The sequence below is a fragment of the Capra hircus genome, chromosome 16, assembly GCF_001704415.2.
Source record: "Capra hircus breed San Clemente chromosome 16, ASM170441v1, whole genome shotgun sequence".
Lineage (NCBI taxonomy): Eukaryota > Metazoa > Chordata > Mammalia > Artiodactyla > Bovidae > Capra > Capra hircus.
The window spans coordinates 2,646,810-2,707,757 of NC_030823.1; the positions used below are offsets into that span (position 1 = coordinate 2,646,810).

Sequence of the window (60,948 nt, forward strand, 5' to 3'; positions counted from 1 at the left end):
CAAAGGCCTTCTTCTTCTTTTTTTCGTCCCTTTAATCCGTCCAGCTGGGAGAAACGGAGTTCTGGCCTCACCTCACATGTTGTTCCAGCCTGAACTCAATGGCCATGAGCGGTCCATTCAGCCTTTACTTCTGAACCACCGCTCAGAGCAGGGTCCTGATCCACCCGGTGCTTGGGAGACGCAGGGCGGAAGGTGAAGGTGCCCGCAGCGCCCCTCGGATGAACACCCATTAGCACCTGTTATTGCGCGTCCTGCGGTTAGCACGCAGGTCAGTCTTGCCCGCTGGACGAGACTGGCCTTTTCTGGACCAAGAATCCTTTGAGAGTCTCACGAATGCTCCTCTCACTCCCTCTCCCTCAAAAACAGTAAGAGCTGACACTGATTGTCCTCTTACCCTGTTCCAAGCACCGTGGCAAGTTATTCTGTACGTTCCCCATTCAACCCTCACTGTGACCCCAGGAGAAAGGCACTATGTGGTCCCCATCTCACAGACCGGGAAAAGGAGACACAGAGTGGAGAGTAATTTGCCATACCACACAGATCAGACTCGGATCCAGCTGCTTGACTCCGCTTGAATGTGTTCGTTTGTAGAGTCCCCCATGCAGTCTCCACCTCTGACACACACACACACGCACGCATGCACGCACACACACACACCAAGTCAGTATTGGCATATAACAGGATGGGTTTTTACAGACTCTCTGAGGCTCTCTGCTGGCTCCAGGGTATAAAATTCTCCACGTTCAGGTCTCCTGAACCCAGACTGTGAGACAGCTGAGAGCAGGAACTCTAGCCGTCATCGTGACCGCTGGAGAGACAGCACTTAATTAGTGTTTACTGAAGGAAGGAAAGGGGAGGCGGGGGGGAGGACATCGTCCCTGCCTTTGAGAAGTTCAGGATCTAATTATTTGGACAGGATACACAGATTCAAAGAAGACTTTCACAACTCCAAAGAAGAGAGGACCCCCAAGCTGTCCAAGCAGAATCTGCTGGGCTCAGTGAACAAAATACACAGAGGAGAGAGGCCGCAGCTGCCGCTCTGGGGATCAGGGTGGTGGGAGGAACAGTCGGGCGGCGGGGCTGGAGCCCTTCGGGAAGAAGGCACCCAGATGCCCACAGTGCTCCTGACGGCTTTGTCTGCTGTCTCTCCGGAGCGGTGGGGCTGGGGAGTCCCCCAGGTTTTTGCCTGCTCTCCCCTCTCAGCACAGCCTAACAACTCAGCAGTCATAGCACCCTAATCTCCCTTCCCCGCCTCCATCACTCCTCAGCTCATCACATCAGGCTTCTGCCCACCCCCGCCCGCAGAACTGCCCTCATCAAGGTCGCCGATGTTGAGTGACTGACCACCTCCATCTGCCCAGGGCTTTTCATCCTAGAGAGGGATGAGCCCTGGGGGAAGTGGGACTGTTTGCTTCCTAGTTGCCAAATTCGATGGTGATTTTCAGTCCCTCACCAGCTTGACTGCCAGGCCCCTCCCGATGCCTCCTTCCTTCTTGGTACCCTCTCTGGTCAAGACTTGACTTGTTCTTCCCCTCCTTTGTCCGCTCATTTCCTCTGCCAATTCAATCTCACCATTTTGATTCTCCAGACCTGTTAAATGCTGGATCCTGGGAATACAAAGGCTCAAGTTGTGGTGTCTGGCCTTAGGAAGCTCACAGCGTAGTACAGAAGACAGACAGAGTCCCCAGGTATCAGGAGGCCCTCGGGGAGAGAGGTGTGTAGACGGAGCAGAACTGATCCAGGCTGTGGAGTGATTGAGCCTGTCTGGACAGCATCGAAGAGGCGGTGACTCCTGAGCTGGGCTTTGAGGAACGAGGAGGCGTTAACTAGACCCCAGGAGGAAGCCTCTCTAGCTGGTGAGGACAGCATAAGCAAAGCCACAGTGAAATACAGCAGGTGTGCAAGAGAACTCATGCAGATTGACGTGGCCGGGCATACTCCAGCCGGGGAGGTCAGGATGAGCGGGCGAGGGAGGCAGAGGCTGGCTCACCCGGGGGCCTCGCAGGCCATGCCTCAACAAGCAACTCCCTGAATGAGCTTGAAAGAGGCCCGGAGTCCCCCAGAGGAAAGAGATAAACTGTGCCCAGGTGACTCTGGGAAGGGAGCCCCTCAGGTTCACCGAGCTCTGAAGGAGGCCTTGGGGGCCGGAGGCCCACTGTTGGGGAGCCATCATGCAGCTGGGCAGAGGAGTCCACTGTCTGCTCTTCACTCTTAACTAAGATCATGCTGGCAGCTGACTGAAGGGAGGAGTCTGAGGTGTGGAAGCAAAAAGCCAGTGGAGTGCAAGGCTCGAAGCCTCAGCTTTCTCTTTGGCCGTCTGTACCAGCACCTGTCTCAGGCCCACCTCGAGGGTCTCCTGGACCTTTCCAGTCGCCTCCACCAAGACGCGCTGCAGGCCCCTTGAAGGCTGCCCGGCCATGGCCGAAATCAGCATCTGTGCCTGGCAAATGGTACATCCCAAGTAAGGGTTCTCAAGTTGATCTGAGTTCCAACTCACAGTGAATTCATGAGCTGAATTTTAGGACTTGATTTTAGGTCTTTCTGGGGACCTATCAACTCTCTTGTTACCCAGAAGTCTCACATCTCTTCAGGTTTTTCTAAAAACGTAGCCTATAGTTTCCATCCCTATTAATTAGCTGAAAAGTGATTACATGCTCTGAGCACATAATGTAGTACAAGCAGGGGCATTTGACGCCCGTCCATAGATGAGGAGACGGAGGCCCATGGCTAAAGCACGGGCTTGGAAAGTCTTGGTGAACCAGCTCTTTCTCCGCCCTCGTCCTGCGTGGGGACCCTACTCAGTGTCCCAACCCCAGCCTGTGTTGCCGGCATTCTCATCCCAGCGTGTGTCTGGTCTCATTGCCAAGGGTCACTTTCCCATTTTCTTGGCTCTATGTGGTGTTTTCGTTGCCGTGGCAATGCAGCAACCTGAAGGCTGTGTGTGTGTGTGTGTGTGTGTGTGTGTGTGTGTGTAATGTTTGGGAGGTACTGCTGGATACAGGGGTGGGGTTCTAATTGGTCTGATGGTTGCTAGGGTCAACAGGACTGTGATTGGCTGGCTCTGTTTATGTGCCCGCCCTGTCCTAGAACCCTCTAGGGATGCAGCTGTTACCCCATCTGAAGTCTGGAGTGGTCGTGCAGTGTGCATGTGTATGTGTGCACGTGTGTGCACAGGCACAAGTAGAAATATGCCTGTCCATCTGGCACAGACAGTGAAGAGAGGATGTGATGTTCGGTGCGGTGATTAAGTGGAAACTCCTAGGCCTTCTACCAGAATCATAATGGAATCAGGTAAATGACATTTTTCTCCTACTCATCCTCACTCTCCACAGATCACTGGAAAACATTTGGCCTGGGTCTGTTTAGAGGAGGAGTGAGAACTGGCTGAGTCCAGCCACATCCTGCTTTTCCAGCCGACTGCTACAGCCTAAGGAGCAAGGCCACAGGGGTCCAGCCTGTGGGCTCAGGTCTCTGCTGCCACGCTCCCTCCTCCCTGCCAAGGACACACATGCTCTTCGGGAGAGTTTCTCTCTGTCCTTACTTCTCAATTCTCTTGTCTTTGCTTGTCTCCTAGAACCCTAAGAAGGGCCCTTTGGCCAAACAGTAATGATCTACACACGTGCAGATCTTCCTACAGTCAAGGAAGCACTTCTGCATCCTTACTCTCACAGAATCCTCCCGAGAGGCAAGCATTCACTTTATTCCCGTTTTGCAGAGGAAACTGAGGCCCAGAAAAGGAAATGACTCCTGCACCTTAGGGGCAGAGTGAGGTCAGGGCCCGCCAAGTGCTTCGGGAGACTGTGTCTTCCCCGGGTGCAGGTGGGGGTCAGAGAGGAGAGCCCGCGGCACTGGGGCAGGAAGGGGGTTTCTCTGCTGGCTGAGCTCTCCCTGTCTGGATGCTGCGCCTCCCAGGAGAAAGTGGGGCGGGCTTGAACTTTGGTTTTTCAGAAGCTGCCCACACAGTCTGTGAGGGAGAGCTGTTTCCAGCTTCGGCACTCAGCCCTCAGGGCGCAGGGGTGCCTGTCCTACCTGCAGGGCAGTGGCTTGTCGCTGGCAGCAGGGAGGAGGGACTGAATGAGGCAAGGAGTGCCCTGGGCTGCCCCTGGGCCCCCACGGTCATGCTGCTTGGCCTCCCAGCCTGTCGTGCTGGGGCCGCCAGAGCCTCCCAGGAAAGCCGCAGACCCTTTAGGTTAGCAGAGCAGAGGGGTCTGCAGAAGAGGGGCCCCGGGGGCTAGGGTGCCAGGGGAAGCCCCAGCTGAGTGTTGTCTGACTCTCCGCAAGGAGACAGTTATTGGGCTGCAGAGAATGGAAGAAAGCATTGATTGGGCGCAGGTTTACATCTCACAACAGCCTCAGGAGAGAGGGACTGTTACCATCCTCATGTTGCAGACGGGCAAGCAGGAGACGTGAGTAACTGCCCAAGGTCACATGTCTATGTGGCTTTACAGCCCGAGGTCTTACCTGATGGGGCGGCAGGGCGGGGAGTCCCTCCTTAGTGGAGGACCCAGGCAGTGCGGTTTCTACTAAGCTCGGCTTGTTGAGAGATGGGTGGAAAGAAAATAGGCATGGGAGAATGGTGGGGACACCTGAGGCTTTGGAGGCAACTTTCCAAAGAACAGAGAAAGGGAGCAGAAGAATCAGGACGAGCCACACACACACGCGCACACAGGCTCTTTATCCAGCTAGCAAACTCCGCCCACATGCCCATGGTCCCTCTCACCTGGCTTCCCCTCCTACCTGTCCATGTGCTCGTGCCCTTCCCGGGGGCTGCCGAGGCTCCATCTGCCATTCAGACCCCATAGAGACACCCATCTACAGCCCATTCCCCCCGCCCAACTCCAAGGAGCAAGGCTTTGCCGTCAAAACTGAAGATTTCAAAGATGCTGAAATGCAATCCCAGATCAGGGGGTGGGGGCGACGGGACAGTCTGAGCAGGTCGCAGACTCTCCATCATTTCAGCTGTCCCCTCTCCTCTGTGAAGATGTCCCTGAGTCTCCTGGGCCCCGTATCACCTTGTTGTGCAGCTCTTCCCCTGCACATCTCTCTTCCCGGGGACGCTCACCTGCATGAGAACGGGCACTGAGATTTAAACCCCAAGGATCCACTACAGACCCTGGCACATAGCAGATGCTCAATAAATGTTAGTTGAATGGACAAAGGTAATTACATCTACCATGCACTGAGGTCCTGTTACAAGCCGAACCCTGTGCCTTGGCATACATTATGTTTAATATGTACTACAGCTACACACTTTAATTTTAGTATCTTTACTTACAGATTGCCAAACTCAGCTCAGAAAGTTTAAGTCACTTGCCCAAGGGTACACAGGAGGTTCTGGGAGTCAAGGTGTCACAAAGAAGTTCCCAGCTTGGCTTACCACACCAGGACACTCTGATCCCTTATCTTCTAGGCACAAAGTGCCGTGACCCTGTCTCCTAACTGCCTCTCCTCCCCTCCTCTCTGCTGCTACTCCTCATGATGTTTCATCAGATTTGGCCTCCAAACTGGGCTTCTCATCTCCCAGTTTGACCCCACATCAGTCCTCCACTTGACTACCAGAGAGCTTATCCTAAATCACAGACCGGGTGATTTCTCTTTCCTCTGAAATGTTCTAGGTTGCCTCCTTTTGTAGGAGAGGACCCTGGCTCATTAGCCCTGGTGCATGTAGAAGGCTCTTCAGACCCGAGCACCTGCTCCCTTTGTGAAGTCACCTCCAGCCCCACTCTAAGCTCTGGCCTCACAGAGCTGTGTGGCCAGATTCTCCACCCTTGCACTTTGCACTTGATATTATCCCTGCTGGAAAAACACAAAAGCCCTTCCTCCCCTCCACTGTCCTCTCATCCTGTAACCCTGCGCTCAAGTAACAAAACAACCCCTCCAGGCGGCCACAGCTCTGACCTTGGCCCTCCAGCCCAGGAACTGGTCACTTACTGTCCCACAGGAGAGTGAGCTCCCTGAGGGCGGGGCGGCATTTCATTCATCTTCTGTGCCCAGAGAATCGGCTGTTGTTTGCAAAGAAGAGATGATCAGTAAAGTTTTGTTGAAACCTTTTAACTACATATACGCCCCTGGTTCCTTTAGCCTCATTCTCTCTAATCCTCTAAAACACAGTTCTTCAGCATAGCTCCTGCCCTGCCACTGCTTGGACCCCTCCCTGCATGCCTGTATTCTTATCGCACAGGTGGATTATGAAGCCAGGCAGGTTGCTGTGCTTCTGAAAGCCTGGAGTCTCCAGATCCAGGAGACTTTGCTCCAGACCATCGTTCTTTGCACCCCTTCAGCACGCAGCAGATTTATACTTATAGAGCACACGGGCCCAGGAAATATGCATGTGCTGGCAGAGAAGACAGAGGGAGCAAAGAGTTGGGAGGCCCTTCGCCGGGTCACTGTCCCGATGGGCCCACTGTCTCTCTTCTCCCTCCCAAGTCCAAGCCCTGTGGAGTCGCGAGAGAGCTTGTGCAGCAATCTGGATGCAGGCTGATGTCAGAGGGCAGATCTCAGGCCCATGTCTTCCAGAAAGAAAGTTTTTTCCCTATTCTCAACCACTCAGTCTCTCTCTCTAGGGAAAGGGCCCAGGCTCAGAGTCTAGGACTTAAAGAGTGGTAGTCGCTTTCAATCAATCGTCAGAGAACATTCAGCAGAAACACATCCCCACTGTGGACTACCCCTCCTCAAGAGTCCTCTGCCAGGAGCCCCAGACTGCAGAGGCCACGTCCACCGGCAGGGCAGAAGCCACAGACCTCCCCGATTTGGTGACCATCTCCTCTCCTCACAGCCTTCAGGAGGAAGTGGTGCTGGAAGGGGGCCAGACTGGGCACTTGATCCCATCCCAGTTTTCCTTTGATCCCTGAAGTCTGATGGAGCAGGGATGGTGGTGGCCATTGGCTTAGGTCCTCATCGTGGTTTGCCACTAACTCCTTGTGAGACTGTGCCAATCCAATATCCTTTCTGGGTGTCAGTTTCCCCTTCTCTAAAATGAAAGTTGGCCTAGCACGAGGTATTCCGTAAGCCTTCTTGGGTAATCCTCAGTTGGCTCGCAGGGTTTTATTCCAAAAGGAGATACTGAATTACTCCTCGGGGTAGGAAGTGGGAGCGGTGATTATCTTTACTTACCTGTGTGCAAGTGTGTTAGTCGCTCAGTAGAGTCCAACTCTTTGCAACCCTATAGACTGTAGCCCACCACTTCCCTGGCTATGGGATTTCTCAGGCAAGAATACTGGAGCGGGGAGCCATTCCCTTCTCCACGGGATCTTCCCGACTCAGAGACTGAATCTGGGCTTCCTGCATCGCAAGCAGTCTTTATTGCCTGAGCCACCAGGGAAGCCCTTACTTACCTGAAGGTAAGTGATAAGTCCCATTGGACAGAAGGACAGCCCTGCCAGGACTGCTGCTGTCAAGAACTCTAAAGGCAAAAATGACCAACGGGACCTGTCTGTGCACATTAGCTCCTGGGGTGCCAGGTGCTGGGATCCAGCGTCAGACCCAGAAGGCTGGGAGAGCTTCACTGAGAGGTGGACACTCAGCAAATCCCCCCGACCCCCAACGCCTCCCCGGTGCCCTGGCCCCAGCCCTGGGTGCTCCAAGTCTGGAGACCTCATCCCCGGGTCACGGCGCTCAGGGCAGCCCCTGAGGGCTGACGGAGGCCGGGCCGAGACCGGAAGAGGAGCTTGGCCCCTGGCTCCCAGATGTGAAAGAGGGGTGGGCACCAGGGCAGAGCGAGCCCCAGGGATTGGCAGCGGCTGTGGGCAGGGCGGGCGGGCCGGGGGCGGAGTCGGGCCGTGCGTGTGAAAAACTCCGGCGGGGGCCGCGCTCTCCCCTCCCCGCCCCGCCCTCCTCCCCCCTCCCCCCTCCCCTCCTCCCCTCCTCCTCCCGCTCAGGTTGCAGCCTCTCCGGGGAGCCGCGCACCTTTCCCGACCAGCGGCCGCCGCTCCGGGCGCGGGCAGGGACCCCAGCAGGGCGCAGGGCCCGGCCCTCGGCTGTCGCGGGCGGGAGCCGGCGCGCCGCGGCCCCCAGGACACGCGCGGTGAGTCCCGCGGGCGACTCGCGGCGGCCGGCGGGCCGGGCGGGCGGGCGGGGGGCCCGGGAGGAGGGGGCAGCGCGGCGCCGGGTAAACGGGGCAAAGGTAAGCCGAGCGGCTCTTAAAGGCGCAGGTCTGCTCCTGCCGGGGGCCGGGGCTGCAGGGCGACTCCAGGGCGACGCGGGGAGGTCGGCGATCGCCGGGCGGCTGGGCCGGCGTGCTGGGGGGCGGGCGATGCCCTCCCTGCGCAGGCCGGCTCCCGGCGTCCAGGGGCTTAGGACGGAGGGCTGCTTTGCCTTCTCAGGTCCGCCGCCCCTCCCGGGCGTCTCCAGCGGGACTCACTTTGGCCTCCCCCGAGCTCCTAGGAAGCAAAGTTTTTCACCCGGTCGGGAATCGGGCGCGTTCTCTGCTCCCTTCCTCTTGCGAAGGGCAAGGGTCAGGAGCCTCCGGTAATGGGAGAACCCGCCAGTGTGGGACCAGACCCCGCCTTGAAGGGCTTTCGGGGCTCCGGTGAACTTTCCAGAGAGGCAGGCTGGCGCGGGTGGGAGGCCAGGGCCCTAGGGTGAAGGTGGAAGGACAGGACACGTGAAGCCCTGCAGCTTCCAGCGCTAGGGGGTGTGTGGGGATGCGGGGGTTGAGGGGGCTCTTTTCTCCCTGGCCAACCAAAGGGGCAATGCCCCTTGCCCACCCGGCCGCATCAGGCAAAGGGTTAATTCAGTCATGGGAAGGGTGGGTGGCCAGTTGGGAGATGTGGCCTGAGGATTCTTGGGGAGGGGGGTAGATAATAGGAATCAAAAATCTGAAGTCAGCTCTGGCTGGAGGCCTCTCTTCTCTGCCTGTTGGGGGCCAGGGTTTCTGGAGCTGTCTGCAGGCCTTATGGTGGGAATCCTACAGTTGAGACAGCGACTGATCTCCATCTCCAGTGCTTGGGGTCAACACCCTGCTGGGCACCAGGGGCCTTTGATCCTCTCTGAACTCCTTCCCTACAGCATGAGTGGGAGACAGCTCCCCAGGACCTCATCCCCACCCCCAGCCCAGCCTTCAGCAGTTCCCCAACTGTGTCCTGAGCCCTGTGACTCACTGACACCACCAGCCTGGCCCGCCAGTGTCGGGGCCTCGTGAGATTCAGCGTGTTCATGGGGCATTTTCCACCGGGCTTGGGCACACAGCATGTTCCTGGACACTGGCCTGGGGGAGCAGAATCCTTAGGAGGAGGATGCTGGAATGTCTGGCTGACAGCCGCATCCTCAGAGATCCCCTACCTTTCCTCTGACCTGGGCAGGGGAGAGGGGGTGTCTGAGACCCCCTTGCTTAGGGTTGGGGGAAGGCAAAGATGGCCCCCGGCAATACTGGCTCCTAGGTTTGGGTCTGCATCCCAAGGTGTTCTGGAGAGAGAGTCACCTTGCCACGGGAGAGCTTCTGTCTCAGGTTACTCTGCTCCAGGCAGCTCCTGTGCAACTGATGAGCCTGTGAGCCTGATCTCCCCCCAGCCCTGCAAACTCCCCTCCCGCTGAGTTCCTGGGACTCTCCCCTCTGGCTGCCCATCCCCAGCCAGGAGCCTTCATTCTTCCCAAACCTACTGGCGTTTCCAGAGCCAGAGAAGTTTTCAGTAAGTTACATTTGATTTCTTAATGCCTTAGTGGCTACCATTTATCAATTATCTACTGGGTGCCAAGCAGTGTGTCACACAACTTCATGAGGTAGGTGTTATTTGTGCATGAGTGCGTGCTAAGTCACTTTAGCCATGTGCAACTTTTGTGACCTTGTGGACTGTAGCCCTCCAGGCTCCTTTGTCCATGGGATTCTTCAGGCAAAAATACTGGAGTGGGAAGCCATGCCCTCCTCCAGGGGATCTTCCTGATCCAGGGACTGAACCCACGTCTCTTCCATCTCCTGCATTAGCAGGCAGGTTCTTTACCAGTAGCGCTGCCACAGCTGTTATTATTATCCCACTTTACGGTGAGGCAACAGGGACTCTGCGACACCGACTTTCCCCAGATCCACATGTGTGGGGTCCCACTTCCTCTGACCTCAAGGCCCCTGGCTATTAGCCCATGCCCCCATCAAGGGAGACACCAGCCTACTCCGGAGATGTCTGGTCCTTGGAGAAGGAAGGATGAGGGCTGGGGCTCTGAGTAAGGAGGCTCCCACTTGTCCTGTGCTGGGCAGAGCGTGGCTTCTCCATGGGTCGTGGGAGAAAGGCACCTGATCTGAGGAGCAACTAAGTTCTTGGTCTAAGACCTCATGGGATCAGGCTGCATGCCTTGGAAGTGCCCCCCACCTCCCCCACCTTGGGCCTCGAGGAGAGGGAGCTGCCTTTATGTCTGTATTTGTTTTCCCTACAGACGCAGACTGTCCTCTGGTGATTTGACTTTCCTGTGCCCAAATAGACAGGCCCCATGCCTGGCTTGGCTCCTCCCAGCTCCTACCCCAGTCTGGCCTCTACTTTCTGGGATCACCCTGCTTTGGACTTTTGTTCAGTATCTCCATCTATCCCTTCTCTGATTCGTTTTTTCCTTCCCTGAGTTTGAGATCTAAAGGAGAGGGCCAGCCCAGCAAGCGCTCACTGTGTGAGTCCTCTCTCCCAGCAAACCCCTGAGCTTCTCCCAGCCTGTGTCCTCACCAGTGAAATGGAGGTTATAACAGGGAGGGTTGTTACCTGAATTAAATGAATATGTACAGTGCCTGGCACCTGGCAAAGGGCAAATAACCAGTGGCTTTATTTGTTGTTTGGGAATGAATTCCTAGTTATCGCACTGTGCCTGGCTTTGGGTAGAGATGGAGGCAGGCTTTCCTAATCTTATTAAGCTGGGCCCTTAGCATTATCTTTTCCATTCCTCCAGACTGAGGAGGACATCCCTGTGTAAGAGAGTGGGGGCTAGGTGGATGAGAACTGGTAGATGAGAGCTTGCCAGGAGGGGACCAGGGGTCTGTGCTGTGGGACTCTACCCTCCCCTCTGTCTCAGCTTCCAAGAGGAGTGAGGTGGGCTGTCGGGGCTGGAAAGCTAACAGCCTCCTGCTCTGAGGGCCCTGCGCCAGGCCTCCCTTCCCTGGGGTAAGAAGACCCTCCCCCAGTGCTCAACTGCGGGCCCAGTTCTGCTCTGTTGTCTGGGAGGGAGTGGCTGGCCTGGATCCAGACTCACCTAATTAGCTTCGCCCCTTTGGGCGTGAGTCACATTTCTCTTCTGTCCACCCTGGACCCTTCGCCCTCCTGGCATCAGCTGCTGAGTAGGCACTTTCCCATCTCTGGGGGTGGGAGCAGACCAAGGTCTTGCCGTGGGTCCCACAGCGCACGTGCCCTCACACGCACACAGAAGCCAGCTCTAAGGCTGGGCTCATGGCTGCTCAGACAGCCTGGGACCCAGGATCACAGCGGAGCCGGGGGCTGGTCTGTGGCGCAGCAGACTACGAAGAGGGGGCACTGTGGGAGCATCTCGGCCAGACCTCCTGTCGGAAGGAGAGCCCCCCAGCTCCTGATGTCTTCAGGGTCACGTCTGCAGAGGAGGAGCGGTAAGGAGGTAGGGTGAGAAGCACCTTTGAACTCAAGAGGGTCTTCAGGCTCCCTGACAGCATGAGCGGCCCTGGTAAGACAGGACACCCTGGTCTTGGAGACATTGGCCTGAACCTCTGAAGGGCAGTGGTGAGCCTGGGAACTCTGGAGAGTGGTTTCACCCTGTGCTCCCACCCCACCCTTCTGATGTTAAATAAAGTCTTTCCTGGAAATAGAGGGATCAGTATAGACAAGTTCAGTTCAGTTCAGTCACTCAGTCGTGTCTGACTCTTTGCGACCCCATGAATCGCAGCACGCCAGGCCTCCCTGTCCATCACCAACTCCCGGAGTTCACTCAGACTCTCGTCCATCGAGTCAGTGATGCCATCTAGCCATCTCATCCTCTGTCGTCCCCTTCTCCTCCTGCCCCCAATCCCTCCCAGCATCAGGGTCTTTTCCAATGAGTCAACTCTTCGCATGAGGTGGCCAAAGGACTGGAGTTTCAGCTTTAGCATCATTCCTTCCAAAGAAACCGATGCTTTTTAAAAATATTTATTTGTTTGGCTGCCTGGGTGTTGGTTGCAGCGCGCAGGATCCTCGCTCTTCCTGCAGCACGTGCGATCTTTAGCTGCGGCATGCAGACTCTTAGTTGTGGCACGTGGGACCTCGTCCCCTAACCAGGGATCAAACCTGGGCTCCTTGCTTTGGGAGCTTGGAGTCTTAGCCTCTAGACCACCAGGGAAGTCCTGGGTGGCCTGCTAACAATGGCACGCTGGTATGTTCATTCATTTTTGTGTGTGGAGGGTGTGTCTCTTGCCCGCCATGGGTGGGGGTAGTGTTTGAACTTTGGGGTCAGTTCAGATCCTGCCCCTGTTGCTCAGGAAGTGGTTCCCTTAGGTGAAGGACCTTGCTCACCCAAGTTTTAGTTTCCTTCTTTAGAAAATGGAGAGAGGAACAGTATTACCTCGTGCGGTTGTAAGAATTCCGATGAGATAATGTCAACGGTTCTCCTCGCCTCTTGCCTTACCTGGTGTCGTGACCAAGGGCTGGTGGCAGACGGGGTCAGTGGACCGCATTTGGCAGTTTTCAGAACCCTGCCCTCTCCTTGATCCCTGGGCTCAGGCCCCCAGCTGGGGAGGAAACTCTATTCTTAAAACATTTCCACGCTCCCTTACCCCAAGCGCCCTCTCCATGTTATCATTATCGCGAGAAGCTCTGGCAAAGCTCCAGAATGATTTCTGTCCTCACCCCTCGCTTCCATAAAGGAACCTCCCCTTTTCTTTCTTTGGGGGTCCCCTCAGGAAACAGGGCTGCTTCTCCTTTCTGGCCCTGGCCACCCAGCAAAGGAGATTCTTGCTGAGAGAGCAGGCCCGGGGAGGGGGGCCGTAGCTGTCCTTCCCCACATCCTGGCAGGATCCAGCACCTGGGAGCAGGTAGGGAGTAGGTCCTATGCTGGAGGGCGTCACACTCGTGACATCAGCAGTGCTGGGTCCCTAGAGCCCCCCTACCAGCAGGCCATGGGCCGAGGCCAGGAAAGGGGGCCCTAAGCCCCTCCCTGTTCCTGGCACGGAGCTCAGCTGGCAGCACCCCTTGCCACGGCTGGGCCGGGTGCCACGCTCTGGGCTGACGCCAGACCTGCCTGGCTGCTTCCCTGGGCAAGGCGGCTCTCCAGTGAACGGCTGATGTCCCTGATCATGGTGCCCGGTGCAAGGAATGCCATCTCTGGCCAGATCCTTGCTGTCCTTTCCAACCCCAGGGAGCAGAACGGGCACTGAGCGCAGAGTCACAAGCCCTCGGTTCTAGTTTGGCTCTACCCTGTCGTCCAAGAGGCCTTGGGCAGGCTGCTCCCCTTTCTGAGTCTTCCCTTCTTCACCTGGTAGATGAGGGCACAGACCTGGGGGTTCCTAGAGCCCCGTCCAGGATGGCTGGTTTGCGGTTCCAGCTTTTGACAATCCTGCCGGCGAGGGGAGCTGCCCTTGGAGACCCCAGGAGGGACTCTTGATCCCCCAAACTCTGAAGTGCAGGGCCTTCCCCCAGCTGAGGCCAGGGTAGCTGGCCCTTGCCACAGCTCCGGTGGATGAGGAAGCCCTGGAAGGCCGCCTCCGTGTCAGACGGGAGGAGAGAAAGTACTTCCCAAGGCAGTGGGTGTGGGATTCAAACATCATACAGGCACGGATGCCCAAGGGCAAGGCTTGAAGAACCATGGCTCTTGGCCAAATCCAGCCTATATTAGTCTGACCTGTGAGCTAAGAATGATATTTATAGGTTTAAGTGGTTGGGAAAAATTCAAAAGATGAAAGTAATATTTTGTGACACTTGAAAATTACATAATATATGAATTTTAGTGTCCACGAGTGAAGGTTTACTGGAACACAGCCACGCATTCGTTTCCATCCTGTCTGTGGGTACTTTTAGGGGGATAGAGCTGTGTGACGGCAGCAGAGACCGTATGGCCACAAAGCCTAAAATACTGGCAGTCTGGCCTTTACGGGAACGCTTGCCCACCCTGCTTAGATAATCATAGTTCTCCCAAGGTTTGCACTAAACAGTTCTGGAATCTCTATCTAAAAATACTTTCTTTTCATTTAGAAAGAAGCGTTGTTCTCTTAACATAAGCAATGGAAGTTCATTATGGAAATATTAGAAGCTGCAAATAAGCAAAAAGGAGGTATTAAAATCACCCATAATTCTGTCACCCAGTTAGATAACTACTGTTAGCATTTTAATTTAGAACCTTCTGGAATATATATATATATTGTGTGTATCCTGCTGGGTTATGTCTACGTACAGTGTTTGTCTACATGTATTTATAGGGTGTACATGTATGACACATATATGTCTAGCACACAGCGTTTACAAGTTGTACACAAATGCCCGTTTCATTTAAATACACATCTCAAACTACTTGCTGTCTCAGGGACTGTCCTAGGCCCAGGGGGGTAATTCTAGTATCCCAGACCCTGGGGGAGCATCCAGACCGAGGTGCCCAGCAGGCATTTGGGCCTGTGTGTGAGGCACAGGGGCTTGGTGGGGCCTGAGCTGCGAATCTGGAAGTCATCAGCACGTGGGTGGTGGTTTCCACTGCAGGAAAGCCTGAGGTCACCAAGATGAGTGTAGAGACGGAAGAACAGAGGACCGAAGAGTGAACTCTGAGCAGCATGACATTCAGGGCCAGGTAGAGGAAGTGAGCTCCCAGACAGGGGAGGGAGGAGGAAGCCGGAGAACCAGGGGCTGGGGGAGGGGAGACTTAACGAGAGCCTGGGACGGAGCCTGGAGCCTGGAGCCTGGAGCCTGGATCCTGGAGCTGGGCAGGTGTTTGTGGAATGAGACCAGGACTGGGAGAACCCTGCTCTGAGTGGTGCCGCTGACAGGACGTCCAAAGCACGGGATGTTTGGAGTTGTCCCAGAGCAGGCCTTGGAGACAGAGAGGAGCAGGGCAGTGGTGGTGGCTGCAGCAGCTGCCTGGACCCCGCTGGGTGAGAGGGAGGCCACGCTGAGTGTGCGGGGGCCAGCGTGCTCTGAAGGGTGGAGAATGTTGGCCAGGGTCCTTCAGAACGTGGGCGTGGCGTCGCTGGGCCAGACTGGTGGTGGGGAGTGCGGTATAAATAGGAATGTGGTCTGGAGATGTGGGAAACCCTCCCCTCCGGCCCCCTCACTACTCGTGAGGCAGCTGTTCCCCTGGGATGCGCGCTTGAAAGCCCCTGCCGTTTGTTAAAGTTGGGTGTGGTGAGAAAACCAGAGATGTTAACAAAGACCCCGCGACAGGTTGTTCAGTCTGGATGAGGGAAGACTAAAGGGAGGTGACCTGGCTGCTCTTTATTTTCTCCCCTTGTTGGTTGAACAGAGGATGGTGGGCATCAGGCTTCGCGCTTAGGCAAACAGAGTGGCAACAGATGAGCTGCTTCCACCGAGATTTAGCAAGGAAGACTTAAGAAAAGGCTCCAGACTCTGGAATGTTAAAAACACTGATGGTAGGTGAGGGACCTTCCTTGAGGGTCTTTCTTTAAGGCACGCTGCTGAAAGGAGTGAGAGCTGGAGTGGGCCTGGTCTGGAAGCAGACGTAGGAGACAGAGGTCTTGCCTGCCCCGGCTCCTTGCTCCCGCCTCTGGTCTGGGGTGTCTGGGACGGCCAGGACCAGAGCTGACAGAAGGGTGCCTCGCCCCACCTTATCTCTTAGAAATCCACAGCCTCTCCAGAGATTCCAGGGCAGCCTTGGCTGGGTGTCCAAAAAAGGCCGAAAAAGAAAATGCCAGAAGATGACATATGTGGCTTCGTTCCTTGAGCCCCAGGAAGCCAGAAAGAGTGACACAGTGTCAGCAGGGCTGAGGCCGCGGTCTGGGGTGAGGAGGGGTCATCTGTAGGGGTCGAGGTCAAGGTCTGAGCCCAGGTAGTCTACGTGACCTGTAAGGCCCTGGAAATCTGCCCCTGGGGGATGGGAGCCCAGGAGGAGGGCCCGGGGCCTGCCAAGCCCCCTCCCCACAAGACCTGGGAGCCCCAACTCAGCACATGTTCAGCTGGAACCTCTCTTGAGGATCGTCTCCATCCCTTGTCTATTCCTCACTGAGCTGTGGCAACTGCCCACCCCAAGGCCTGCGCAGACCTCAGTGGGAGCGCGGCTGCTGGGCTGGAAGCCGCCGTCTCTGCTCCAGCCCCCCACCCCACGCCCCCACTGCCCTGGGGAAGGAACCTAGCTTATAGCTGAGTCTTGGAGTCCAGTGGGCAACTGGCAGCCTCGGGGCGGCCCGCTTACCTCCAAACATTCCCCAAACCAGGAGCGCTCGGTTTTCGTAGATTCGCTCACTGTTCTTTCGAGGGTTTGTGTGATGCCAGGCCCTGTGACAGGGGCTAGGGGTGTAATGATGAGTCAGACCAGTCCTTGCCCTTAACCCGCCCACAGGCAAACTAGGGAGACAGACAGGCCAGCAGTTACAATACAGCAAGCCAAGTGCCCTGCTTGGGGACATCTAGAATGCCGTGGGAGCCCAGGGGCCCACGTGGCCAGCAGAATTTCAGGCTAGAGAGAATAGGAGGGGTGTGGCAGAAGGCATACGAGGAAGAGGTCACGTCTGCCTTGAGTCTTGAAGATGCAAACACTTGGTTGGCTTTCCCCTTGTCCCTGGTGCACCGGTCCCTGGGTTGCCGTTCCCATGGAGAGTCAGGAGAACCGAAGAGGAAAGATGTCTCAGGGAGCCCTGGGCTGGCTGATGGACCCCCAGGCTTGCCTTCGTGTCCCGAGGAAGAGGGCAGGGCCAGGCCACCCACGTGGGCTCAAGTCCCACCCGCTAAGAGTTGGGGCTGGCCTGACAAGGAGAAGACAAACGTAGCAACAGGACCTGGCCTGCTTGAGAGTGGAAGAAAGGGTCTGCACACCAACAGAGTGTCCTGGGGGGGTCAAGGTCTTTGTCTTCAATGAGTCTGATGTTTAAATGTAGAGGAGAGGCTCAAATGAGCAGTAACAGTGCACCAGCTATGGTCTAATTCAGTGTGTCCATTCATTCCACGAACACTGGCTAAGCACCTGGTAGGCTGCTTCCACGTGAGGCCGTGGAAGCAAAGCTGCCTGAGTCCATGCTCTTGCCCTGAAGGACATGTCAGTCTGCAGCCATCTCGTTTTACTTCCCGGGAGGAGGGGTGGCCACGTGCAGCCTCCCAGGGGAAGCAGCAGCTGAGTCTGGGAGCAGTTTTACTGAGGGAAAAGTGAGGAAGGCCTTCCCACGGGTGGCCAGGAGGGTGCTTTCCTCTGAGAATGTCAGCTGTGTTCCTGAAAGCGGGACCCTCCAGGGAGGGCTGGGAGCAGAGACCAGGAGGAGACAGGGGTCAAAACACAAGAGGCCTAGTCTTCTGGCCGCTGGAGTTTGGACTTTTTCCTGAGGGTGGTGTTAATACTGAAGGATTTAAAATGGGGAAGTGACGTCATCAGAAGGCAGATGAGAAAGTCAGGTCTCGCGGCCGGTGGCAACTGGATAGGAGGTTGGACATTCTCCCCATTTTGCAGATAAGGAAGCTGAGGTCTTCCCAGGTCACAGTGCTAGTAGATGGGAGAGCTGGGGCTCTTCCCATGACTCCGAACTGCAGAGCCTTCTGGCGAGCAGGCCCGGGCGGCACGTGGCCCGCACGATGGGACTTTTGCATCAAGTAGGACGCCATCCCTCACCATGCTGTGGCGCCTGCCCTCCCAAGGCCCGCACAGGCCTCCCTGGGGAAGTGACTGCTGGCTGGAAGCTGTCCCCTCTGCCCCAGCCTGCCCTGCTTCCACTGCCGTGGGGAAGAATTGGGGTGCGCTTGTCTAGGACAGGGGCGACCCTGGGCCCCAGACAGCCGCCTCCTGACCAGCTTCCTGCAGATTAGCCCAGCTTGCTCCTGGAAGGCCTTCCCCACCTGCCCCCATGCATTCTGGCAGGAGCTGTGGGAATCTTCTCTGAGCCCTGTCCCTGCGTCCAGAGCATCTGTTGACTGGCAGGGTGACCACAGGCCTCTCTGTTCCCTGGATCCCGGCCCCTCAGAAAGGCGCAGGCTGACGGCCTCTCCCCCATGCTGGAGCTCACAGAGCAAAGTGAGTGATGAGGAGTGATGAGGGCTCCAGGGCCTCTGCTTCCCCGCTTCCTCCCAACTCCAGGTGGTCACGGGGTGACTGGCTTCCCCTGAGGTCTGTTACAAGCTAGGGACACTAAAGCCTCAAGCCGTGCAGGGCAGGGTCAGTGAGAGGGTGCAGGAAAGATGCTATCTGCCAGCTCCCTGCAGGCACGGTTCTGCTAGGGGAAGGGGTGTCTCTGAAGTCCCAGCGCCTGACGTGTGCAGACTTGGTCAGCCGTGGCCCCTGGTTATTTTTAAAACCTGCCCATGGGCCCAGAGTGGCCGAGACAGGGCCAGGAAGTGAGCAGCAGAGAGTGTCCTGAGGGCCATAGCTGGCGGTCAGCCTTTGGGAACGAGGGACAGACCCTCGGGGCTTCGGAAAGCGGGCAGTTGGAAATTACTTCCTTCATCCCCTAGCCCTGGGCTCACAGAGACTGAGGCCTGAAAGAAAAGAAGACAAACCAAAAGGGGGGACTTGAAAAAGCACTCGCACACCTGGGACTCAGTAGGTGCTCCAAGCGCCGGTGAGACGGCCAGCCTGCTGTCGGAGCTAGCCTGGGGGTCGAAGCGCGCCTGGTAAGGGGCGTGAGCAGAGTCCTCCCCGTGGATGACGCACTGTCACGAGTGTGCCCGTCGGGAGGGTGCCCGCCTGGGGAGGCTTCCGGAGACCTGGGACCCGAACCGCGCACCACGGTGACGAGGGGGAAGAGCTGAGCCCCAGAGGAAGGCGGTGCGGCCTCTGAAGGGCCCTGGGTTGCAGGCTGCGAATCAGGGATTTTTAAAAATGAACTGCATCTCTGTTATTTTGGCTGTGCTGGGTCTTTGCGGCTGGGCACCAGCCTTCCCTAGCTGCGGCGCACGGGCTTTTCTTGTTACGGAGCGCAGGCTCAGCTGGTCCGCAGCACGGGGGATCTTTGCAGGCCAGGGGTCGAACCCGCATCCCCTCCACTGACAGGCGGATTCTTAACCACTGGACCATAGGGAAGTCCCAATGAGGGCTTTAATCAGGAGGAAGGCAAAGAGTCTTCTCATAAGGTTTCCTGAGGGATCTCAGAGCTGGCTTCCCTGAGATTTAGGAGGAAAAGCTGACCTCGGCCTCTGCAACAGCCTGCAGCCAAACTCCCGCGAGAGGGAGGCCATGGGATGTTCTGCCAGCCTCCTTCTCTGTCTCCAGAATCTGCCTGCCGGGGTCTTCCAGGCGTCCCAGCCGGAGGGCGGGGGTTAGTTCTGGGTCCTGGCGGCGGTTGTCCTGGGGGCTGGGAGCCTCTGCGCCTCCTGGACAGGGGGTGATGGGGCCTCTCCGGGGATGGGTGCTGTCCGCCCGAGGGCTGAGGGCTCTGCCTGGCGGTGTCAGCCACGGGGACCCCTCCTGCCCGCCCTGCCCTCTCTGTCTGGAGGCTCCGGCCTGCCCATTGCCCACCACGTCCCCTGCTTCCCGTTTCTCTTCCATCCCACGGCCTCAAAGCGCCTTATGGACGGTAGGAATGTCTGTGAGGGATGTGTGTTATAGGATGAGCTTTATATGGGACTCTTTTCTGATATTTTTACATCTGTGCCGGAAGCCGAGGGAAAAAAAGAGAAAAGAGAGCTGACATTTTCTGAGTGCCTTCCTTGTGTCAACTCAGCACTCCGACTCAGACATCAGCGAACGTAAAGCTCGTGCCCAAAACCCACCAGGCCTCCGCCCCCAGCACCTCACCTCCATGGTGGCCACCCATCCCTCCCTGGCTCAGGCAACCCCTTCGGAGCCCCGCGTGACTCTTTTCTCACTTTTCTCTCTTTTCCCACTCACAGCCTGTCAGCAAATCCCTCCGGCTGCCCCTTTGTGATACACCGGGACCCAGCGCTTCTCCCCGCTTCCGCTGCGCCACTCTGATCCCGGTCATCACCCCCGTTACTGCCGCCTCCTGGCCAGGCTCCCTGCGGCCCCTGTGCTGCGGTCAGAGGGAGCCTGTTAGAACCTGAACCCAATCAGATCACTCATCCCCTCAGGCCCTCCCAGACCCCATGGGGACCCAGCACAATCTGCTGCTCTCTGCTCTCCAGACCACCCCAAACTCACTTCTGCCTCAGGACCTTTTCACCTGCTGTTTCCCTGTTACCTGCTTCCCCCGGATTCTGTATGACTAGCTCCCTCCCTGGTGCCTTCTCAGAATTTTCCTCAGAAGATGCCACCTTCTCAAGGAAGACTTCCTGATCACCCTATTTAAAATGACAACACCTCGCCTCTCACGCCCCATCTCTTTCCTGTTTTTTCTCCCTTGCACTTGTCACCATCTAACATGTTGTGTATTTTATTTAATTATATTTAATTATATCGTCTGCTACCTCTCCCCACCCCCATTAGAGCGTCAGCACCATGAGGACAGGATTAGTGCCCGTTTTGTTCACAAGTTAGATTCTCAGGGTCAGCAACAGTGCCTGGCATGCGGTGGGTGTTCAATAAATAATCTGGAATGAAAGACCAGAGCCGAACTACGAGCAATGGCGTCCCTATGAGCGACGGCCGCACACTGTCCTCGGCCTGTAGCATTAGCGCAGAACTGCCATCTGAGGTGGTCTGGCTTTGAATTTGGGGTGAGGGTGGAGGATACTGGGAGGCAGAGAGCAGCACTTACAACCTGGGCCTCTGGAGGGGCAGCGGGCAGTTCCAGCTAGGAGAAGAAAGCAGCGGCACGGTCACGGAGGCTGTGCACTTGGCAACAGCCGGGAAGTGGCTGCATGATTTTGAGCAAGGCAGCTCCCCTCTGGAGCCAGAGAGGATTGGAAGGGTGGCTCTGAGTGCCCGCTCCGGCGAGCGCTGCAGGAGCCCTGCCCTTTCTCTCGGCGGCCTCTGGAGAAGTGTCAGTGTCCTCCTGGCCCAGCTCCCCTTTCCTGCCGTGTGACGCACTTCTCTGGCTGGCTGGTGTGTGCCCAGGAGGGAGTGATGGCAGGTAGGCGAGAACTTCACGGACTCACCTGGGCAGCAGGAGGGCTGGGCTCTGCCTTCCAACCCTGCAACTCCCAAGGGGGACTGCTCCTTCAGCAACCCCCCCCACCCAGCCAGGCCAGCATCTCTGAACGCGCGTCTCCCTCTTCCCCTGGCACCGGTTGCCCGGGGACAGCCCCAGATGGCTCCCTGGCCCTGGGGACAAAGGCCACACTGTGCCCAGCCCTAGGCTGGCTTCAGGCTGGGTGACACTGAGCCCTTCTGTCCCCCGAGGTGGGTGAGGGGCCGACTGCACGAAGGTAACAGGCCTTTCTCCTGTCTCCCTTCCCCCTTGACCCTCAAATCTGAGGAGCTGACACTCCCCAGAAGTGACAGAGGCATCTTGTGTCCGGAGCGAAGAAACAACAGATCCTTCACTGCCCAGTCTGCCCTCGCGCACTCAGACCCTGCTGGGTTCAATGCCCCAACTGTCCCCATCGGAGAGCAGTGTCCACTCTGCGTGGTTGCCGCTGCCTGCTCCCCGGCCGCCACCAGGAGGCCCATCCTGACGTCTCGCCCCCATCGCTGCTGCTGCAGCGGCAGCCACTTCCTCTCTCTCCTCTCAGGCCGGCTGGGAGCAGCTGGTCCCCCGTGTCGTCTGTCTGCGTCGCTTGGCTCCGCGTTCCTGCTCAAGTCTCCAGTTTCACTCTTTCCATGCCTCCTGGGCCCACTGGTGGCTCCTTGCTCCTAACTTAGCCACGAGGAGGGCGGGTGGAATTCAGGCTGGATCTGCTCTGTCTTGTAGAAATTGGGGACCTCCCTCCCACAAGGCTTTTGATGAGTTTCCCTCCTCCTCCCCTCCAGACAAGAGCAAGGGCATCAGATTTATGGCAGCTCCTGGTGGATTCCTGAGTCACCAACTCAACCTGCCATCCCATAAATCCCAGACTGTAGGACAGCTTTATGGGGAGCCCTGTTTCTAGAAGAGGGCGTGACTGCCCCCCCCCGCCACCTTGGTGGAACACAGACCTCAGGAAGCCAAGTGCCCAGTTCCCCCGCCCCCTAGGGTGACCATGACTGAGCTTGGGGCGTCAGTTCGAGCAGGGCAGTCGTTTCCTCCCCTCCCGGTGGGGCCTTATGCTCCACTCAGCATTTACCCCACCTTCCTGTGCACCCCCCCACCCCCTGGGTTCCCCATCGCAGCACTTTAGGGCCATCTGGAAACCTGGGCAGATTCCATCCCTTACCTGGACCTCAGCTACTTCCCAACCATGCCTCTAATGTTCAGATCACTGGGGATGGTTTTCACAAACACTTTTTCCCAGACACCATCCTCAGAGCCTCAGTTCTAGAATCTAAGAGTGAGACCGAGGAATCGGAACTTTTTCTGACGCTCCTTGCTGATGCTGATGTTGGCCCGACTTGTAAACAGGCGGTCTGTGCACTGGGGAGAGCACTGTCCCGTCGTGTGGGAGGTGTGAGCGAGCGTGCAGGGCATGCCGAGGCCCTCCTGTCACTGGAGCTTGCGTGCTGCCTCCATCAGTTCCTGCCCCCATTTCCCTGCGAGCTCCACACAAGAGTGAGGTGGCTGGCAGCCCCTGGGAGCTTTCTGTCCATGAGAATCCTGAAGACTGCGGGCTCGGGATGTCACACAGAGCCCAGAGGGGCGGCTGAGGTTGACTGATGGGGATGAGCTTGGAGATGGAGAAGCAGGGAAGCTCCAGGCGGGTGAGGTTTGCAGGGAAGCTGCAAGAGGAGTTTTCAGCTACCTTCTCACCTCAGGAGTCCTCGCAGCCCCACGTCCTTGAGAAGAGGGACCAGGCTTCACTCACCACTAGCCCCAGTGCCTGGCTCTTCATTTGTTGGGCTGCACTGAGTGAGCCTTCAGGGCCCACTGGCAGAGACAGGCTCAGCGGGCAGTGTGGACCTGAGGCCTATTCTCTGAGAGGTGCCAGCCTGAGGAAGCAGGGGGTCTGGGCTAGGAGAGCTGGAAGGTCTCTACTCAGCTGCCTTTGGAGGCAGCCAGGAGCCGGCAGGCCCAGGGGAAGGACCCTTTCCAGGCTGGCTGAGGACAGAAGGATGTGATCATTACACAAAGTAAACATGTTACTGACCCATCATCCCTTAAACCAGGATTCAGGAGGGGCCTGGTTGCCTTGGCAACTGGTTACTGGCCAGTGACAGTGCTGAGAGCATCCTCTGGGGAGGGGCCGTGCTTGGTGCATGGGTGAAACCCGGAGAGCGTGCAGGGTGGTCCCTTCCATCGCAGGGCTGGCCCTGATGGCTTCTTGGCGGGTGTGGGGGCTGGGGGGTGCCTGGTGAGGCCTCTTGATGCCAGCCCTACTGTAGCTGAGGGAGACGTGGGCAGAGCAGAATGAGGGGGTGGACACACTGGAAGCTTATGAAACCGCGGAGAGGAGGGGAGGTGGGGAGGCGCACTCTGAGTTTCCAGGGCAGAACGAAGGAGGAGTAGGCGTGAAGAAGCAGTGGCACCAGTGCCGCCGAGAGGCCGGCGGGGTGCCCCTTGTCAGGGGCCAGGATGGCTGCGCAGCCTCAGGAGGGAGCCCCTCCTCGCTGGGGAGGGGGCCCAGGGGCGAGCAGACAGCCCGCTTCGTTGTCTGCGCTGCAGTGGAGGCCCTGCCTGCTGGCTTCTGTGTGGGAAGGACCAGTGCTCAGCATCCTCTCCCCAGGGGGGCCTGTCTGTTTCCGGCAAACTTCTGCCTTTGCCCTGAGACATTCAGCTGCTCTGGACCTCCCATATTTCAGCAGGAGAGATGGGAGCAGGGCCAGCTCCTCCCCCCATCCTCCCCATCATCCCTTTCCCCTCTTTTCCTGTCTCCTGCAGACTCACAGCAAACCAGAGAGGGGCTTCTAGGTGTCAGTATTAGGATGAAATGGTTTGGGCCAGACTGCATTACAAGGGTGTAGGCTAAGGTGTGTTCAGCTTATGGACATCCATCAGTTAGGCTTACTGTCCGTTGACATATTCGGCCTCCTCCACGTAAGTCGGTAAAGAGCTGCTGGCCCAGGGGCCACCTGGTTCTGGTGTCTTTCCTGCCGCCACCCCCCCCCAGCCTCCTTCCAGAACTCTCTAGGCCTCCAGCAACTAAAAGGCTACCGTCTGGCCTTGGGGGGGCCTTCAGGATCCTGTTGGTACATCAAGCCACTATTATGAGCAATGCTTTTCTCTGCTTCTTGATATACATTGTGACTATCTCCCCAGGGGCAGGGAATCCAGAGGGGATAAGATTCCCAGGAAGGAAGACGGTTAGGAACATGTTGCCCTGGCCCCCAAGTGCAGGGTGATTGACAGAGCTTGATGGGAAGACCCAGGATTCACATTTGCTGTCGACCAGACCCGCTGCACGTTCACATCCGTTCTCACCTGTTCTCATCCATTCTCGCTCATTCTCAACCATTCTCACCCGTGCTCACCCGTTCTCACATGTTCTCACCTGTTCTCAGCCATTTGCACCCATTCTCACCCATTCTCATCTGTTCACACCCGTTCTCACCTGTCCTCACCTGTTCTCAGCCATTTGCACCCATTCTCACCCATTCTCATCTGTTCACACCCGTTCTCACCTGTCCTCACCTGTTCTCAGCCATTTACACCCATTCTCACCCATTCTCATCTGTTCACACCCGTTCTCATCCGTTCTCACCTGTCCTCACCCATTCTCACCTGTCCTCACCCGTTCTCACCTGTCCTCACCCGTTCTCACCTGTCCTCACCCATTCTTACCTTTTCTCACCTGTCCTCATCTGTTCTCAACTTTTCTCATCTGTTCTCACCCATTCTCACCCGTGCTCACCCGTTCTCACATGTTCTCACCTGTTCTCAGCCATTTGCACCCATTCTCACCCATTCTCATCTGTTCACACCCGTTCTCATCCGTTCTCACCTGTCCTCACCCGTTCTCACCTGTCCTCACCCGTTCTCACCTGTCCTCACCCGTTCTCACCTGTCCTCACCCGTTCTCACCTGTCCTCACCCATTCTTACCTTTTCTCACCTGTCCTCATCTGTTCTCAACTTTTCTCATCTGTTCTCACCCATTCTCACCCATGCTCACCCGTTCTCACATGTTCTCACCTGTTCTCAGCCATTTGCACCCATTCTCACCCATTCTCATCTGTTCACACCCGTTCTCATCCGTTCTCACCTGTCCTCACCCGTTCTCACCTGTCCTCACCCGTTCTCACCTGTCCTCACCCGTTCTCACCTGTCCTCACCCGTTCTCACCTGTCCTCACCCATTCTTACCTTTTCTCACCTGTCCTCATCTGTTCTCAACTTTTCTCATCTGTTCTCACCCATTCTCACCCATGCTCACCCGTTCTCACATGTTCTCACCTGTTCTCAGCCATTTGCACCCATTCTCACCCATTCTCATCTGTTCACACCCGTTCTCATCCATTCGCACCTGTCCTCACCCGTTCTCACCTGTCCTCACCCGTTCTCACCTGTCCTCACCCGTTCTCACCTGTCCTCACCCATTCTTACCTTTTCTCACCTGTCCTCATCTGTTCTCAACTTTTCTCATCTGTTCTCACCCATTCTCACCCGTGCTCACCCGTTCTCACATGTTCTCACCTGTTCTCAGCCATTTGCACCCATTCTCACCCATTCTCATCTGTTCACACCCATTCTCATCCGTTCGCACCTGTCCTCACCCGTTCTCACCTTTTCTCACCTGTCCACACCCGTTCTCACCTGTTCTCATCCTTTTGCACCTGTTCTCACCCTTTCTCACCCATTCTCATCCGTTCTCACCTGTTCTCATCCTTTCTCATCTTTTCTCACCTGTTCTCACCCGTTCTCACCCGTTCTCATCTTTTTCACCTGTTCTCACCCATTCTCATCTGTTCTCACCCGTTCTCAGCTGTTCTCACCTGTTCTCATCTTTTCTCACCTGTTCTCACCCGTTCTCATCTTTTTCACCTGTTCTCATCCGTTCTCATCCGTTGTCATCTGTGCTCACCCGTTCTCTCCTGTTCTCGCCTGTTCTCATCTTTTTTTCACCTGTTCTCATCCATTCTCAACTGTTCTCATCCGTTCTCACCCATTCTCACCTGTTCTCACCCGTTCTCACCCATTCTCACCTGTTCTCACCTGTTCTCATCCGTTCTTACCTGTTCTTGTCCGTTCTCACCCATTCTCACCCGTTCTCACCTCTCCTGCCTCAGGACCCACCACTGCTCCCTGCCGATCATGAACAAGATGAAGAACTTTAAGCGCCGCTTCTCCCTATCCGTGCCCCGCACTGAGACCATTGAGGAGTCCTTGGCGGAGTTCACAGAGCAGTTCAACCAGCTCCACAACCGGCGCAACGAGGGTGAGGGGTCTGGGGCCCTTTCCCCACCCCTCCCCTACCCTGCCTTCCCACACACCAGCACATCTGGCCCTGGTGGGGAAGGACAGAGGTCAGGGTGGACTGGACTCCCCACTCCGCCCCCATCCCGGGGCAGAGGCTGGGAGGGTAGCTGATGCCTCTCCCTTCAGACCTGCAGCTTGGTCCTCTTGGTGGAGATCCCCAGCCAGAGTCCAGCACCTTCTCCCCCACAGACAGTGGGGAGGACCCCGGGCAGCCGTCCCCAGGTGTGCAGTACCGGCGGCAGAACCAACGCCGCTTCTCCATGGAGGTGAGGGGCTCCGGGCTCTATGCTATGGACGTGATAAGAGACACATCCACAAGTGTGTGTGCCCAGGAAGGTGGTTGCCTTGGAGCCAGACTTAAGGGTTCAAAACCCAGCTCTGCTATTGATTAGATCTGTAACTTCGAGTGGGTTACTCAGCCTCTGCATACCACAGTCTCCTTATGTTAAAATGATCATGATGAAGATGAAATGAGTTAATATATGCCACGTGCTCAGAACATTCCTGGTACACAGCAAGGGCTAGACAATTTGACTATTGTTCTTAAGGCCCATATCCATGTGCCCAAATGTATGAAAAACAGGCTCACAGAAGCAGTGTCTACAGGAGTCTCAGGCTGCAGACGGTGACTCTGAGGCCCAGAGAGGGCAAGGGACCTCCTGAGGTCACCCAGCACCACCTGGATGCTCATGTTTGCCCCTGAGCACAACTTTGAAGCAATCCTCACCCATGATTCAATCCTGCTAGGACTGTTCACAGGGAAGGAGAGACCCAGGCTGGGAGATGCAGGCCCCACAAGTCCTGGCTAGCCGGGAGCAAACTCGGACACCTTGTTCCATCCTGGCCCCTGCAGGACATCAGTAAGAGGCTCTCTCTGCCCATGGACATCCGCCTGCCCCAGGAGTTCCTGCAGAAGCTGCAGCTGGAGAGCCCAGACCTGCCCAAACCGCTCACCCGAATGTCCCGCCGCGCCTCCCTGGTGAGTCCTAAGCAGGTCAGAGGTCACCAGAGTGGCCACCCACTCCCCTGCATGGTCCTGGTTTAGCCTGTCCCAGCTGAGGCCTGCAGCGGTTTCCAGGGAGGTTTCTGGGCCTCTAGCGCCACCTGCTGGCTATATAGGATTCCCACAGCGGATCCTCCTTTGTCCATCTCCATTCCCCAGTTGGGTCCCACCAGTGATGGAGCTGGGCCCACTCTGGGTTCCTGAGTCTTCACTGAGATGAGATCAGTAAGCCAGCTAGCACGTGTTTCTGAGCCTTGGCCTGTCAGATTTCCTTGGGAAATCTTACAAAACACAGATTCTGATCCCCCATCCAGATGCCTACAGAATCAGACTCTGGGTGGTGGGGCCCGGGAATCCGTACTTTTAAGGGTTGTAGTGCAAGGAGATCCAACCAATTCATCCTAAAGGAGATCAGTCCTGGGTGTTTATTGGAGGGACTGATGTTGAAGCTGAAACTCCAATACTTTGGCCACCTGATGCGAAGAGCTGACTCATTTGAAAAGACTCTGATGCTGGGAAAGATTGAGGGCAGGAGGAGAAGGGGATGACAGAGGATGAGATGGTTGGATGGCAACACCGACTCAATGGACATGGGTTTGGGTGGACTCTGGGAGTTGGTGATGGACAGGGAGGCCTGGCGTGCTGTGGTTCATGGGGTTGCAAAGAGTCGGACACAAATGAGCAACTGAACTGAACTGAGTGCTGAGCGAGAGCAAGTGTGCTGATGGGAGGCTGTAGGGAAGTGGGTTCTGAACTGGACACTCAAGGTGCGGTGACAGAAAAGGTACAGTTCCTGTCCTTGAGGGGCTTCTGAGCAGGATGGAGACAGGTGATGAAGGCATGGGGCAATCCCAGGCCTGCACCCTGGGCTCTGGTCCCTGCACTGCCATGGGAGAAAGAAACTCACTCCCAGGGACAGAGAGAAGACGGGGAGAGAACACCTGGCACTGCCCTCCCCCTGCTCGCCTCGGACCCGCAGGGTCTCGTTCCCTTCTCGCCTGGAGCCCAGGGTGGGGAGATTGGCCGTATGCGGGGGCCTTTGGGCTCACAGATGCTTTGTCTCTCTCTCAGTCAGATATCGGCTTTGGGAAACTGGAAACATACGTGAAACTGGACAAACTGGGGGAGGTAAGAAGCCAGGTTGCCAGGCAGGATGGCGAGGAGGAGGAAGGGGGTCTCCCCAGCCTCTCTGGTCTGCACTCACACGCCCCTGCCCACAGCTCCTGCCATCCACACTCTTGGCCATGCAGTCTGTCTGGCCGAGCCTTCGGCAGGTGTTAAGGTGGGCCCAGGTCCTGGAGGAGGCCCTGAGGCCCTAAGGATGGAGTGGCTGATGGACTCTGGGTCAGAATGCAGTCTTTTTATTCTGCAAGTACTTCATGCCTAGGATCACATCCCAGCTCCACTGTTGGCTAGCTGTGTGGCCTGGGGTGAGCTCTGGGGTGACCTCCCCCTGTGCCTTGATTTCCCCCTCTGTCAGTGGAGGGCACTGTGAGGACTGAGGAGGTCCCTAGAATAAGCTTTTGCACTGTGTGTTTACTGGCTATTTCTGTTGCCACTGCACTGGCCTCTGTGTTCCAGGCTGGGGGGTGAGCAATGGTTTGCAGAGAGGAGGAGAGTGTAGCCCTATCCTTCTAGGGAGCCAGAGGAGGCCTGCATGTAAACGTTGACAGAATATAAGGGAGAACAAAACTAATGCTGTAATAGAGGGGCACCTTGCCTGCTGGGAGTGTGCAGGAGAGACGCCCCTTCCGACCGGGGAGGAGTTAGGGACGGCCTCACAGAGAAGCAGGCTTTGGAGGAATGAGCATTCCAGTAAAGTGCACGGGGTGGGGAGGGTAGGCAGGGTGTGCACGCCAAGTCACTTCAGTCGTGTCCGCCTGTTTGAGACCCTGTGGACTGTAACCCACCAGGCTCCTCTGTCTGTGGGATTTCCCAGGCAGGAATACTGGAGTGGGTTGCCGTTTCCTCCTCCAGTTGGCAGGGCAGTCTGGCCCACATCACAGCCCAGGCAGAGGCACAGAGAGGAGGGCGTTGGACAGAGGAGAGCTGGCCCTGACTGCTGTTCTTGCTGCCAGGGAACCTATGCCACAGTCTTCAAGGGGCGCAGCAAACTGACAGAGAACCTCGTGGCCCTGAAGGAGATCCGGCTGGAGCACGAGGAGGGGGCGCCCTGCACTGCCATCCGCGAGGGTGCGCACCGAGGGTCCTGCGGGCTTGAGGCTCCGGGGGGTCCTGAGCCTGGGGGCAGCTAGGGGCTAGGAGACGTGGCTGGGGGGGGACCCCTGAGGCTGATCCCAGGAAGAGGGGTGAGGGGCACGCGGGGCTCAGGCGCGCCTGTCGCCCATAGTGTCTCTCCTGCGGAACCTGAAGCACGCCAACATCGTGACCCTGCATGACCTCGTGCACACGGCGCGCTCCCTCACCCTGGTGTTTGAGTACCTGGTGAGTGGGCGTGGGGCTGGGGCAGAGCGTGGAGGTGGCCCGGGCCTTGTTCCCAGAGGCCAAGGGCCCAGGCTTAGGGGCGGCTCGGAGCCGGGGGCCTGTCCCACTCCCGGGCTGGGCCCCGCCTCCGGGAGGGCTTCTGGCCAGGGTTCGGGTCAGGGTGGGGCTGAGCCAGGCCCTGTGTTCCAGGACCGTGACCTGAAGCAGTATCTGGACCACTGTGGGAACCTCATGAGCATGCACAACGTCAAGGTGAGAGCCTGCTTGTCACAGACCGCCCTGCAAGGCCTGCTTTAACCCTCCCCGCTTCCAGCTCATCTGTCCATGGACCACCCCCCCCAGGCCATGGACCACCCCCCCAGGCCTGCTGTAACCCTCTGCGCTTCCAGCACATGTGTCCATGGACCGCCCCCCACCCTCAGGGCTGCTGTAACCCTCCCCGCTTCCAGCACATGCGTCCACGGACCGCCCCTGCAAGGCCTGCTGTAACCCTCCCCGCTTCCAGCACATGAGTCCACGGACCGCCCCTGCAAGGCCTGCTGTAACCCTCCCCGCTTCCAGCACATGAGTCCACGGACCGCCCCTGCAAGGCCTGCTGTAACCCTCCCCGCTTCCAGCACATCTGTCCATGGACTGCCCCTGCAAGGCCTGCTGTAACCCTCCCCGCTTCCAGCACATCTGTCCACAGACTGCCCCCCCAGGCCTGCTGTAACCCTCCCTGCTTCCAGCACATCTGTCCACAGACTGCCCCCCCAGGCCTGCTGTAACCCTCCCCGCTTCCAGCACATCTGTCCATGGACCGCCCCCCAGGGCTGGTGTAATGCTTCCCGCTTCCAGCACATGTGTCCATGGACCACCCCTCCAGGCCTGTTATAACCCTCCCCGCTTCCAGTACATCTGTCCATGGACCGGCCCCCCAGGGCTGGTATAACCCTCCCCGCTTCCAGCACATCTGTCCATGGACCGCCCCCCTCAGGGCTGCTGTAACGCTCCCTGTTTCCAGCTCATCTGTCCATGGACCGCCCCCCAGGGCTGGTGTAATGCTTCCTGCTTCCAGCACATGTGTCCATGGACCAACCCCCAGGCCTGTTATAACCCTCCCTGCTTCCAGTACATCTGTCCATGGACCGGCCCCCCAGGGCTGCTGTAACCCTCCCCGCTTCTAGCACATGTGTCCATGGACCACCCCCCTAGGCCTGTTATAACCCTCCCCGCTTCCAGCACATCTGTCCATGGACCACCCCCCCCAGGGCTGCTGTAACCCTCCCCGCTTCCATCACGTCTGTCCATGGACTGCCCCCCCAACGGCTGGTGTAACCCTCCCCGCCCCAGCTTTTGTCGCTTGAGAGCACCAGTTACCTGCCAGGGCGAAGAGGAGCTTCCGGGGAAGCTCGCAGGAGTGAATGGCTCCTCCTGAGTGGGCAGGCTTCCTGGCCCACGGTGGCCCCTCTCAGCTCCCTGCTGGAGCGCTCTCTCCTGCCCACCCTGCTGCCTCCTCTGTGTGCCCGGTGCCCTCCCCTCTGGGTGGGCCTAGGACAGGGCGTCCACATGGGCAGGAGAACCAGGTAGCCTCCAGTACTTCACCTCCACCCAGTTGCGTCCCCCACCCAGTCCCAGCCCCAGGGCAGAGGTGCAGGCTCCCTTCCTCCCCAGCCCCGGGGCGTGCTCCCACCTTGGGCTGCCCCCTCCCTTCTCTCCCCGCAGATTTTCATGTTCCAGCTGCTCCGGGGCCTCGCCTACTGCCACCGCCGCAAGATCCTGCACCGGGACCTGAAGCCCCAGAACCTGCTCATCAACGAGAGAGGGGAGCTGAAGCTGGCCGATTTTGGTGAGGGCCAGAGCCCGCGGGGCTGGGAGGACCCCAGAGACTCTCCCGGACGCGAGTGCATGGAGCAGGGAGGTGCAGTGACGGTTTGCTCCTAGGACTGGCCCGGGCCAAGTCAGTGCCCACGAAGACCTACTCCAATGAGGTGGTGACCCTGTGGTACAGGCCCCCCGACGTGCTGCTGGGGTCCACGGAGTACTCCACCCCCCTAGACATGTGGTAAGCGAGCCTGTGGGACCTCCCGACTCGCCTCTGTTGCCCCACGGGCTTCTTCAAAGGACTAACTTCCTTTGAATAAAAGCTATGTGGCATCCTACTGAACTGGATATCAGAGAACTAAGTCAGGGCTACATCAGGGTTTCCCTGGTTCTCAACAGACTGTGCTGGGCTGTGTTTCCGAAATAACCCCCCAGGAGCACATAGGGGGTCACCAGAGGGTACAGGGGGGCCCCCACAGTGCATATGATGAATCTTCCCCAAGCATCAGTTCCGCTGAAAAATTTAGAAAGGATGCATTATTTTTGTATTAAAATTAACACACACAGGATTCAGTGCAGAATGAAAAGTTGGCCCAGGTTTCCAGGTAAAACACAGGTCTCTGCAGTATGCCGTGGTTTCCTTGGAGAGTGAATCTGGGGGCTTCTCTCTTCCGGTGGGGGTACCTGATGGACAGAGTTTGAGATAGCGCAGCTTGAAGAGCTGCCACAGGGGTGCTGGCTATGCAGACGCCAACCCTACAGAGTAAAAGGGGGAGAGATCAAAGCGTCCTGAAGCCCAGAGGCTCCCCAAACGGAGACTGTGTGGAGGGCCATGCTGTGCTAGGAGCCTCGGCATCCCCGTGCCGTGACCCACTCGAGCGTCCGTGGCGGCGATCGCAGGGGAGCAGCGCCAGGGAGCGTGGGTGCAAGGACGCCCAGGCTGACGCCGGCCCTGCCCATCGCTTCCTGCAGGGGTGTGGGCTGCATCCACTACGAGATGGCCACAGGGAGGCCGCTCTTCCCCGGCTCCACGGTCAAGGAGGAGCTGCACCTCATCTTCCGACTCCTCGGTCAGTCTCCTGCCGCTCCCGCCCGTCTCACCTCGAGGGGGCGCCAGCACCCCGTCCAGCGCGGACACTTCCTGGGACGGGGGAGATCCTCCAGGGCGGCGGGGGGGGGGGGGGGGGGGGGGGTCCCGGGGGCGGCGGCCACTCTCTGCCTCCACCTCCTCCCTTGCCACCCACCCCCACCCCCACCCCCACCCCAACGTCGCCCTTGGCCCTGGCCTCTCACCCTCCCAACCCCTTCTCATCTCCCCAGGGACCCCCACGGAAGAGACGTGGCCCGGTGTGATGGCCCTGTCGGAGTTCCGAGCCTACAACTTCCCCCGGTACCTCCCCCAGCCGCTCCTCAGCCACGCTCCCAGGTAGCCCCTCCGCCCCGCTCCTGTCCCTGTGGTCCTCACGGCCCCTCGGGGAAGCGGCCTCGGGGCTCGCCACGCCCGCACAGGCCTGAGCTAGCTCCTTCCTCCCGCAGGTTGGACCCTGACGGCATCAACCTCCTGAGCAGCCTCCTCCTGGTGAGTGTGCTCCCTGCGGGCCGTGGCCCAGCAGGCAGGGAGCTGAAGCCTCAGGACGTCATCCTGGCCCCCAGTCCCAGCCCCGGCCCGGCTTGGGGCTCCCTGGGACCCTCCGCGCCCCCCCCCCCCCCGCATGAGAGGAGCGCCGGCCTCCCCAGACTTCAGAGCAGGCGTGCTCCACATCGAAAACCCAGTTCAAACCCTAGCTGCGTAGCCCGTGGGCAGGTTACAGAACTCAGCTGTGCCTCGCTTGGCTCAGCTGCACAGTAGAGTGAATCACTCACACCTTGTAAGATGGTTGTGAGGGTAAAGTGAGGTTGTTGAAGACACTTAGAATGGTGCCCGCCTTGCTCAAGCACCCAGTAAGGGTGGTTCTTAGCATTACTTGTTAGCATTACTGGTATTCAAGTTATAATTGTGTATACTTTTGCATCTGTATTTCCATCCCCAAAAGAGATCATTTTCTTTAAGTCCCATGTCTGGTTCTCTCCTGGTGGCTGGGGACCTGGGACCCTGAGCTCTGGGCCAGTCTTGAGCTGGGCTAGCAGCTAGGTGGAGAAGGCAATGGCAGCCCACTCCAGTACTCTTGTGTGGAGAATCCCAGGGACGGAGGAGCCTGGTAGGCTGCTGTCCATGCGGTTGCACAGAGTCGGACATGACTGAAGTGACTTAGCAGCAGCAACAGCAGCAGCTAGGTGACCCGAAGGGTTGCTCAGGTCAGACTGGCCCTCTCATCTGGGCCAGGGGACTAAGTGTAGGGGTCATATTGCCAGAGGGGTCCCTGCAGCCACCACCCTCTGCCTTTCAGTATGAATCCAAGAGCCGCGTGTCAGCAGAGGCGGCCCTGAGGCACCCCTACTTCCGGTCTCTGGGGGAGCGCGTGCACCAGCTGGAAGACAGTGAGTGCGAGGGCGAGGCTGGGGGCACCTCCCTGGATCCGGGAATGGGGCAGTGGGTCTGGGTGAGGAGGGAGCAGAGCCCAGAGCCCAGGGCCCAGGTTTGGCTGAGCAACCTGGCTCCCTGTCCCCGGGTTTTCCTTCTTAACGAGGGGAGCAAACCCAGTCATCCTGGGGCTGCCAGCCCGACTGAAGGGGTGCCCAGCTCCCTGCGCTTGGTGGGCGAGGGGCCGCAGACTGCGGGAGTGGAGCCGGCTCACTGAGCGGTCTCCCGGCCTGTGCCCTCTCTGCCCGCAGCTGCCTCCCTCTTCTCCCTGAAGGAGATCCAGCTCCAGAAGGACCCCGGCTACCGGGGTCTGGCCTTCCAGCAGCCAGGTAGGGGCCTGACCTCCCCATTTCTCGCCCTGACTAGAGGAGGCCAGGGCGGGCAGCACTTGCCTTCCTGAGGAACAGAGATAGGGCCGGGAGATGGGGGCTCCTCCCCGATGCAGGCCTCTCTTCCGGGGGCCTGCAGGGAGCAGGGCAGGGCCGGTTTCCCTATCTGCTGCCCAGGCTTCCTCCTTGTGTCTTCCTCCTCAACCCGCGCCCCAGACAGAACGCCGCATCTGAGAGTAGCCCCGTGAAGGTGTGCCCGTTTCCTGGTGCCTTCTCGCAGCACATTCGGCGCTCCGGGTGTAGCCTCTGTCCTGGGAGAACTGCACTTATTTCCAGCCTAGCTGATCCCCTCAGACGTGATAAGTGCTTCCATATAGCATCTCATTTAATCCTAAAGTTTTCCTTGAAGTCGATGCCATTGGTCAGTGCTCCCCATTTCTCAGGCAGGGAGACTGAGGCTCTGGGAGGCTGGGCTGCAGTTTCACACAATGAGTGAGTAGAAGGGATGGGATTAGAGCTCAGGACTGGCCAGCTCCTGAGCGCGTGCCCTTGCTGGCTCTGGCAGAGCAGTCCGCCCCTGCTGGTCTCAGGCGACCTTGGCCCCCGCCGCCTCCTCGCAGCCCCACATCTTTCCTTCCATTTTCCAGGGCGAGGGAAGAACCGCCGACAGAGCATCTTCTGAGCTGTGCCCGCCCTCCTGTGGCCCAGGGGCGAGAGGTCACACCGTGCACAGCTGCAGCGGGATGGGGCCCGTGTGGCCTCGGAGGACAGATGCGTGAGGGCTGGTGGCCGGCCCGGGAGACCTTGGGCAGCCCAGCTGGCCATGGCTGCTTCCTCTCCCTGCTTCCCATGTGCCTCCCCAGACACCAACCCCTTGGCCCAGACACCAACCCCTCCACTGCCTGCCCTGGGGCCAGGCATGAGCTCCTTCCTTTGGAAGAGGTGGTGGGCAGAGAGCAACCTCAGGCACTTTCCCACCCTGAAGCCCTTGGGCACCAGCGGGGAACCCACAGGGACTGGAGAGTCCAGAGGCTGAGCTGAGCACTGTGCCTTGGACATGGGCGCCACTGTGCCCCCCGACCTCCCGGGGGCCTGCCTGCCTGCCTGCCTCATCAGTTTGGTTGAGACCCTTTCAGGCCCCTGGGAGCCCGCACATCTTTCCCCTGTTTCCCCTCTGAGAGCAGGAAGTGACATGGCACCTTGCCTGGGACCCTGGAACCCTGGGTGCCAACGTTTGTGCCAAAGCCCCTCCCACCTGCGGGGGCGGCCGTCCCCAGAGCAACAGAGCCACACCCCTCTCCCATTCCCCCTGACTTATCCCCACGGCCCGCTCCTTGCCAGGGGCCCCGTGTGCTGCTGGTGGCCCAGCCAGTCCCACGGGGCCCTGGCTTCCTGGCCACGCTCCTGCAGCTCGGTGGAGCCCGCCCTCCCCCCCAGTCTGAGCGGGATCGCCTTAAACTGCAGGCGGTGGGGCACTGCCCTGGGAGCTCTGCCTCCCGCTCCTACCAGTCTGCCCTCTCCTGAGAGCTCTTCCTGCTTATCCCCGAGTGCGGGGGTGGCCGTCCCCAGAGCGACAGAGCTGCACCCCCCTCTCCCATTCCCCCCGACTTGTCCCCACGGCCCGCTCCTTGCCAGGGGCCCCGTGTGCTGCTGGTGGCCCAGCCAGTCCCACGGGGCCCTGGACCAGCATCCTGCGGGCAGCGCCTGGGTGTGCAGGCTCACCCTGAGCCTGGTGTCAGGCCGGCCCCAGCTCCATGGTGTTGCACAGCCTTCCTCTTCTGCTCCTCCCCGGTGCCCGTGGCTCTGTCCTTGCTCCGGCCTGACTGGAGCCTCCCCATGCCCAGAGGAGGCCAGGCCCACAGTCTGAGGTGCAGGAAGGTGGGGCGGGATGAGGTTGGCTCTTACCCTGAGCCCCAGGGGACCGGGAGTGTGCCGGGCCACGGCCCCAGAGAAGGCGCCTCCACCCCCCTATGGAACACACCTCTTGTATTCCCAAAGTCTCAACACTGGGCTGGGTCTTAGACGTCAAGGCCAAAGGGAGGCCAGGCCCCCTGCCCACCCTCTTCTGCCTGAGGAGCAGCCCTGGAGGGTCTTGGCTTCCCCGTAAGTCCCCACCCCCACCCCCGCCACTGTACTGTGAATATCCTGTGACTCAGCATAAAGACAGATAATATATTTAATTCATGTGGTTCAGAAAGGAGTGAGCAGTCTCCTGCGTAAAAGCTGATGTTGACAAACTGATGCCAAAGGTGGGGGACGGAAGGGCCTCCCCAGGCCCCCGAGGGCAGGCCGGGCTTGTGTCTGTGCAGATAAAGCTGAGAGAGTTTGGTTAGTGTGTGTCCCTGAGCCCACTCTGGCCGTGGGCCTGGTGCCCTGTACTCTCCCTGCTGTTTTCTGGATGCTGCTGCCTTCAGGGCTGGCAGTCAGTCCCGGGCACCCAGGATGGGTGCAGGAGAGGCCTGGGACTTGGTTCTGTTGCCGCCGTGGCCCGAGTTGCTGCCAGGGGTCCTGGGGAAGGGTCTGGGTTCTGTCTGATGTAGCTGACCTTTGTGCTCCCCCAACCGAGTGAGTCTCTGACTTCTTGGGAGGCAGGGAGGAAGGTTTAAGAGAGGGCTGACGTGGAGAATGGTCAAGGCCAGCACAGCAGAACCAGGGAGACCTGTATTTCCAGCCCAACGGTAACTGCACAGACCTGACTCCCCTTCCCGCTTCCCAGATGCCCCCTTACCCTGGGTCTGTTCACACCTCCTTTCACACTAATCTCCCAGAGTCCTCAGCGTCCTGCTGTGTTTTCCAGTTCAGTGTCCAGGTTTGTTCTCCCCAAGACCACCCTGAGAATGTCAGGCTGCGTCTGATGCCTCACACGTGAGTACTTTGCAGTTTGCTGGCACACATGAGGGGCTGGCTGCTTCCCAGGGGAGGAAGCTCGTGTTGAAGGCTCGGGTGGCGTGCCCAAGACCATGGACGTAGAGGGTGGATCGGGGCCTGGTTCTCCACACTGATTCTGCCAGCCTTAATCCCCTCACCTCCTAAAGGCAGCCGGTCACCAAACTGGAGGGCAGGGGCCAGGAACCACATTGGTGGGGATCTGCGATGGGCTTTAAAAGTTGAATTTGGGAGGAGACTAGCAAGACCTGAGGTTTGCTGAGCTCCCTACTATGTGCCACCACCGTGCCTCTTGTCGAAGCCTCACAGCAGCCCCCTTTCTGCCTGTTTTGCTGGTGAGGACAGCAAGGTTCCCCGGGGTTAAATGACTCGCCTGGGGTCCCACGGCAAATTAGTCTAGGTCTGTCAGCTGCTGCAGCTGTGGGTCTTCAAGGAGGGCAAAGAGAGAAGGGGGGCGGACCGGAGAAGCGCACAGGAGGGAAGTTGGAGCAGATGCTGCTTGGCTGGAGCTCCTCTCGGGACCAGAGGCCACTGCTGTACCCCGGGCAGCGGCACCCAGGGGTTCACACAGGCACCGGCCCCACTGAGAGTCTGGAGGGGCAGGGTGGCTGCTCTTGCTGCGGCAGCTCCTGTCCTCTCTGGAGGCTGAAGTGGTCGAGGGGACTCTCGGGGTCTCTGTGCAGACATCACAGCACTCTGAGTTTCTGCCCCAGAGAGCTCCGGGACGGAGTTGGGAGGCTCCCCCCTAGGCCTCATGTGTGATCAGTGCCTGAGGAAAAAGGATGTTACTGGAGAAGGAAGCTGGTGGAGTGATGGTTGTGAGCGACTGGGGCAGACGGGCCTTGAGGGCCGTCCTCAGCCTCTACAGTGGCCAGACCACCACCGCACAGGGCAGGTGTCCTGGGCCCCTCTGTCTTCTGGGCGCCCCACCGTCATTCTCATACGCCTCTCCTGAGCGGTGGCCTGCCCCTGGGCTGGAGACCCTGGCTGGCCATCTTCCCCTCTGGCCGCCCTTTGCCGTCTTCTGCCCCTGGGATGGGTCAGGAGCGCCTGGGGCACCCGCCGGCTTGTCCCTTCACCACACCAGCCCATCTGGCCGGGCACGGCGCCCTGCAGGGGCCCTCAGCTGCTGACAGGAGGTCTTCTTCAGCGGTGCTGCAGGGGGATGCTGGGCTCGGCCCTGGGGCCGCCTCTTCCCTTCCTGCGGCTCTCAGTCACGCCATCTCTCTGGTCTGGGTGGTCAGGGCTGCTGGTCTGACCACGGGCACTGCCCTGTTTGCCTGCTGGGCTCCAGGTGTGGGGCACGTGCCGGGCTTCCTTTCCTTCCTCCTCGAAGCAGCTCAGTTCCTTCTGGGCTATCTTTGCACCTTCACCTCTGCTCAGACCCCTGCTTCCTGCCTTGACGCAACGCAGCATCCTCCGAGCCCTGGTCTCCAGAGCAGATCTTCAGCCCCAGGAATTTGTCCCGGCCTGGCCCCCAGCTGGGAGCTAGCACACTGAGTTGTGGGACCCTGCACCCTCGCTTTGCAGCAGCAGGAGCTCAGGCCAGTTGGCATGGATGACCTCTCAGCAGATTTGTATCAAGCATCCGCCGTGTGCCAGGCACGGTGCTGGGCCCAGAGGACGGGGCCGTGAGCAAGATCGCCTTGTCCCTGCTGTTGCAGAACTGATGTTCTGGTGAGGGGGAAAAGCATTACCCAAATTAAGCACCCCGATGTCAAGGGCTCAGGTGTGAAGAGGCAGAATCAGAGTCAGGGGCCTTGTGATGGCAGTGTGGTCAGGGGCCTCTGGTGAGATTGGGGAGAGCAGTGCCTCATCAGTGGGGGACTGTGTGGACCCCCAAGGACAGAGTGCTCCAGCGAAGACCCCCAAGGGAGGGTGCGTGAGGATGAATGAGGAGGCAGCCGGGCTGGACGAAGCACAGTGGCCCGTCAGGGTGGCGGGTGGGCTGGCACGTGTGGAGGGACAGACGGTTCTGTACCTCACGCCCGTTGTGGAGCATGTAGGAAGTGTGGTTCCAGGTTTCCATGCTGGAAATTCACACGTTTTCCAGCAGTGGGGCCAGGTGTCAGAAATTTAAAAAAAAAATAATTTTTTTTGGCTGTATTCAGTCTGCAGCATGTGGGATCTTAGTTCCCTGACCAGGGATCGAACCTGCACCCCCTGCATTGAAGCGTGGAGTCATCACTGGACCACGAGGGGAGCCCCATCCGTCACTTTTTTAAAAGCTCCCCAGTTGACCCCAGTGCGTAGCCAGGATGGAGTCCTGTGGGGCATGGGAGGGACTCTGGATCTCACTTTGAGCTGGGGAGCCCCTGACCCCTGCTTTTAAAGGCTGAGAGAGGCCAGTAGCATCCATGCCCCCTAACCGCTCCCCCCCCACACACTGGGAGGCTTCATCTGCGGAGCCTCCCTGGGAGCAGAGTCCTGAGATGGGACTCCCGCTCCTTTCCCGCAGCGAGCCTGAGGCTCTGGGCCCCGCAGAGCAAGGGGGTTGTCAGAGCTCACATCCTGCCTGCCACCCTGAGGCGCGGCGCTCACAGGACGGCCCCTGCCTGCCAGGGCTGTGCCGGCGGCTGGCACCTGGCTTGTCTGCTGCATTCCTGGCAGCTGGGAGCAGGCCTTCGCCCTCAGGTCACCTGTGGGCATGGCTGACAGGCCGCCAGAAGCCCCAGAGGGCGAGGCCCTGCGCCCCATCCCACCGCACGGCCCCTGCCGTTGCCCAGCCCCTCCTCGGGACCCTCCGGGCCTCCCCACCAACTCAGCAGGCAGCCTTGGGCACTGGGGGCCCAGCTGCCACGCCAGTGCTGTGGGCGGCGTCCGTTTTGATGAGCGGTGCCCTGTTCCGGGGGGGGGGGGGGCACCAGCTCTTCTCATACAGGACAGACTGGGCGGGTGGCGGCTGGAGGGGCTGCAGAGGCCGCTTGTTGGAGCCTTCTATCTCTCTGCCCCTTCCCCTCTGCCAGCCTCTCTTTCTGCTCCTCCCCCGTCCCTTCCTCTTGCTGCGGGCCCCCCGGAGTAACACATGTCCAGAGATGAATCATCTGATGCGGCCTCTGCCTCAAGGAAGCCTCCCCTAGCTGCTCACCCAGCCCCAGTCCCTGGGACGTTCTCTCGACGCTGGGCACCGTCGCTTTCTCTTGCACCCGCGTCCGCCTTGTCCTGGTGAGGTCAGCACGAGGCATGGCTGTGCAGCAGCTGTGTCACTTGGGGGCCCATCCGAGTGGCAGGGACACGCTCAGCCCTCTAGGATGCCATCAGCGCTCCTCCCTGCTCAAGCTTCTAGCCCAGCCCCTCATCTTCCTGTCTCCGAGCTCCTCCCACCCACATTCACTCCTTATTCATCCAAGGCTTCCTGACCACACCTGCACTGTGTTTCCAGTATCTGGGACACCAACTCGACCCTGACTGAGACCCCACTTGCAGGAACTCAGAGTCTCAGTGTCAGTTAGGATGTGGTCTTTGCTTCCTCTCATGAGGTCTGGGTTACTTGGGGGAGGGAGAGTTATTCATTTGAAAAAAAATGTACCAAGAGTTGTTTTTTTTTTTTTTTTTTGCTTTTCTTTTCTTCAGACTCAACCAAGACTTTATACCATCCATGTTTTCCCTGGAGGAGGGGTCAGTGGGATCCTGGGTTTCCAGGGAAGAGTCTTGCACATCCGAGGCTCCAAAATACAGGAATCTGGATTCAGATCCCTGCTCTGCTGTTTGCAAGCTGATAAATTAGATCATACTTTTTTTCTTGCATTCTTCACCCTTGATAAGATCTCTATTAGCAAGAATCTATTAAGTCCTTTCTACCTAAAAGATTTTGCAAGACTTTAGGATGACCTCATCCTGGTTTTGTTTCCACAGAGCTTTAAGTATAGTTGGGGAAGTAAACATGCAGAGTTTTATGATAAGAAACACTGGGTCATAGGTATTACTTAGTGGATCAGCTGCCTTCTGAGGTGGTGAGCTCTCTGTTCCTGGAAGCATCCAAGCAGAGGATGGGAGACCACTTGGGAATTCCAGTGGCTTGCAGTGTTTCTGCCAAGTCTTACCAGGTTGCATAGGAAGGAGCTGTCTTGGGGTGGGCCAGATCTCTGTTTTGCCAAGCAGGACAGGAAGATACAGCCTGCAGGTAAGAAGCGTCCCTCAGAGATGCTAAGAGGGGTGTTGCCAACCGCGGTTGTAGGCTTGCAAAACCCTTCCACCTGGATTACAGGATGCCTGGAGCGTCCAGTGGGGCCATTTGCCTTGAGGCCAGACCACCTTGGCCTTTCTAGACCTGGGGCTGACTCTGGGCTGTGGGAATTCCTAAAGCTGGAGCTGATGAGGACAGGAGGGAGGGCTGCCTTGGAGCCGGAGGAAGGGCCCAGCAGTCAGGGCCCAGTGCTGTTTCCTGCCTAAGGGGATGACTTTAAGTTTACCCTCAACTGCCTGTGTTTCTACACCTCTGCTAAGTGTTCTGCTTGGTGGCGGAACTGACCGCCCCGCTTCAGGGTACCAGAGGAGGCAGGGAGGTTGGAGTTTCCAAGCGACAGAGGCAGTGGAGCGTGACGGTCGAGAGCAGAGCTCTAGCGCCGGGCTGTCTTGGCTTGAATCGTGGCCCCATCGCTTCCTAATTGTGGGATCATCGAAAACGGCTTCCCTGTGCTCCAGTTTCCCCATATGTAGAATGGGGTGATCACAGCATTAGTATGAAGATTAGATGAGAATACGTGGAAAGCACTCAGAATTTATTGGCCACACAGAAAAGCACCACTGAAGTGTCGGCTGTTGCTACGTTGCCTGTCCCCTACGGTGGAAGCCAGCGTCATTCTCTCAGGGGGAAGGGTTGTAGGAACGCAAGAGGGAATAAAACCCATCTGTCCGTAGGAACCCACCCATCCTTCCAAACGGCCACCGGAGTTCCAGACTTCTGATGTCCCTCGGACTTCCCAAATGGTGCGGTGGCAAAGAACCCTCCTGCCAGCGCAGGAGACGCAGGAGACTCGGGTTCTGTCCCTGGGTTGAGGTCATCCCCTGGAGGAGGAAACGGCAACTCCTCCTCCAGTATTCTTGCCTGGAACATTCCCTGGACAGAGGAGCCTGGCGGGCTACAGCCTGTGGGGTTGCAAGGAGCTGGACACGACTGAGAATGCTCACACACAGTCATTCATATCCTAACAGATGTCTGTCAGGCAAGGTACTGTGAACTTAACAATTACCTAACTCAAAATTTTTAGGTAAAATTCAGTTCAGTTCAGTTCATCGCTCAGTCGTGTCCAACCCTTTGCAACCCCATGGACTGCAGCACGCCAGGCCTCCCTGTCCATTACCAGCTCCCGCAGTTCACTCAGACTCATGTCCATCGAGTAGGTGATGCCATCCAGCTGTCTCATCCTCTGTCGTCCCCTTCTCCTCCCACCTTCAACCTTTCCCAGCATCACGGTCTTTTCAAGTGAGTCAGCTCTTCGCATCAGGTGGCCAAGGTATTGGAGTTTCAGCTTCAGCATCAGTCCTTCCAATGAATATTCAGGAGTGATTTCCTTTAGGATGGACTGGTTGGATCTCCTTGCAGTCCAGGGGACTCTCAAGAGTCTCCTCCAACACCGTAGTTCAAAAGCATCAATTCTTTGGCACTCATTAAAATTTAGATAACAAACCATTACCTAAGTTCACAGTTTTTTCTTTAACAGACATTTATTGAAAATCTCATTGGTCCGAACCACTCTGTGAAGTGCTAAAGATTCAGAATTGAGTAAACTCCTCAAGGAACTCACAGATGCAGATAATCCCATAGGGTATGAAAAACCTGTCTAGGGTCTTTCACTTACAACCACCTTCCCTCCCCTTCCTCAACCTCTGCGTACCTATTAGTTTGCAGGTTTCAGAAAGTGAATTGGATCTCTGGGCCTCATAGTTCATAGATGTGAATGAGAATGAATTAACATTGAAATGAAATATCTGATACATAAGGAACTTGCTGGAACCCACCTCTGCAAGCCCTTCCCTTCCTTGCCTGCTCCCAGGTAGTGAGTGCCCCCAGGTGACCCTCAACTTTGAGTTAAGACCTTTAGTCACATGGCAAAGCCAGTCTTATTTCTAGGTATTTCCATACTCTACTCCTCCAACCCCCATACCACCCCCAGAATAGTCAAAAGAATGTGGCCCTGGGCCACAGAGGTGCTCCTAGAGGCCTCAAGACATCCTGCGGGCTCCCACCATCATCTCTAAGGGGCTGTGCGTACCCCAGCAGGGTGCCCTCTGGGTCCCAGCCCTAACCCTCCTCTCTCTCCAGTCCTGTGTCTGCCCACCCACTGCACACTCCTCTCCTGCTAGCAGACCAAGGATCACCTTTCCCTGGAAGGTGACTCCTCCTTCAAGTCTTCCAGCCTCTGCCTGGACATCCCCTCCCACCTCCTGCAGCAGCTCAGCCAGACGCTGGGCCTCAGGCAGGTGCTGGGACTCAGAGCTCCTGTCCCTACAGTGATGGGGGTGGGAGGTGTAGATGCCCGCAGAGTGCCCTCCCTGCTCCCGATTTTTCATCAACATGTCTGTTTTCACTTTAGGGTTTTGTGGGAACCTTTTCCCTCTGTCTTCCTTTCAGGCACGCCTCAAATCCTCCTCCAGGAAGCCTTCCTTGATCAGTCCCCTGTGCACTACGTGCTCAGTTCTGTTGACGCCAAACAGGCCTACACCAATGCTGATGCAAGGGCTTCAGGGGGGCCTTAGCCCCTTATAACCTCCATTTCCCAAAAGTGAAGTGAAGTGAAGTCGCTCAGTCGTGTCCGACTCTTTGCAACCCCTTGGACTGTAGCCTACCAGGCTTCTACATCCATGGGATTCTCTAGGCAAGAATACTGGAGTGGGTTGCCATTTCCTTCTCCAGGGGATCTTCCCAACCCAGGGATAGAACCTGGGTCTCCTGCATTGCAGGCAGACGCTTTATAACTTCTGAGCCACCAGGGAAGCCCTTTTCCAGAAGGCCACCCTAAATATACACAACCTAAGGAAAAGCCCAGAGCTTAGTATGGAAATGTGGCCTCCTGGTAAGTTCTCCAGTAAACGCTCCCCTGCTCCCTCTCCACTTATCCTACCCGCCCCCGCCCCCCAAGCCTGTCTGAACATTCACAGCCTGTGGTCGGCCCTCACGTACCCACGTTTTCAATCTGTTAGGTCTCTTCACTGGGTTCAGGTTGCCAGCTGCCTGGGCTGAAGAGGGCCATATCCTCGTGGGTGTGCCTCCCCAGGCATGCCACCCCACTCCCCGGTCACTCTGCAGTGATGATGACGCCAGTAATGTGTTCATGGTTACGGAGGTGCTTTCGTGCATGGTAGCCCATGTCGCTCTGAGAACACCCTGTGTAGTAGACAGGACATGCGGGAGCACTCCCATTCAATGGATGTGGAGACTGAGGGCCTGGGAGGTTCAACACCTTGCACAGTCAATTAAGTGTGAAGCAAGGCCTCCCACCGGGTATGCTTACCTGCTGACTGCCCTCTGAACAGCTTTGTTTGCCAGCTCAGGTTTTATTCCATTTCAGTGTCAGGGCTATTAAGCAGTGGTCTCCGGGAACTGGCAGGGGAGCCAGAAAAAGCAGTTTTGACTTGTAATCTAACCCACCCAGCTGGTTCCGGAGGCAGCCAAACTGGGGAGATCTGGTCCTGCTTCCACCCTCTTCCCCTCCTCCACAGCTGCTCTGGCATCCCTTTGCCTCCCTCCACACTGCCATCCCCAAACTCTGGGAGCCGCAGGGTGGGGCCCCAGGAGGATGTGAGCCTATGGACAGGCGGGATGTTTTTCCTGTTCTGCCCATTGTGTGGGCTGAGAGCATGAAGTCACCAAGTCTCCTGGCAAGCTTTCCGCAGAGCTGGGAGCGTTTCCCGAGGGAATTGACCCGCTATGAATGGCTGAAGCTTTTTACAAGTTTTGGCATTTCTTTGGATCGGCCAGACTAGGGGAGCCCGGGAAAGGAAGGGTTTGTAGACTCCCAGTTCCAGGCAGCCTGCTGCGAGGCTGAAGGTCCCAGGGACCTTGGCTGACCAGAGGTTTGCCAATGCCTGACCCTAACTAGGAATGGCTCCACACCTGAGGGTGGGAACAGACCTAGTCACCTTGGAAACTTCACTGAGCTCACCCCAGAGGAAAGGCAGAGTCAGAATTGTTTTAAAGCTGCTCTGTGTTTGTTGTGGGGTGAGTAGCGTTCAGCGTTTCCCTCCCAGGGAGGCATTTATGTCTGCATTCTCTTTGCCACTAGATGGGGTGGGCCTTCAGAGAGGGTTCTGGATGCCCGGTGCTCTGAATCAATTTTCTCAGGGTCTGATTGAATCCTCACAGCAAGACCAACAAATAGGCATAGTACGCCATGTCTTACAGATGAAAGTGGAGTCGCTCAGTCGTGTCCGACTCTTTGCGATCCGTGGACTGTAGCCCACCAAACTCCTCCGTCCGTGGGATTCTCCAGGCCAGAGTACTGGAGTGGGTTGCCATTTCCTTCTCGTCTTACAGAGGAGAGGTTAGGAATTAGTTCCAGTGCACGCAGCTACCTCGTGGCAGGCCTGGGATTTGAACCCAGGTCTGTGACACTCCACAGTCCGTGGTCGACAGCAGGACTTCCCAGCCATTCGCGTGCGTACGAGTTGACCGGACAGCTGGCCAAGTGCAGATTTCCGGGCCCTGCATTCTCCCCTACTCTAATTCAATAAATCAGGGTGGAGTAGGCATCTGCATTTTTGCCAAAGAAGAGGGGATTCTGTAGCATGTGAGCAGGTTGAGAAGCACTGCCTTGGCGGCTGGGTTCTGTTTTGTGATTTCAGCCAAGAGAGCAGCACGCTGGTCGAAAACCGAGGTACAGCCGCAGGCTCCTGCTAAGACCCCAAGAGGTGGTCCTGTCCCCTCACCTGTCCCTGCCTATGTGTGAGACCCAGGAGAAGCAGCCTGGAGCCTCGGAGGTCAAAGGGAACCCATTCTGCAGCCTAGAGGAGTCTCCCATCACCCTTGATAATATTTGAAATACAGAGGGAAAAAACTGAGCAAGAAAGGCGGAATAAAGCGGCCCTCTCCATGGGAGCTTCCCGGGTGCCATAGTGGTAAAGAACCTGCCTGCTAATGCGGGTTTGATCCCTGGGTCTGGAAGATCCCCTGGAGGAGGGCAGGGCAACCCACTCCAGTATCCTTGCCTGGAGAATCCCATGGACAGAGGAACCTGGTGGGCTACAGTCCATGGGGTCACAAAGAGTTGGACACAACAGAAGCGATTAGCCCACACACAAACCATGGGAAAGGGCTTGGGACAGACACCTCTGAGTTGGATGCATCAGGAACCTCCTGCTTCAGAGATACCTGGAGTTTGCTAAGAGTGCAGAGTCCTGGGCTCCGTCCCAGCCTTCAGCAGTCAGAATCTGTGGTGGTTGAACTCTAGGAATCTGCAATTTGTTTTAAATGTCTTCCTCAGACAATTCTGAAGCAAATAGAGGTTTGAGAACTGGTGGCCAGAGGGTCTGGGAAGGAAAGGACCTCCCGAGGTGAGGGCCCCAAAGCTACAGCCCGTGGGGGATGCCTGGGGCACAGCTGTAGATTACTGAAAGGGGCGCCACACCCACACTCAGTGTGTGGAGTTCAGGGTTTGAATCCTGGCTTGGCCACTCTGCACTCCGGGGCAAATGACAACCTCCCTGAGCTCAGCTCCTCACAGACCAGATGAGGGTCATCTGGTCCACCTCTGCACGTGGCTGTGAAATCACTGCGCGCATGCAGGGCTCCCTGCAAGACAGCAGCAGGAGAGCAGTGGAAAGAGTGGGCCCTCCGCGTCCAGGCCGTGCTGACCGAGGGCTGCCAGCAGCATCCCCCTGCCGCTGACCCACTTTACTCCGTTGAGAGCCAAGGGCTGGGCCGGGTTGGGAGTGGGGGGTCAGAACTCAGAATGAGACTGTGAGCTCTGATGAGTGGCCTGGGTCACCCTCAGAGGGTCAGGGGTCAGGCTGTGGCCTGAAGGACCCTGAAGCCCCGGTCAGGTCTGGAGGGCTGCTTACCCCATTCCACTCCTCTGTTGGTCCACTCCCCAAACCCTCAATTTCACACCAGGAATCACACCAAAAGCATGCACTCTGAGGGGTCATCCCAGGGGCCCTTCCCACACAACCCACACTGCTGCTCAGGCTTATTTCCCTGGAGTTGTCTCTGTTGAGCTGGGGGACCTACCCGTTCCTCCCTTCCTCCCCATCACCTTTGCGTGCCTCCAAGGACCCTTATCCTCTCTCCATGACCACCATGCCCTCTTTCGAGGTTCTTATTCCCCCTCCTCATCTCAAGAAAGCCAGGGGTCTTCCTCAGGCCAACTGCCAACTCCGTTTGGGAAAAGGATCTGATAAACCAATTCATCCCCAGTGGGTGGACGAGGCAGGCCTGTGGTCCTCCCCTGGAATAGGTGCACTTTACAAGCAGCTGCGAGAAAGTGGTCTCGGGGCACCTGAGAAGGCCTTTCCCTGGCAGAATAGCCTTGAGGTTAAGAGCGCAGGCTCTGGAGGCAGAGGGTTCATCCCGGCTAAACCGTTCATTATCTGAGTGACCTTGGGCCACTTGCTTCTGTTTCCTTAGGTATCAAACAGAACTATAAAAAGTATATTTGCTTCTTTAATGCAGGAGAAGCACCCAGAATGTGTCTGGCACATACTGAGTACTCAGTAAATATTACTCATTATTGCTCATTAATGGAAGGATTCGGGGCATGGAGGAGACCCTTAATAGTTTGAATTTCATAGGTAAATGCCCGTGTCCATTCCAGGGTTGTGTGCCCGCCACATCCAGCCTAGCCCTGACTGTCGACACAAAGCAGACACTGCAAGTGTCTGGGGCCAAGTGTCTGAGTTCTTGGGCTGAGATTTATCCTCTTAGTAAATCTCTTTGGGAATAAGGATATGGATGAGAGCAACAGCAGCCGGATTAGGGGAGAATGTTAGTATCTCTTAAACTGGGGCTTAAGGGAAAGCATAGATGAATCTGAAAGGAATTTCACATCTGCTCCTCTCTGCCCTTAAGGACTGGGGGCAGGGCTTGGTGAATCACTGGGTATACGCACTCTGAGAGCCGGAGAAGGAGTGGGATTCTCTGACAGCTTTGTTTCTCTGTCCCCAGTCTGTGAGTCTGTGAAGAGGCAAAGCACAGGCTCAGATCCTCCAAGAAAGGGGACGGCTGACTGGGCCTCCTCCTCCTGCTTCTATCTGCTTCCCTTCCAGCCAATTTCCCTCTGGAGAGGAGTGGGAAGGAAGACTCAGAAGGCACCTGGAGGGATTGGAAGTCTTTGGGACAGAGACATCTCCCAGCCCCGCTTTCTCCAACAGACACGAGAAAAGCACCTCCTCTGTCTTGGGCAGACCAGCCACGCTGGGGAGAGTGCGTTCCCCTCAAACTGGACTGCTGGGGGCTGACGTGCAGCTCTCTGTGAAGAATGCCACTAGGTAGAGGGCCCCACCGGGATGGGAACAAGGACTGCAGCCAGGTCCGGCAGGACACCAAGATCACACCCCAGAAGCCCACAGACAGAAAGGAGACACCAAAGCAAAGGGAGCTTTGCAGCCAACAGGAACTCTCTCACCACCTCCGTGTCGCAGAAGGTGGAGAGAGCCCCAGGGGCAATGTTGGGCCCATACTTTCCCAGCGTTCATCCTGCGTTAGCCCCTGGGCTGCTCCTGGGGGCCCGGTGACTCATGAAACAAGGGCCACACGCCTAAGGAGTCCAGGCCCGAGGTCACTGAGCACGGAGGAGGGCGCCACTGATTCTGTCTGGGTGGGAGGACAGTTGAGCTGATACTGACGTCTGGGTGCATTTCTGTGGCACAGGGAGAACAGCCGAGGAGCCTGTTCAGGGGCCCAGAGCCTCCTGTAGGGGCCGTGGGAGGGCTGGTAGGAGAGGAGGGAACATAGGCAGGGCCTCAAAAGGCACTTTGACATCACTGGGCTTTATCCCTGGACGGAGGGGAGTGGGAGCACGCATGGTTTTTTTCCTGATTATTAGAAGCAGTATACCTTTGGCATATAAACCAGAGAAACGGAAAAAGTATAAAGAAGAAAATTAAAATCATTTATATGTCAACTACCCAGAAATAATCACTGATGTTTTCCTTTCAGATTGTTTCTTATAAAAAGACCTTTAAAACAAATATATGTAGGATAGATACAACATGCAATATACAGTCAAATTAGTACAGCAAAATACATATTTCCTATTAAAAGATTGTGTTACATTAAACATATTCTGAATTCATAGAATATATAAACATGAGTTATTTTATAATCATTTAGTGTAATACAATGCCTTAAAAAACTTAATTGAGATAATATAAAGAGGGAGTTTTACTTTTTATTTGTTTATTTTTAATAGACAGCACATTCATGTGCTGCATAAATCAGAAGGCATGAGAGGGGTGGGTTCAATCCCTGGTCAGGGAACTGAGATCCTGCATGCTGTATGGCATGGCCAAATTTTTTTTTTTTTTTTTTCAAACAAAAGACCAAAGAAGTTAGTTATAGAGTGAAAATATCCTTTCATGCCATTCCCCACCATGCATCTCCCCTCCTTGGACTCAATAAATGTTCTTGTAACCTTCCAGGAACTTTATGCATAGACAAGAAGATAAACACGTATTATTTTTCCCTCTTTACAAAAACGTTACATAAGTGTTAGTCCCTTACTTTGCATCCTTCAGTTTTTACTTAGTATATCTTAGTACCATTTCCTATAAATATATTAAAAGTTTTCTTAGTTTTTTATAACTGAATACTATTCCATCATGTTGTTGAAGGGAAAAGCCAATTCTGACTCCATGTTGGAAATGCTTCTTTGACTTGCTTTCCATTGCTTTTATTATTATACTCATATATAATAGCCTGTCTCAGAGAACCCTGCCCCTCTACTTGACTGTTAAGGCGCCTTTGTTCAGAACCCTGCCCACCTGTAGATGGCAGGAAATGAAAGTGAAGTCGCTCAGTCGTGTCTGACTCTTTGCAACCCCATGGACTGTAGCCTACCAGGCTCCTCCGCCCGTGGAATTTTCCAGGCAAGAGTACTGGAGTATTCTTTTCTTCTCCAGGGGATCTTCCCAACCAGGAAGAAATAAACACATCCCCTGCCTGAGGCTTGCCATTCTAGGAGGTATTTGCAAGATTAATGGCTGTTTTGCTTTGCTTCCTCACCTCTCCTGTCTCTGATCTATAAAAGAAGCTGGCATCCAGACCCCACTAAGTTGGTTATCTAGAGATATTAATCTGCCATCTTCTCAGTCAGCTGTATTTCCAAACAAAGTCATATTCCTTGCCTCAACACCTCATCTCTCAGATTCATTGGCCTGTCATGTGGCAAGCAGAGAGAGCTTGAACTTGGTAACAAATTAGGCTTAGCCGTCCAGGATCCTTGCTGCTAGAGGCTAGCTGGCCCTGGTCAAGGAATATTGGGACAAAGCCCTAGCAACTGCCAGGACCATCTTCATCTTTCCTTCAAGATTCTGGGAAATGGCACCAGCTGCCCCTGTGCTCGGCAGTTTGAAACAAGGAACTGACCAACTTCTATAAGTCAATGAACTCAGTTTCATAGGGTGAGTCTCCCCAGTTTGATAGCCAGTTGATTTGTTTGTGGCTTTGCATGCCCTTTGTGTTATGAGTCAATAGACTTGATTTTGTAGGGTAAGTCGCTCTGGTGTGCCCACTGGGAACATATTTCCCCCTCAATTTGGATTTTTCCTTTATGGGACAAACCGATTTGGTGGGGTACCCTGTTGGAGAGGAGAATTATCGTTGGACTCTACCTCAGTTGGAACCAGTTCACGGGGGAACTAGTTCTGACGTGGGTGGGCTACCTGGTTGGACTTCGTTCGCTTGTTTTGTAGGGTCAGTTTACTTACCTGAGCTGGGACTGTGCACAGTCGCTCTGTGCATCGACGCTGGAATTTGTGCTATCTTTGTTGAAATTCGCCTACATCTTTTGTGTTTTGGTGTTATCAAACTTATAGAAATGGGAAATATTTCATCTACCCCAAAGGAAAGCTCTTTGGGTCATATATTAGATATGTTGAGATCAGAAAAGCAACGGCCCATGAATGGCTCACAATTATGCAATCTTGCAGTTAGAAGTACTTTGCAAAGGAGAGGAACACTCTGAGAATGAATGAATAGATCTGGAGGCTCCCTTGGACTTGAGGTGTCCAATTCCAATTTCCCCTGTAGGAGCCCTGGGTAACTTTGACAGTGGAGAACTTCAGTTCCAGCTTGGGGAGCTTCCCCTGTGAAGGAAAACTTCTTTTATAAAGAATTTTGGACAAACGCCATAGATCTAATGGAACTGGGAGGTCACATTAGTGTGACTTTCCAGCTAGCTAGGTTTTGGTTTATTTTGGTTACATTGGTAATTTGGCAATGCGCAGACATCTAGTACTCACTGCTTAAGCTAAAATGAGACGTGCTTCCTTTAAGGTTCCTGCCCACCCCCACAGCAACTCTCTTATTTCTCTCTCCTCAAACCCTCTGTAAACAGGCTACTGGCTATCAAAGCAGTTGAGGAACTCTGGCCAGGGTTACTCTGGCGTGTTCTGAAGATCCCACAGCCCACTGTGGCACAATAGCTATTGCCCAAGGAGGTGAGGGCTCTCCCTTCCGCTTTCTCCTTTAAGTTGAGGACCAGGTCAATTAAACTTGTGTGCCGTGGGTCAGGCACTTAAAAGCTACTAGGGCAGCTGCTGCTTGAAGACTCGCACAGCAGGATAAGGGGTCACAGAATAGACCCAGCTCCTAGGGCATCTGCCCCCAGAAAGACTACTTCTGTGCGGTGTCAGCACGTACTGGTTCAGGCCCACTGAGCCCACTTCTCTGGCTGCCGCCTTCCCGGGAGGCCAGGACTAGAGGCGGGTTCCTCAGCCTGTCTTTCCTATCACCTTCACCTCTTTCTCCCTCAGTGTTAAACAAAGGGTAGACAAAGTCATCCTAGGAAGAACTTGCCTGTGTCTTTGAGATGCAAATGTCGTATCTGCTCTTCTCAGGAACCCTCATCTCTGCTGTCTTCTAAAATTCAAATTTTAGAGAGGGTAAAATAATTTAGAAGTTGGCTCGTCCAAGGTAACTATAAATCTTAAGTCCTTTTTCTGCAAATATTTAGCCATCTAGCCAAGTGAGCTTGACTTGTTCCATGTATGAGAAACCCAATTTTAATCCAAGCTTTTTTGTAAACTTGCGGTTTACGTGGCTGTACCTGACTCAGGACTAGAATCTTGAAATAAGCACTGAGGCCACTCTGTGGATTTGGCCTTTTGGCTAAGATCAAGTGTAGTATCTTCCCTGGTGGCTCAAATGGTAAAGCGTCTGCCTACACTGCAGGAGACCCGGGTTTGATCCCTGGGTTGGGAAGATCCTCTGGAGAAGGCAATGGCAACCCACTCCAGTACTCTTGCCTGGAAAATCCCATGGACAGAGGAGCGTGGTAGGCTACAGTCCATGGGGTCGCTAAGACTCAGACACGACTGAGCGTCTTCACTTTCACTTTCACTTTGCCATACATCGACATGATATGTCAGCAAGGAAAGTAACTCACGTGAAGAAACTTTTGAGAAAAGAAAGTGCGAATGGGAAAAGAGTTTTGAGTGAACTTTTAGAAATATATGTTTTAGGATCTCTCCAGATATTCTAAAACTCAAAAGTTAGAATTGTCCTAAAATAAGTTAAGGGATGAAATATTTGTGGAAAATGGACTCCCAAAAGGGTTTTGTACATGACCAGTCAGGACTAAGTTTAAAACAAGTTTAACTGAGTAAATGAATCTTTAAAGAAAGCTGGTGCAAAACATAAATTTAGTTTTTCTCTTTGTCAAAACAGACAAATTTTCTAAAGATGCTAAACTGCCCTTGATAACATATTTTAAGTTTCTTTACCTTTTAAGTGATCTGTTCTATATTTGCTTTTGGAATCTTTTATTATCACTTTGGCAAAGTAAATAACTATTTTTTCATAGGAAGCTATGATTCTGTTGTATTTTTAAATGGTTTTTAAGGTTCTTTTGACAAAAATTCTCAAATCAAATTACCTCTAGCCAACTTTGGGATGTTTCAAAGAGTCCCTGAAACACCCCAAAGGAAGACATTAACCTAACTAGGTTTCTTTGGTGTGTTAAACTATATGAAAGGTATTGTCACATGAGCAATAAATTTTAAGCTATATGGTAAATTTTACAGATATTCTAGAGAGTATATGGAGTTCCCGAAAATCTATCTCCTGGTAGAATGTTATCAGTCATAATTCCAAATATCTGAAAGTGTTGCATGTCACAGCAATAACTGGGTTGCTTTGTCAACTACATTGTAATCAGATTTAAACTTGCCTTCACTAGTCTTCTGTCATTACAGGCAGTTATCCACACTGACACCTTTGCAAAAATGTCTCCTCTTCAGGAAGATTTATAAAAAGGACGTTTGGATAAAATACAGGTTTCTGACTTTTAGGTTATAATGCTGAACTGGGAAAGACCTTGAAGAATTCTAACAGGGAAACTGATGGCTTCATAAAGCTGTTAACAAAAAGGAATAGCTACATAAAACTGAGTAAACTGCAAATATGGTTATAATTTCTATGGTTTCAAACACATGAAAAGATGCTCAACATCACTCATTCTCAGAAAAACACAAATCAAAACCACTCTGAGGTACCATCTCATGCTGGTCAGAGTAGCTGCTATTAAAAAGCCTGCTGCTGCTGCTGCTAAGTGACTTCAGTCATGTCCGACTCTGTGCAACCCCATGGACTGTAGCCCACCAGGCTCCCCCGTCCCTGGGATTCTCCAGGCAAGAACACTGGAGTGGGTTGTCATTTCCTTCTCTAATGCATGAAAGTGAAAAGTGAAAGTGAAGTCGCTCAGTCGTGTCCAGCTCCTAACGACCCCATGGACTGCAGCCTACCAGGCTCCTCCGTCCATGGGATTTTCTAGGCAAGAGTACTGGAGTGGGGTGCCATTGCCTTCTCCAGTTAAAAAGCCTACAAACAATAAATGCTGGAGAGGGTGTGGAGAAAAGGGAACCCTCTTACACTGTTGGTGGGAATGCAAACTAGTACAGCCACTATGGAGAAAAGTGTGGAGATTCCTTAAAAAACTGGAAATAGAACTGCCATACAACCCAGCAATCACACTGCTGGGCATACACACCAAGGAAACCAGAATTGAAAGAGACACATGTACCCCAATGTTCATCGCAGCACTGTTTACAATAGCCAGGACATGGAAGCAACCTAGATGCCCATCAACAGACGAATGGATAAGCTGTGGTACATATACACAGTGGAATGTTACTCAGTTATTAAAAAGAATGCATTTGAATCAGTTCAAAAGTGAAGAAGAACTAAAGAGCCTCTTGATGAAAGTGAAAGAGGAGAGTGAAAAAGTTGGCTTAATGCTCAACATTCAGAAAACTAAGATCATGGCATCCAGTCCCATCACTTCATGGCAAATAGACAGGGAGACAGTGGAAATAGTGGCTGGCTTTATTTTTCTGGGCTCCAAAATCACTGCAGATGGTACTTGATGCCATGAAATTTAAAAAATGCTTATTCCTTGGAAGGAAAGTTATGACAAACCTAGATAGCATATTAAAGAGCAGAGACATTACTTTGCCAACAAAGGTCCGTCTAGTCAAAGCTATGGTTTTTCCACTAGTCATGTATAAATATGAGAGTTGGACTATAAAGAAAGCTGAGTGCTGAAGAATTGATGCTTTTGAACTGTGTTGTTGGAGAAGACTCTTGAGAGTCCCTTGGACTGCAAGGAGATCCAACCAGTCCATCCTAAAGGAGATCAGTCCTGGGTGTTCATTGGAAGGACTGATGTTGAAGCTGAAACTCCAATACTTTGGCCACCTGATATGAAGAGTTGACTCACTGGAAAAGACCTGGGAAAGATTGAGAGCAGAAGGAGAAGGGGACAACAGAGGATGAGATGGTTGGATGGCATCACTGACTCAGTGGGCATGGGTTTGGGTGGACTTCAGGAGTTGATGATGGACAGGAAGGCCTGGCGTGCTGCGGTCCATGGGGTCGCAAAGAGTCTGACATGACTGAGCGACTGAAATGAACTGAACTGAACTGAACTGAACTGAATGAGGTGGATGAAACGGGAGCCTGTTATACAGAGTGAAGTAAGTCAGAAAGAAAAACACCAATACAGTATATTAACGCATATATATGGAATTTAGAAAGAAGTAAGAATGACCCTATATGTGAGACAGCAAAAGAGATACAGATGTAAAGAACAGACTTTTGGACTCTGTGGGAGAAGGCGAGGGTGGGATGAGCTAAGAGAATAGCACTGAAACATGTATATTACCATATGTGAAACAGATCGCCAGTCCAGGTTCGATGCGTGAGACAGGGTGCTCAGGGCTGGTGCACTGGGACAACCCAGAAGGATGGGATGGGGAGGGAGGTGGGAGGGGGGTTCAGGTTGGGGAACACATGTGCGCCCATGGCTGATTCATGTCAATGTATGGCAAAAACCACCACAATATTGTAAAGTAATTAGCCTCCAATTCAAATAAATAAATTAATTAAAAAATAATTTCTATGGTTTCTATCTAAAAGGATTACTGGTTTAAATCTGTGTTTTCCAGTTATAAGGAAAGCTTTCTCCTTAAACTAATTATGATTTACAGTAACTTGGTAAATCATATCTTTGTAAGCCAAATGAAAAAGTTTTTTCTCTCTAACTGGTTGATCCTGCCAGTAGCACACACTTGTCTCAGAGATTAGCCATGCATAAGAGTGCCTGGCCAGCACGATGAAACTGCGGACAGCAGACAAGTCAGTTACGGCTCCTTTGGTCACTAGGTCATGGCAACTGGATTACACCTAGTCACGTCAATCATTTCATTTGCTCTTGTTTTCACACTGTGCTCTGTGTCTCTCTGCTGCACTATGTCATTGTCAAGTGTCACTCGCTGCATTACTTACATCCTGTCTAATCTATAAGAGTGTCCCTTACAGTACCCAGTGTATAACCAGGCCTTTAATGAAACTTATCTAGCTAGACATCATGAGAAAATAGATCACATCAGTAACATAAAATGATTGCAATAGTGTGATTCTAGGTATGGGAAGAAGCAACAAGGGAATATGTCTCCTGGATTATAATTAGAATTCAGAGGATCTTTAATTATTGATGGGGCCTGGTTCAAAATTTAGCACCTAGGGTGGCTTTTCAAAAATTTTCACCTGATCTAGAATGAGTCTCCCAGCACTGTGGGGCAAAATTTGATCACGAAGTATCTCCCAAATATTGGTCAAATTCCTGACCAAGAGGGGAAAGTGAAGTGAAAGTCGCTCAGTCGTGTCCACCTCTTTGCAACCCCATGGACTGTAGGCCATGGAATTCTCCAGACCAGAATACTGGAGTGGGTAACCTTTCTCTTCTCCAGAGGATCTTCCCAACCCAGGGATCGAACCCAGGTCTCCCGCATTGTAGGCGGATACTTTCCCAGCTGAGCCACAAGGGAAGCCAGAGCATACTGGAGTGGGCAGCCTATCCTTTCTCCAGCAGATCTTCCCCCACCCAGGAATCAAACCGGTGCATTGCAGGTGGATTCTTTACCAACTGAGCTATCAGGGAACCCGACCAAGAGGGGAGGATTTCTGAACAATGGAAACGTTCTTGCCATCAGCGGTTGCAGCCCTCCAAAGTAAGCTGGTGAATCCTGAGGAAGAATATCTGCTATCTGGGAGCCATAAGCCTCCCTATGGTGAGTGCTGAGAAAGCTCAGAATATGAGACACAGGATCATAGACCCCAGGTAGCTGAGGTGCACATCAAGAAAATAATTTTAATGAACCCTGACTCTTGCATCTTCCCATACGTAGAAAAGCACTCGATTCCTTGAGATGCTGCCTCCTGGGTTCAAAGTTCAATATTTCTAGGTCTACAGGTGTGGACACTTCACAAGGGGAACAAAGGAAGACAAATGTCAACACTTGGGACACTGGCACCAATGGCAGACACTCTCAGAAAGATCCACCTTGTGTAACAGTTCGCAGGGTCACTGCCTCCCTTTCCACAAGATTGCGGAACGGGCTTTGACACTGGGGAATAGCTGCAGGGAAGAGCCAGTTCTGACTCCATGCTGGCACTGTTTATTTGACTTGCTTCTTGTTGTTTTTATTATTATAATCATACATAATGAGCTGCCTCGGAGAATCCTGCCCCTCTGCCTGACTGTTAAACTAAAAACGTCTTTTTTCAGAACCCTGTCCACCTGCAGATGGCAAGAAGGAAGAAACGAACACATCCTCTGCTTGGACTTGCCATTCTGGGAGATATTTGCAAGACTGATGGCCTTTTAACTTTGTTTCCTCATTCCCACCCCCAGCTCTGATCTATACAAGAACCTGGCATCCAGACCCTGCTAAGATGGTTACTTAGAGGCATCAGCCTGCCGTCTTCTCGGTCAGCCAGCTTTACAAAAAAAGTCATATTCCTTGTCTCAACACCTCACGTCTCAGATTCATTGGCCTGTCCTGCAGCAAGCCGAGTGAGCTTGGACTCGGTAATGGTGTGAATGTATTCTAGTTTATTTAGCAAATCTCTACTAATAGTCATTTGGGCTGGCTCCAGTCGTTTTACATTTATAAGCAGTTATTGCGCGGCCGCAAATCACTCTGCGCATCTGTCCTCCTGCACGGTAATGGCTCCACATGCGGGAAAACTTCCCAGCAGCGCAAGCGCAGGTCGAGGCACAGGTGCGGTTATAATTTTGATGGATGTTGTCAAATAGCCTTCCGTAGAGGTGATACGAATTGCTTTACAATGTCCTTCCTTTAATGTAAAGGAGGGATAAAATCAGGTCTGAGCTGAGAGTATAACGAAGCTGGATTAAAGGTGGGCACACAGCCTCCGTAGAGCCTGTTGCCACAGAGCAGGAGGAACCCACCCGGACGAAGGAGCTGGAGCCGTGAATTAAGAAACGTTAGGGACTTAGAACCAAGGGGACAAGACACAAACGGCATTTGGATGTGAGAGTGCAAAGGTCTGTGACTGGGTGGCTGGGTAGGTATGGAAATGGTGTCTGCGGTAAGAAGACAGGTGAAACAAAGGCAGGCAAACAGAGAAGTAAGGGGTCCCCCGAAGTCTCCCGTTCTCAAAGCATAGAGACATTCGTTACAATAATAAAGCTCTTAATTTGTTTCATTCTCCTACGTCAAGGAAAATGAGCTTCCCTCTGAAAAAAAGGTAAAACGGACACATTAAGAGGGGACTGAAGATCCCGCTGAAAGACAGAGTCTTGGGCGCACGTGTTTGCCACCTCTTCTGTGACCCCACTAAAATGACTGTAAGCAACGAGGACATTTTACTCTCCTAATGAGGAAGGGAATAGGAGGGAAGTCACTGCAGATAAGCATTGTCAGGGAACATACAGAAGCTGAGAAATGGAGAAAAGAGTGGCTGGTCACTGACGAAGTGAGTGGAGGACAGAGGCGAAGGCAGCAAGACAGCTGCACACCATCCTTGCAGAACCAGAGGGGCTCAGGCCTTGCAGACGCCATGAGGGGCAGAGGAGGCAGGAGACACAGCCGCCACTGAAGTGAGGGGGACTGGCCTGCGGCACATGGAACAGCCAATTCCCAAGCAGGAGGCTTGCAGCCAGGGGTACACCCCCAGCTGGAGGGTTCAGTCCAATGCCTCCAGAGCAGGGGCTGCCGCCTCTAATACTCGAGTCCTCGTGTGATGCAGGCTCACTGCCAATCTGCCATCTGACCTGACCAGCCTCACTCTTAAATATGAAAACGATCACCAGACATTTGGAAAAAAAAGTCTCTGGCATGAATAAAAGATACAGATATAATAGAGATAAATAATTTAGGGAACAGAAAACTAAAGAAATTTTCAACAACTAATAGGTAATCAGGGAGATTTGAAGAAGTGTCACATGCCTAAACAAGTACAGGATGCTATGAAAGGAGAACCAGAAAATAAATGTGAGCACCTACAAATTAAAGGTAGGATTATGGAAACTGAAATTTCAAGAGAAAGTGTTGGGAGGTAAGAGAGTTAGAGAATTAGTTGGATGACTACATAAGAGGAGAAATAGCCAGGAAAAAAAGAAGTAAAGAGAAAACAGAAGGGAAGAAATTCTCAAATAAGAATCTTCAAAGCTGAAGAACAGCTTGCAAAGGGGACTCCCAGGACCCAGCACAGTGAGTGAATAAGGGACCCACATATGAGCATCACCACGGTGAAAGTTTAGAACAGCCGTGATAAAGACAAGGTCCTAAACATTTCCCTAGAGAATAAGAAAATTTTACCTTTACCCATGTAGGAATCAAACTGACCTCAGGGCTCTCATTAGCAAAAGCTGGAATGATGCCATCAACATTCTGCGAGAAAAACAATTTTCAACAAAGAAGTCTATATCCACCCAAATTATCATTCAAGTATGAGGATGGAGCTATAACACGTTGAGGAGCTAGAGACTCAGAAAATCTATGACACACCACACTCTTTCTTTCTAAAGAACCATTTTTTAAAATTGAAGTAAAGTTCATTACAATGTTGTGTTAGCTTCAGGTGTACAGCAAACTGATTCAGTTACATAGGTGTAATAGATATGTAACCAAGTCTATGTATATATGTATCTTCTTTTTCAGATTCTTTTCCATTACAGGTTATTACAGGACATTAAGTATAACTTCCCTGGGCTATATGGTCCTAGTTGTTTTCTTATACATAGTAGTGTATCTATGTTAATCCCAAACTCCTAAATTATCTCTCACCCATACAAACACTCCTTTTAAGAACTTACCTGAGATGCGGTGCAGCAGAATAATAGCCTGCACAAGAACAGAGGGAGGGAGGGACAGAATAAAGAAGGCAGGAAGGGGAAGAGAACAGTGGGACCAGCTCAGGGCAGCAGCGAATGGACGCGCCCAGCCAACAGCTGCCTAACAGAAAAGCAACACGCCCAAATTAGAGCATGTAATGGAGGGGGCCCTGCGTGAGGTGCCCGGGAAAAAGGAACCTCAGAAAGAGAATACTCCATAAGCAGAAAACTCAGAAACAAACACGAGGAAATAGTCATGGCAAGGAAAGAGAAGAGAAGGGTTAAGAGAGAGGTGCAGAAAGGTAATCTGAAACTATAAGAAACGAAAACAAATACAAGAAAGAAATCTAATTATAGGACTTTGCCGGCTTTGCAAAAGATATATTTACATGGTTACAAATGTAAACATTATTTATTGGTTTAAACTTTTAGAGCCAACTAATAAATGGAGCACAGAAGACTTAACTACACCTAGAAAACTGTGGAGAAGGCGATGGCACCCCACTCCAGTACTCTTGCCTGGAAAATCCCATGGATGGAGGAGCCTGGTGGGCTGCAGTCCATGGGGTCGCTAACAGTCGGACACGACTGAGCGCCTTCACTTTGGCTTTTCGCTTTCATGCATTGGAGAAGGAAATGGCAACCCACTCCAGTGTTCTTGCCTGGAGAATCCCAGGGACAGCGGAGCCTGGTCGGCTGCCACCTATGGGGTCGCACAGAGTCGGACACGACTGAAGCGGCTTAATAGTAGTAGTAGCAGCAGCAGAAAACTGTACATACAGGTTCTCAACATTGATCA

General features: G+C 54.9%; 1 protein-coding gene and 1 long non-coding RNA gene across 3 annotated transcripts; one reads left to right on the plus strand and one right to left on the minus strand.

Moving 5' to 3' along the window:
- Positions 7,898–36,664, plus strand: CDK18 (cyclin dependent kinase 18). Of its 2 annotated transcripts, XM_018060051.1 has the most exons (16): positions 7,898–8,023; positions 26,177–26,325; positions 26,493–26,632; positions 27,220–27,345; positions 28,441–28,497; positions 29,448–29,562; positions 29,720–29,814; positions 30,004–30,066; positions 31,519–31,642; positions 31,738–31,858; positions 32,590–32,687; positions 32,938–33,043; positions 33,154–33,196; positions 34,005–34,095; positions 34,390–34,467; positions 35,115–36,664. In XM_018060051.1, exons 2-16 carry the CDS (start codon positions 26,202–26,204, stop codon positions 35,147–35,149), a joined length of 1,416 nt encoding a protein of 471 aa, XP_017915540.1. In that variant the 5' UTR covers positions 7,898–8,023; positions 26,177–26,201; the 3' UTR covers positions 35,150–36,664. The 2 variants fall into 2 exon arrangements, with proteins under 2 accessions (XP_017915540.1, XP_017915541.1); XM_018060052.1 differs by lacking the exons at positions 7,898–8,023; positions 26,493–26,632 and having other exon boundaries at positions 26,217–26,325.
- Positions 57,897–60,586, minus strand: LOC102170897. The gene is made up of 3 exons (XR_310597.3): positions 60,132–60,586; positions 59,662–59,706; positions 57,897–58,147 (listed from the first exon to the last, which is right to left on the minus strand). It is a non-coding gene; the product is annotated as an uncharacterized LOC102170897 (long non-coding RNA).

Excerpts from the sequence above, each read along its gene's own strand:
- CDK18 (XM_018060051.1), top strand. The coding sequence starts at position 26,202 with ATGAACAAGATGAAGAACTTTAAGCGCCGCTTCTCCCTATCCGTGCCC. Across the intron at positions 28,498-29,447 it reads AACTGGACAAACTGGGGGAG|GGAACCTATGCCACAGTCTT; the intron begins GTAAGAAGCCAG and ends TCTTGCTGCCAG. Across the intron at positions 34,468-35,114 it reads TCTGGCCTTCCAGCAGCCAG|GGCGAGGGAAGAACCGCCGA; the intron begins GTAGGGGCCTGA and ends TCCATTTTCCAG.